This window comes from Monodon monoceros, unplaced genomic scaffold, assembly GCF_005190385.1.
Source record: "Monodon monoceros isolate NGI ecotype Baffin Bay Population unplaced genomic scaffold, NGI_Narwhal_1 Super_Scaffold_12, whole genome shotgun sequence".
NCBI classification, from domain to species: domain Eukaryota; kingdom Metazoa; phylum Chordata; class Mammalia; order Artiodactyla; family Monodontidae; genus Monodon; species Monodon monoceros.
Window position 1 is genome coordinate 104,100,964 of NW_021703768.1, and position 72,089 is coordinate 104,173,052.

The following is a 72,089-nucleotide window of genomic DNA, read 5'->3' on the forward strand; positions in this document are numbered from 1 at the left end:
AAAATTTGGATACAGTCATGTTATCGAGGGAAGACCTATGAAGACACAGAGAGATGACCATCTACAAGCCAAGGAGAGAAGCCTCAGAAGAAACCAGCCCTGCCAACACCTTGATCTTGGGTTTCCACAACTGTGAGAAGATAAATTTCTGTTGTTTGAGTTACCCAGTCTGTGGCACTTTATTATGGAAGACCTAGAAATGGATTATACTGTGATAGAAAGAAAGCTCCCCTGAATTTCCAAATGCCCTCGGGAGTAGCATCATGCCCACTTGAAAACCTCTGCTATGAAGAATTCCTATCCCAGCACATATGCACTAGGAAGCATGGACAAGACTTTTATTGCAGTTGTTAAGATGAACAAACTGAACTGTATACGTATCACAATGGAGCAGTCAGCCAAACATAGTGTTGAGTGAAGAAAACTAAGTTGCAGCAGCATAATATGTATAGTGTGTTATCATTTATAAAAGCTTCAAACATGAAAAAAAAATACTGGGTATGTTGTAAATTTACAAACACCTGGCAAAAGCATAAAAGCCAAGATAGTGGCCTTACTAACTTCAGAATTTTGCCTACATCTTGGGAGGGTGAGCAAAGAATGAGGGGGGGTATGAGAAGGACTAGAAAGACAACTAAAACTGTCTCTGCAAAGTTGTATTACCTTCAGAAAAACCTACAGCAAACATGGCAACACTATGATATTTGTTAAATTTGGGTGGCAGGTAAATGTCTGTTAAATTATTCTCTTCAGTTTTCCAAGTGTATTAAATCTTTTTTTAAAAAAGAAAAGAAGGTAATTCTATATTTTATTATATTATAAAACAAACCAAATATAGAAAACAGTTTCCTTCTCATCAAGGAATTCACTTTTAAATTATAGGTAATAGCTGGTAAATTTTAGGAGCTATTTGGAGGATACGGTTTGTTGCATCTCCCTCATTTACTCCTTCCCCTTTGTATGGACTCCAACTAATCCAGCAATTCATGCGCTTGCATTCTCTGCAGCTGTGTGCTAATTCTAGACTAAATCCCTCAAATTAGCAATGGATAATAATACACTAATTAAAACTGGAACACAAAGCAGTTTTTCCAGAAGCAATGTGAAAAACCTCACTGATTATTATCTGTGTATACTACAACAATTTTAGATGTTCACTACAGAAGCTTAAAAGAAAATATACTAAGATAGACATGCTCAAAGTTGCTTCTTGAGTAGTATTGATTTTACTCTCAGCTTTGGAATATACACAGATGTCACTATTTCTGGATCTCTCTCCTCTCACCCCCCAAAGGTCCCAGAACAAATACATCAAAACAACAACAACGACAATACAATAAAATAGCTGATACAGTTAGAAAGAACTTTGTTATGTTTGCATTACAAAATCACCTCCTCCGCCTGTTTACTTTTGCTTTGTAAACCTATTTGACATTTGCTTGATCCCAGGTAGGTGAAATAGTATGAGCCTCCTTTTTAAAATTAAGTTATTCTAAGTTCCATTATTCCTAAATTATTGAACAATAAAGATAATTGAGAGGACATTGTACTTCTCAGTCTTAACTTGATGTATAACTCCAAAAGTACTTAAATATTTAGAACTATTTAGGGCTTATATCTGCAGTAAACCAATATAAAATGATACATAATTTAGCAATATAAATGTTATAATTAACTATCGAATTGTTATAACACAACAGACTTAAAAATAATTAGAATGAACAGTTTATGCTAGAGATTATGTTACATGGAAGCATTTCCAGAATCACTGAACTACACATCAAGAAACGTGTTGATGGGGAGGGACTTCCCTGGTGGTCCAGTAGTAAAGAATCCACCTTCCAGTGCAGGGGACGCGGGTTCCATCCCTAGTCAGGGAACTAAGATCCCACGTGCCGCATGGCAACTAAGCCCTCGCACCACAACTACTGAGCTCGCGTGCTGCAACCTACACAGCCCATGCACCACAACTAGAGAGAAGCCCACACAGTACAATGAAGAGCCTGGGTGCAACAACAAAAAGATGCCACATGCCTCAACAAAGATCCCGCGTGCTGCAACTAAGACCCGACGTAGCCAAAAAATAAATAAAATATATAAATAATAAATAAATCTTAAAAAAAGAAACCTGTTGGTGTATTCCCTGTCTGCATTTAAATTGATCAGTATGTAAAACTATTCTCTGAGCTTGAAAATCTCTGTAAGATAAAAATATTAATATGCCATTTCCTTGAAAGCAGTTTAGAAAACTCTGACTCCATTGACTGTAAAATGATATACAGAGACTGTTTATCCTAGAAATAAAGGGGAGGAGAATAAGGGGTGGAGAGGAGTGGGGAGGGGAGGGAGGAGGTATGAAGGACAAAGAAGCTATTGAAGTAGTCTGGGTAAAAGAATACAGCAGTTGGCACCACAGTCTTAGTAGTGGAGAAAAGAGAAGTGAACAGAGGGATAGGAACAGAGGGATATTGGAGGCAGAATAAACAGATGTGTTTTACTGATGTTTATTTGTGTGTGTTGGGAGGGCATGAAGAAAAGAAATAGAGAAGTCTAAGATTAGTCTGAGATTTTTGCTGTGAGTAAGCAAGTGGATAGTGTTGTGATGTACTGAATGGGAAGGATGAGGAAAGAAAAGTTCTATAAGACTGTAGATAAAGAGTTCTGTTTTGGCTACACTCATCTGAGATATCTTTTAAGCATTCAGGTAGCAAAGCCAACTAAGCAGTTGGATATATGCATTTGGAGTTAGGGACAGGTAGGACTGGAACTCTACATTTGGGGGTTGTTGGTATAAGGTGGTGTTTAAGACATGCTACTCCTGGGACGAAGTGAGAGTGGCATGGACATATATACACTACCAAATGTAAAACAGATAGCTAGTGGGAAGCAGCCACATGGCACAGGGAGACCAGCTCAGGGCTTTGTGACCACCTAGAGGGGTGGGATAGGGAGGGTGGGAGGGAGACGCAAGAGGGAGGAGATATGGGGATATATGTATATATATAGCTGATTCACTTTGTTATAAAGCAGAAACTAACACACCATTGTAAAGCAATTATACTCCAATAAAGATGTTAAAAAAAAAAGAGAGACATGCTACTCGTTAGGTGACCCAGAGAGAGCCTGTGGATAGTGAAAAGCTCAATAAATTAAAGAACTTTTATGCAATCCATGTAGTGTCTACATGAGGACTGCTAAATCGAAAAGCAATGAGAAAGTATGGGTTATATAGTACAACTTGCTCATTGACAGAGTCAGTATCTAAACATGCTAATTTACTGTGGGCAACTAAAAAAACACCTTTTCCATAAAAATGATATTTATGCCTTCTCAATACAGATAAGAATTTTTCCAGTGGATTTTTAATTTCACTGATACATAAGACCAGAGAGCTGTGGTCTCTATTTTCAAAGTTGGCAATAATTTAGACAGAACTTGTATTATTCCTTTGTTTAGCTTACAGGAGACTTTGTTCCTTTTGAAGTTACATGGTTACTATTCCTCTCTTGTCACATGTGCAATAGGTACCGCCATGCATTAGTGACCCGCTCAACCTAAGCCATTGTATCTTTTTATCATGTTATCACTAGTGGCAAATTCGGGCAAGAACCATGAGGAGGACAGGCCTTGGGGACAATCTGGATTAACATGCTGAATTGTCTAAAATAAATAGAGACTCCATGGGTAATTTTCAGTTTCTAAGTTTTGCAACAATTATAGTTATTCCACTCAAATGTCTGTAGCAACGAGATCAGTGACAAAAATAGTGCTTGAAAAACAAGAGAAGAAATGGCAAACATGTTATTTATTTGCTTAAATCTATTATAAAGGAACTGGCAGTGTTAGTCTCATTAACAGAGGGACCTTTCTTTTCATAAGCCAGCTGGAATAATAAAGCAGCTATGTGACATTTAAAATGCAATTGCTCTGCGATCTGTAGATTCTGTTTCTGATGCTTACTGATCACAGAGGAAAGTGATCTGAGTAAAATGCAAACCACCTTGTTCATCATCTTCATTCCCAACAAAGATAGCATTAGGGTTAAATGCTATAATATGGCAACAAGGATATGCTAAAAATTATTCAAGTCGAAGTGCTTGAACATTTATTAGAAGCATTTATTCAATTGTTCTTTTGCCATGTGACAGTCCAAGAGTTGGCAGAAATACATCTGTTGTGTTTTTCTTGAATAGTCAGAAAGAAATTATAATTAGGGGGGATACTGCTTTATGCACATAAATATATTGCATCGTTTGAAACAAGTTGTTCTAAACAAGTGAGAAGCATGCAGATTTCCCTCTTTGAATGGATAGGAAATGTAGGCTTGTTTTGGTGCCTTTGTTTTAATGACAAAATCATGACCTTCAACAGAAACATGCCTTTAGAGTTTAGGCATTATGTGACAAAGTGAGTTTCAAGATAAATGTAAGAACCTGAGTTATTCAAAAATTTTTGTATTAGGATTTGTTTAAACTTTAAGTGGGCAAAACATTACTCAGTGATTTTTCATTTCTTCTTAACTATTCCAACTTGGATTCTAAAAGGAATTTGGATTGAGGGGAGGATTTTTGAGCCCTCCATTTTCTTGGTCAGATGAAAGAGGAAACCCAGAAGCAAATAATGGGCTATATAACATATCACTTGGGTGGCCAAGCTTCTCTATACCTCAAAGTTTTAGGCTGGAATTTTAATGGGTTCCAATTTTACTTGACCTAATTCATCCGTTTCAATTAGATATGCTTATCCTTTACACACTAAAACCATAGAATGAACTGTAAATCATCAGGTAATAAAATTTTACTCTGACATTTTTAGGAACTACTTTCATTTCACTTTCTGCCTGTGTAATGAGGTCTTGCTACTTCCTTTTTTATTTTAGAGGTGAAGAGCTATGCAATTTTGACTCATTTGCATAGTATCTAAGTGAGAATGTAAGTCTAGTTTTCTACTTAAAAATACTCAAGTCTAATACCATTAGGATTGTGGGCACTATATAGCTTCTTATTCTCTCTCTCTTCTCTCTCTCTTCTCTCTCTCTCTCTCTCTCTGTCTCTCTCTCTCTCTCACACACACACACACACATACACACCAGTTACAGTCAGTATTGCTAAAATACAGAATTAGATAAAATATCTCAGACAGGATAAAAAAAAAGGAAATAATATTATTAAGAAATGAGCAGAAAGACTATCTAAAGAAAAGAATATCCAAAGAACATATCTCTCTTATCCTTTTTCCATGTCAACAGGAAGTATAACTCTCAGAGTTATTTAGGAAGTCCAGCACATATCATTTACCTTCTCATGGACCAATTTCACTAGCCCAGCAAATCACACACCCTTGACATTTAGATTAAAAAGCTGGAGATGCATAGTGCCAGAGAGAGGCAGAAAGAGTCTACCACTTTTGGATGGCATGATGAAAGCAGTCTTTATGCAGGAGTGACAGACCGGGCTAGATTTTAGCACACTAAGCTAAGATGGAAGGTCTTCTGGTCCCAGGGGCTATATGAGAGTATAGTGGCCTGGGTCTCATTTAGAGTAATAGTAGACAAGAGAGAAGTCTGAAAAAGGAGTTTGATGGCAATCAGATTGTGGAGAGGGGGTGACTGTCTCAGAAGTATTGGTTAGACAGTGAGGATTTGGTAGAAGATGACATTTTAGGTCTCTATTGAGGTCAATTTGAATAGTGAATTTAAATATTGAAATTCACGAGAACTGTGAGGAGCATTCTGAATATAAAGGTGATTGTTGTACTACGTGCTACCAAATAATTCTGTTCTTGGTGATTATAAAGAAGAAGCTGAGGAAAACTTAGAGTACTGTTACTTTCTATTCAGGTTTAAACTGTAAGGCTATGGATTAGATAACCTCTTGAGAATCTTTCCATGTCAATGATCTATGAATAGCTATCTTTCTGATCTGGTTCTTTTTGAGTGTGTGAAATGTTTCTGACAGAGCAGAGATTAAATGTCCTATGAACATTTCTCTATTAAAAATCTGCATGTCTAAAGACAGGGATGCAACTAATGATCTTCTGGGATTCAAGGTCTTCACTTTAACTGCAATGAAGAGTTATAGTCTGCCTATTTTGTTTTAGTTTTAGGAATAGACTTTTTAGTGCACTGAATTCTTCCACTGCCTGAATACAAATTTTAGTGATATTCATGAAACTCAAATTCTGAGGCCAAGATATAATGGAAATACAAAAGATAATAAAACTCGGTAGGAAAACAGAAACATAGCCATTTTCATGAGTGAAGACAGAATAATAGATAATCAAATGTAAAGTTTAATAACAAACTCAGCTGAGTGTACCAAAATTGAGAGTTGATTAAAATAAAAAATGACAAATACACTGATCTTATTTTTGCAATTAGGACATGAAAGTTATTAAATCACAAATTCATTTCTTGGGTATTAGCATACATATATTTTAGATACAAAAAAAGCACAGTTGACATCCTGGAAAAAGAACTAGTATATATATGTTATTAAAATAATGCCTATCAATATAACTCAAACTAAATGGTCAATAGAATTTAGCTATTATGTCATCTACTGCTGAGAAATTGATTAGGTAATTGCTGAATAGATCTAATTCAACTGTTGATTGAAATAATAGACGTGTTTCCTGAGCTGACCACTGTAATCACCTTTTAGCCAAATTGGCTGGGATATGCATTAGTTACAGAGTATTTTGCACTCTAATCCTCCACTCTCACCACATGCACATAATAGAATAGTTGGTCTTAGAGATACCATCCTGATTTTCAGAAAACATGCTCACCTTATAAGAAACTATGGCATACTATCTGGAAATATGGATGGGATGGGCTTTGGAGTTCTGCACAACAAACACAGATGTGAAGTGAGTGAGTGAATGTGAAGCACTTAGGTCATCAGCTGTCACCAACTAAGAACAATCATTATTAGCTAGTATCACTAATACTTTCCTTTAAGAAAGGGAAAGTTATGTAACAAAACAAAGCTTTGGATTTAAAAACAGAAAATCTGATTTTAGGGGCCTTTCTGGTTAGAGGCTAGAAAACTATTTCAGGAAACTTGTTTGGCTTGTTTACATCAACTTTCCTTCCAACTCCTTTGTGGGATACAAATAAGAAAAGCCAATATAGGTCAAGATCAAAGAACTTTGCCAACATATCCAATCAGTGCAACTATACACACTCAGCAAGCACTTCTCCCTTTTTGGACAATGAACACTTGGATAGCTGCTCCTTGCTTACGTGCAGTAAGGCAGTAGAGTATAAAAGGCTAAGGTATGGGATCTGCAATCACACTGGATTTGAACCCTGGCTTCTTTGTTTATCAGAAAATCACCTAATTCTTCTGAGCTTCTATTTCTGTTTTTTTTAACTAATTAATTAATTTAAAAATTTTTGGCCATGCCTGGCAGCTTGTGGGATCTTAGTTCCCCGACCAGGGATCAAACCTGCGCCCGCAGCAGTGAAAGTGTGGACTCCTAACCATTGGACCGCCAGGGAATTCCTAGCTGGTTTTTTTTTTTTTTTTGAATAGAGACAGCAAGAGTACCTTTCAGGGTGGTTGTGACGGTTAAATAAAATAAGTCAATCAAACAATCACAATACTGCTTTGTACATAATAACCACTCATAAAATGTTAACACATTTTTATTATTATTATACTTTTTCTTTAAAAAATATGTTTGTTTGGAATGTGATGAGGTCAAGAATCCATAATATTCTCTTATGGTTCTCTTTATCAACTAGATTCTTATCAAGGGAAAGGAGAGCCGGGGAAGAAGCTCTGAACACTTTTCGTTCCTGTAATTTATTAACATTGCTAAATGCCAAAGGAATGTTTAAAAATTAGAGCATGAGATAAAAGTATTTCAATAGGTCTTTATGTGAAGTAGTTATGAAAGTCTCATGAAGGACAGAAACAAACAAAAAGATGTGAAATAAACTATCAAATACCTATAAATTCCATTACTAAATTTAAAAAAAATTGGCTTTTATTCATATCTTAAGTCTTAGAATAAACGTGTACTTTGCAAAAGATTTTTCTAATTTCCCTTTGACCAATGTGTTTTTTGGGGCGTTGCTTTGCTATATAGATGTCTGTGAATATCCATTTGTAAAGGGATGTGTTTATTTCAAGTAGAATTTCAATATCTTTGCTCTTCTCCTTTAAATTACTTTGATGAAAATATATTTTTAAAAAGTATATAATTTTGCCCGAAAGGGGCAGAAAAAAATCTACGTCGCTGGCTTGCTTTAAAATTTCTCAAGTTATTTTCTCATTTGACAACTAAATCAAACAACCAGTGCTCTTACTTTCTCTGATCTAAACAATTTTACAGAAACTACCTTGCAAATGTCCCAAGAGATGAGCCTGCTCACAGTGAAAAATGTACTCAGCAGGATATTCACTTAATGATAATGATTATTCTTCTATGTAATGGACATTTCACTGTCAGGAAAGTGTAATATTATTCTGTTGAAATATGCAGCCAGCTCCAAAGACATACTAGCTTAACTTGCATATCTCACTTTCCAGTTTTATCATTTGCCTTTTTGCATATTCAGTGAAATTCTTTCATGCTTGGTATGTGGAATGCTTTATGCTGGTGTCGTTTGCTTCTATTGGGAAAAAAATAATCTTTCATAGTTTGTATGGACATGGATTCATGAATATATTTTACATGATATCCTGGGAGAGAAGATGGTATCTATCCTTCCACCATGTATGAATATATAGCTAGAGATCTAATTTTCCTCCTTTCAATAAAGCAAAAGCTTGCTATGTTTCCACATTTTACAATTGCAAACATTTAACTTGGTCAGGATTTCCAGTCAGCAGAGGTCAAAGATAAGAGGCTGGTAGTATACTTGGATGGCTTACTGAAAGCTCTCCCTAACAGTAACACAAAATCTCTGCATAGGTGTCAAAGAGTCTGTAGTTCCACAAAAATACTCGTTTGTAGATTTAGCATTAAACCCTGCTTTCTCTTTAAAATACAAATATAATAGTTCTGGGACCTAAAATTATGTCAGCTCTACATACAGATAATGTTCTTCCAAGGTAGGAATTTACCACTTCATTAGAGACAAGGACACTAAAATGGAGCAAGATGCCAAAAAAGGATGAAGATAAGTTTGGAACCCCTAAACCCTGAAAACAAGCCTAGAATTCTTTGCAACTGAAACATGGATATCTGATGTACCTCAGGATCTAAGAGGGTAGGTTTCAGATGCAATTATTTCCAATTTTATAGGCTACCCTTTAGAAAACTGAGTAACCCTAAAATGTTTGACAACTTAATGATATTGTACAATATATATTAGGAGATAGGTTCCATTTTCCTAAGAAAGGGTTACTCAAACGCATTTGACCACAGAATTTCTTTAAAAACATAATGTTGCTAGAATACTAATGAAGATGATGAGATTATGATCCACCTCTCAATTAAAATTGAGAGCAAAATAATGGTCTGAGAGATAAATTTATTTCTGTGTGTAATGCTTAAAAATATTTCTATTTTGATAACATCAGATAATATTACCAATATACGCTAAAATGAAATAATTCACATGACAGAGATCAGATCTTACCAACAAGTTTGAAAGTAAATGCTTCCTAAATCATTAATACATAGATTGACTATCATGTATTATGTGCTCTCTTGTCCAATTTCCTGGTATTTGGAGGCTCAATTCAAAAATTTTAAAGGCACATTTTACTACAGTATATAAAAATATAGTTATTCTTGTTACATTTATTCAAAAATAATGACTTGTTTTTAATGAAACATTATCAAGAATTCAAGCAATGCAGCAAAATACATACAATTAAAAAAATAAAACCTCAAACTATGCCAGCCAGAAGTGACTATTAACCCTGAGTAATCTTTTTTCAGTCATTTCTATGCATCTAAACATGCAATCCTAGGTAGGAAGGTCTAAGAAGATGTACATAATTATATAAAAATAAGACTGCTCATTTTTATAATTCTTATCAAGATGTAATTTATATAAAACAAAATTTGCTACTTTGTTCAATTTTATATGCTTTGGTAAATATATAGAGTGGTGCAACCACCACCACGGTCATAATATTGATTACAGTTTTTTGCCCTGAAAAAATTCTCTCAGGCGCCTTCGCTATCAGTTCTATCCACTGGCCACCACGAATCTGTTTTCTGCTGCTATAGCTTTGCCTTTAATAGAAATTCATGTAAAAGAAATCATGCAGCATGTTGGCTTTCTATCTGAGTCTTTCACTTGGCATAATGCATGTGATTATCACCTATGTTGTTGTGTGAGTAATTCATTCCTTTTTATTGCTCGATATTGTTCCACAGTATACATGTGCCACACCTCTATACATCCATATAGCAGTTGATGGACAGGACGTTTTCAGTTGTTGCAGTTCTTTTTTCAGTTTGGGTTTATTAAAAATAAAGCTGCATTTGAGAAGACTTTCTGTGCGTGTGAATTCTTCACGTTGGTAAATACAAAAGACTAGTACTGCTGAGTTACATCATATATGTATATTTACTCTTATAAGACGCTGTCACATTGTTTCTCAGAGTGACTATAAAATTTGGCATTCTAACCAGCTATGTGTGGAATTCTATTAGTGCCACATCTTTGATGATGGTTAAATTTTTATTACTCTAGTGAGCGTATGGTGGTTTCTCAAGGTGGTTTAATTTCATTTCCTTAATGACTAATGATTTTTATCATATTTTTACATGTATTTTTGCCATTTGTATAGTTCTTTGGCTGTGGCCATTTTGTTATTGTTGTCATTGTTGGATTATATATTAGTATCTGGGGGCTGCCATAAGAAAGTGCCACTAACTGGATAGCTGAGAATAACAGACATCTATTGACTCACAGCTTGGAGGCTGGAAGTCCAAAATCAAATTGTTGGCATGGCCACATTCCCTCTGAAATCTGTAGGGAAGAAGGCTTCCTTTCCTCTGTCTAGCTTCTGGTGGTTGGCTGGTAATACTTGTCATTTCTTAGTTTGCAGCTGCAGTATTTCAATCTCTGCCTGTGTCCCTTCAGCATCTATGTCTCTCCTCTAATTTTTTTTTTTTTTTTGCGGTACGCGGGCCTCTCACTGTTGTGGCCTCTCCCGTTGCGGAGCACAGGCTCCGGACACGCAGGCTCAGCAGCCATGGCTCAGGGGCCCAGCCGCTCCGCGGCATGTGGGATCTTCCCAGACCGGGGCACGAACCCGTGTCCCCTGCATGGGCAGGCGGACTCTCAACCACTGCGCCACCAGGGAAGCCCTAACTGGATATTCTTGATTGATTACTTTTCAATATGGACATTTAAATCAAAAGATCTATTGATCTCTTTTGAGATAATGTTAAATTTATAGATTAACTTACAGAACATTGATGTCATTATGAGGTTATTTTCTATACACATGCGTACACACACATATGCAGCCTTGCCATCATATACTCACTCCTCCCCTCACACACAGATACACACAAACACCTAATTTCTCATTATGTGGTCTGTTTCCCTTGATTTTTCTGCCTGCCTGCCTTCCTTCCTTCCTTTCTTCCTTCTTTCCTCACTTCCTTCCTTTCTTCCCTCCCTCCCTCCCTCCTTTCATTCTCCTTCTTTCTTTCAGCAGTTGAGTATTTCTTTTGACATTTAGGAGGTTTTGTATCATTCTAGTGGCTGCCTTTATGCTAATTCTCTAACATAATACCTTAGTTCCCTCTATTATTTCTAACTAAAGCTGACAAGTATAGCACCAATGATTACCAAAGCATAAGTCAAAGAGCATTTTTAAAGTTGTGATAATTTTTAAGCAATCAAAATTTTTCTGAACAGAAGCCAACATTGGAAATATTCTTTTTAAGTTTTATAAGGTAATCACAGAGGAGTTATAATATCTATCTCTTGCTTTTATAATAAATGTTTATAAATGTCTATAAGTATAATAAATGGTGTTAAAAAGATATCACTTTCCCTTTACATATTTAATCACATGAAAATATTTCTTAGAAAAAGAATAACAACCCAATTTCAGGTATCCTTTCACATGCCAAAAGAAATGTTCTTGTCTGTGTATAAGACTGTGTATGTATAGCTCATGTAATCATAATCATTATGGTATAGCCATACCTTCAAACAGTATGTCATACTTTTCTGACAGTTTAGTATAAAACAGTTTTCTACATTTGGAGCATGATTTTCTATTCACTGTCTTGAACCATCATTGTAAAACAAAATTTTGTCATCTTAATGCAATTAAATCATAATTGAGAGCACAACAATTCAAATTTCAAAATTCTTTTATGGTGAATCTAATTAATAGCATTTAAAGGTCCTTAGGCTTATATTTTGCTTTTATTATCACAGTACTCCCACAGAGCAATAGTAAGCCCCAAAGACTTTGAAATATAATGGAGATTTCCACTGACCTCAAAGTGCCTTAACACTTCTAACTTCATATCCAAGGTAATTGCTTTAATGCTCTTTGCTAGTACTTTTGCTATCATTTACATATCATGGCCTCTTCCAGATATGTTTGTCCTCTGACACCCACTAAATCAGACAGCCACAATGCCTTGAGAAAAATAAGACAGTAAGGCTAAGGATTAAAATGCAAGCCTACCAGAGACTAATGATAGAAGGTTGAGGGACTTCCCTGATGGTCCAGTGGTAAAGAGTCCACCTTACAGTGCAGGGAATGTGGGTTCAGCCCCTGGTCAGGGAACTAAGATCCCGCATGCCGCGGGATAGCTGGGACGGCAGGCCACAACTACTGAGCTTGCGTGCCTCAACTGGAGAGCCCGCGTGCCATAACTGGAGAGCCCGCGTGCCACGACTAAGACCCGACGCAGCCAAAAATAGATAAATAAATAAATATAAGAACTATTATTAAAAAAAAAAAAAAAAGGTGGAACTTCATGTTCTGGGCACTGGGATCTTGCCGAAGAACTGTACGGTGATGGCAGAGGTACTGGAAGAGAAAAGTTGTGTACAACAAGGGCAGAAAGTTCCAAATGTTACATTTTTTCCTCCTCTGTCATACCACTACACAATTGTAGGTCTCCTGAAACAGCTCTGCTAGTCCAGCCCTAGTTTTGCCTGTGGTCCTTATCAGTCATCAGGAGGAATCCAGGAGTAGCAGAATATAAAATTAGAAGTGGTTTAAAGTAACATATAGCAGAACATATTCCCAAAAAGCATATAGCAGAACATATTCCTAAGTGAAGTGTCATAAAGGAAGTTGTTTACAGTGGTCAAATGTATTTGAGAAACAAAACATGTTGTGAAATCATAAGAATTATATCTATATTGGTCTCTGCCCCCTGTTCCTGATACAGAGCTCCTAAAACCCTAACAAATAGGGGGCTAAGAGAATCTTTTGTTCTAATATTTAGTCTTTGACCTCGGTTGCCAACACAGAGATTCTAAAACTTTTGTAATTTCCTGAATGATAAGAGTGTATGACACTGATATCCTAAAATCCTTGGAATTTCCTAGGTGATAGGAACGTCTTGTGTTCTAATGAGTTGATTCTTGGTGGATGTGGACTGGTCACCAGAAAGACCAAGACACGATTAGAAGCTTGAAACTTTTAGCCCCATCTCCTATTCTCCACAGAGGAGCTGGAAATGGAGATAATAACTGATCATGCCTTTATGATGAAGCCTCCATAAAATCTCAAAAGCAAGGAGTTAGGGGAGTTGAACACATCCCATCCATGTGCCGGGAGGGTGGCCCACCCCAGCTCCATGAAGATAGAAGCTCCTGTACTTGGTACCCTTCTAGACCTCACTTTCTGTATCTTCATCCAGCTGTTCATCTGTATTCTTTATTATATAAATTGGCAAATGTAAGTGTTTCTCTGAGTTGAGTGAAACTTTCTAGCAAGAATATCCAAGGTGTGAGGTTATAGGAACTTCCAATTTGTGGCCAAGTTGGACAGAAGTTGTGGATAACCTGGGGACCTCTTACTTGCGATTGGTGTCTGTAGTGGGGAGCAGTCTTGTGGGATAAAGACCTTAATCTATGGGCTCTGCACTAACTCCAGTTAGTGTCAGAGCTTAATTGAATTGCAGTACACCCAGCTGGCATTGAAGAGAGCTGCTTGGTGTTGGGGAAAAACCCACACACTGAGTATGTGAATAAAAGAGAAATAGAGAAATTTTCTTAGACACATATCATGCCCCCATTGTGGATTCACAATGTATGTTTCTTCCTGAAGACCCATCTACGGTGAAGAAATCAATGTTGCTAATTAAAGCTACTTATCAGTTTTCAATTTATTTAGCTACACAACTTATATTTTCCCCTATGCTACATTTTTAACCTTCCATGGAGCTAATATTATGCAGAACATATTCTGTAAAATGCTGGTCTAAAGATTTTCGTAATTTATAACTTACTAAAGTTTGTAGCTGCATCAGATCCCTTTGGAGGTGTGGTGGGTATAAATTAAACCTATAAACCTTTGAAGTTGGTCTTTTGAGTGACTCAAGGAGTGTTTCTGCAAGTATCAGCTTAATAAACAAACAGCAACATCTGATTTTTCATTACTATCAAGTCCATAAAGTAGATGTTAGCTGCACATATTTTTAATTACTAGTATCATAAAGCTTTATTGAAAAGCATAATATTTACATCAAAGTGAGCATTTGAGTTATGCTGGATTTTGGCTACTGTGGAGGCTAAATTTAATGATAATAATGAACATGTAGAAGGAATTATTAATATTTTTAGTCAAGTTATATCAGAAAATCCTTTCAACAACTCAGTGAGTGAAACAGGATGTTGGTATTATTCTGCCTGTTTAAAAATTGTTATTGTATTTTTTTGACCCTAGGGAACCCATGTGTTTTTTACATTTGTGTGTATTGTGTGTGTGTGTGTGTGTGTGATAGAATAATTCTGTGCTTCAAGGACTAAACAGAGGTCTCAGTGTTTTTACTGAGCTTGCTCCTAACTTTTCATGATGTTACAGGTAATACTACCAAGTACTTTGATGTCATTTTCTAAGACACAATGTTGAAATCATGTTGGCTATCATTATTGCTCCTTTGGAAGTACATTTAATCCCATTCAAATATATCATTGCTTTTCTCTGCCTTTTTGCACACTATTGATAATTGTGTTTAAGATATTCACAACATTTTTTGTTTTGTCCCTCAAAAAAAATTGTTACCACCTTTGGGATAAAGTCAGTTTGTGCAGGCTTCTTTGTTTTAATTTTTTCCCCCAGAAGATGATATAGCACTGGGTACAAAAAGAAACACCATGAAAGCTATGACTTCCTGAGGGTCCTCGGGCTTCTGACTCTCTCTTAAACATCATAGAACTCGCAGGATTATATAGGAAAGAGTTAGGTGATTGATTGAACATTTTATTTCTTATCCAGTTGTTTCACTTCTTAAATAAACTTTGTATGGAAGTATAAAGAGGTAAGTACATAAGTATAAGTGTAAAGCTCAGCTAATTTTTATAACATTGGCATACCAGGTAAACAACACCCAAAATGACAATATTATCAGCACAAATCCATACATGTCACTACCACAATCCCCACCAAGTAAACCACTATCCTGACTTCTAATGCATTAGATTTACATAAGGGCATCATCTAGTATATTCTTGTTTGTGTTCGTCTTCTTCCACTCAACATTAATTTTTGAGATTCTTCTATTGTATGTGTAATAGTGGTTTGTTTATTTTCAGTGCTGTGTAACATTCAGTTGTAATATATTTATCTGTATGTGATCATTCGGATTGTTCACACAACAATGGGCTTTTACAAACAGTGTTGCTATAAACATCTGTGTACATTTCTTTCAGGTGTTCACTCCAGAATGAAATCACTGGGTCTTAAGGTATACAAAAGGTTGTCTAAAGTAGATGCTGTCGAATTCTTTTCCAGAGTGATTTTACCAACATATTAACACCAATGTAAAATAGTTCAAATTGCTCCACACGTTCACCAACACTAGATAACATCACTTTCAAAAACTTTAGCTAATATGTTGTGTGTCTGCTAGATTACTGTCATTTTTTTCATTTAATTTTCAGTCTTAATGAGGTATAATTGGATGCAATAAATAGCATCCATTTAAAATTATATCATTGGATAAATTTATACAAGTATAAAATTGCCATCTCAATCAAAATAGAGAATATTTCCATCACTCCCAGAAAGTTCAGTTGTGCCCCCTTTCAGCCAATCTCCTCACCACCAGTCCCAAGCAAATACTACCTGATTTCTGTCAGTAGTGTCACTTGATGTTGGACTTCGTATGAATGCAATCATACAGTAGGTACTGTTTTGTGTCAGTTTCTTTTATTAAAAAAAATATTTTTAGTCGATCTATGTTTTTATTTGTATCAGTAATTCATTTATTTTTATTGCTGAGTATTATCTCATTATACAGATTTATGCCATAACTTGTTTATCATTCACCTTGTGATGAGCATCTAAGTTGTTTCCAGTTTTAGTGTGCTAAGAATAAAGCTGCCAAGTTCATACTCAATAAAGCTGCTGTTCATACCCAAGTCACTACGTGGTCATCTTCACTAAGTGTATCATATGACAAGTGTACATTTAATTTTGTAAGAAGATTCTGGTGTTTTTTCCAAAGTGATTATACCATTTAGACACCTGCCAACAATATATGAGTCCCAAGAATTTCACATCCTTTCCTGCACTTGATATCATCAGTCCTTTAATGTTAGTCATTTCAGCCATTGAGCAAGTTGGTATTTCATTGTGGTTTTAATTTGCATTTCCCCATAATTAATAATAGTGATCATTTTAAAAATGTATTCATTGGTGATTTGTACATCTCCTTTTGTGAGGTATCCTTTCAAGTCTTTGGTCCACTTTTTATTGGATCTTTTGCCTTTATATTATTGAGTTGTAAGAGATCTTAAAATAGTCTGTATGGAAGTCCTTGTCTGACATATGCATGCACAGAGTAAATATATCCTCTCAATTTGTGGACTGCTTTTTCATTTTCTTTAGAAACTTTTAAAGAAGCAGAGAACTTTAATTTTGAGGAAGTCCAATTTTTATCTTCTTTTATGCTTGGTGCTTTATTTTTCTTATCTAAAAAAATCTTTGCTAACTCCAATGTATGAAGATATTCTCCTGTTTTCTTCAAGAAGTTTTACATTTTTACCTTTATTTTTAGGTTCATGAGCCATTTCAAATTAATATTTGTGTATGGTGTGAGATAAGGGTGGAAGTTCTACTTTTTTCACATGTCTATCCAGATTGTCCTGCATCAGTTATGGAAAAGAATACATTTCCTCATTAACATACATTGGTGCTTTGTTAAAAATTAATTGATCATATATTTGTGGATTTATTTCTGGACTCCATCCTATTCCACTGATACTGTATACCTGCCTTTCCACTAATACCACTTATCTAGATTATATTAGCTTTATTTAAGTCTTCAAGTTAGGTAGTGTAATAACTTTACCTTTGTTTCCAACTTTCATAAAATTTTGGATATTCTATGCCCTTTGCTTTTGCAAATAAATTTTAAAATAAGTTTGTCAAAGTCTACAAAAATGCCTGCTGTCATTTTGATTGAGACTGTGTTGAATCTATAGATTAACTTGTGGGAGAATGAACAACTTAATATTGACTCTTTCAACCAATCCTTGAACAAAGTATATCTCCATTTACTTGTCTTATTAAATTATCTTAGAAATGTTTTTAGTTTTCAGTATAAAAGCTCTGAAAATTTTTGTTAAATTTATTTCAAAATATTTTGGATTTTTGCTGTTACTAGAAACAATATTGCTTTTAAAATTTTAAGTCATAACTTCATAATTATTTGTTGTTAATTCATATAAATACAATTAATTTTTTCCACACTGGCATTTGTTCTGTGATTTTTATTAAATTTACTTTTTAATTCTAGTAGGAATTGTTTTTGGTTGTTTCCTTAGGATTTTACCTGAACACAATCATATCATTTGGGGATGGAGAAAACTTCATTTCTTCCTTTCAAAATGTTTTTAACCTTTTTTTCCCTTTATGGCACTGTTTAGGACCTCGAGTACAATTTTGAATAGAAGTGGCAAGAATAAATATCCTTTCCCTTTTCTCAAATATAAGAAAAAACATTCAGTCTTAAGAATTCATACTTAAGAATGATGTTAACTGTAGAATATTTTGTATATACCTTTTATCAGGCTGAGGAAATTTCATTCAATTAATTTGGTTGACAGTGTGTTCAGATTTTCTGTGCTCTTTTTAGTTTTTTTAATCTACTTAACCTATTATTACTGAGACAGACATGTTTGTGAATTTGTCTATTTCTCCCCTTAGTTCTGTCAATTTTTCTTCATGAATTTTGAAGTTTTCTTGTTAGGTGCATAGATTTTAAGGAGTGTTATATCCACCTGATGAGTTGTCCTTTCTATCATTATCGTTTTCCAATCTTTTAGTTTCAACTTACTTGTGTATTATGTTTAAAGGGCATCTCTTATAGGAAATATATAATTGGATCCTTTTTAAAAAAGTACTTCTGACACTATTATGTAGAGTGTTTAGTTAGTTTCATTAAATTTAATGTAATTTTTATATGATTAGGATTCAGTCCCACATCTTACTATGTATTTTTCATTGTACCTTATGATTTTTCTTTGTTCCTTTATTTGCTTCTTTCATTCTTTCGAGTAAATCAATTTTTAAAGTTATATTTCATTTTCTCTATTGACTTCTTTACCTCTTATTATTTTTGTAATGGTTGCTCTTAAGCTAAACTATGCATTCTTAATTTATCAATGTGTACCTTGGTCAATATTTCACCATTTCACACTTTTGCCACTTTACACATTACATCTGACACTTCATACTCCGTACTACACATTTCTCACCTGCCATTTCACAAACACAATTACATTAAAATGGCATAATTTTATTCATGATCCCTGTTGCCCTCTATGCTATTGTTGTCATGTCATTTGCTTCTATTTACCTCATAAACTCTACTTTACAATATATTATTTTTCCTTTAATCCATTAGCTGTGTTTTAAGTAAACTGCAGGAAGAAAAAATAAAGTTTTAACTTTTCCACCTATTTACCTTTCTATTTCTTTAGTGTTCCTCAATCTTTCCTGTTAGATATGACTGTTCCCATTTGATATCATTTTCCTTCAATGTAAAAAATATTCTTTTTGTTTCTCACAGTGCAGATCTGCTAGAGATAAACTCTTAGCTTCCATTTATCTGAAAATGACTTTATTTCCACCATGCTCTTGAAGGATTTGCATTCTGGCCTTGCTTTTTTATGGTGAGATGTCAATTAAATGTAGGGGAACAATGATGTAAATTGTTTCCCTACATCTAATGTGCCTTCCCCTTTTCTGGTAACTTTCCAGATTTTCTCTTTAATTCTTATTTTCAGTAGTTTGATTATAATGCACTTAGGTGTGATTTTCTTTGTACTTATCCTGCTTAGGTATACTGAACTTCTCGGATCCGTAAGTAATAGTTTAAATCAAATCTGATAATTTTTTAGCCACTATTACTTCAAATATTTTGGCCAGTTCTTACTGTCATATTTCTGTGACCCAAACTTCACATATTTTACATCACTTTATCCAGATTCCTGACTCTCTGTTAATTTTAAAAACCTTTATCTTTATATTCTTCAGATTAGAGATCTATTTATTTGCCCTCAAGTTCATTAACACTGTCATCTACACTCTGCTATTAAGACCACACTATGTATGTTTTTATTTATTATTATACTTTTAGGTCCCAGTATTTCCATTTGTTACTGTTTTGATTTTTATAGTTAACATTTGTTTTCTGAGATTTCCTAAATGGTGACTCATTAGACTTTTTTTTTTTTTTTCTATGCTAGGCTTGAATTTTATGTTGCTCTGCCATTGTGTGGAATTGTCCCCAAGCAGGTAATCTATGAATAATGACATCTTTCCTTCCTTCCTTCCCTCCCCCTTTCTTTCTTTCTTTCTTTCTTTTTCTTTCTTTCTTTCCTTTCTTTCTTTCTTTCCTTTCTTTCTTTCTCTCTCTCTTTCTCTTTCTTTCTTTCTTTCTTTCCTTCCTTCCTTCTTTCTTTCCTTCCTTCCTTCCTTCCTTCTTTCTTTTGTCTCCTTTATTCATGTCTTATTGCACTGGCTAAAACTTCCACTAAAATGTTGAAGAGAAATTAAGCTACCAGGCATTCTTGTCTTGTTCCTGGTCTTATGGGGAACACTTTGAATTTTTCACAGTAAAGTGTGATGTTTACTGTAAATTAAAAAAAAATCAAATTAAAGATGTTTCCTTTCATTTCAAGTTTTCTATGAGTTTCTATCTTGACTGGATAGTGAATGTCATCAAATTTTTTTTCTGCATCATTTTATGTGATAATTAAGATCAATGAGATTTTGATGCTTAAATAAACCTTACATTATTAAACTAGCCAACTTTGTCATAAGATATTTTGTTTAGGATTTTTGAAACTTGGATGCTCTCTAATTTTGTTTTCAGGTAACATCTTGTAAGATTTAAATATCAAGGTTATGCTGGCCAGCAAAGAATCACCTGTATATCTTTTCCTATCATACGTTCCATTTTTCCTCTTGATGTATTTTTTGCATGCCTGGTAAGTTTGAATTGAATATGAGACACTGTGTATGAAAAATTGCTGAGAATCTTGATAACATCTTCCTCCAGAGATACTTCACCTCAATTTGTAATAGACAGAAAGTGAAGACAGTTTACCTCAATCAAACCAGAGAATGTGCTGGTACCAGACTAGATTATTATTATTTTATTTTTGTGGTACACGGGCCTCTCACTGTTGTGGCCTCTCCCGTTGTGGAGCACAGGCTCCAGATGCGCAGGCCCAGCGACCATGGCTCATGGGCCCAGCCGCTCCACGGCATGTGGGATCCTCCCAGACCGGGGCACGAACCCACGTCCCCCTGCATCAGCAGGCGGACTCCCAACCACTGCGCCACCAGGGAAGCCCTAGATTATATTTTTCATAAAGACTCTGTCCATCCTTGGTTCACACCCTCTTCTGCTGTATAACTCTTCTAGGGTTTCAACTGATTGTTTACTAGGGTCTATCTTCTTTGGAAGATTCTAATCCTCAATTTTTGCTCTTTAGCATAGTGACACAGTTGAAAACTTGATTCTGCTTTTCGTAAGTTCTCTGCTTACCTTCTTAGCATTTTTCCCTTGAAGTTTATATATTTGGAAATGCATTTTGAGGGAAACCATAAGTATAAGGCTCAGTTCTGCACATCTCCTTCACTATGGATCTTAGTTCCTTAAGTCCTAACTATCTCGGAAGTCCTGGGCTTTAGATTCTAATTTTTGTCTCTCTAGCCTTGGAAAATTGCCAGAAGCATTGTTAGCTGCTCTGATTCTTATCTGTGACCTACTTCCATATTCTCAGCCAAGTACCAGCAGATGCCACTATGAGAAAAGTGGCTTGCACAATGTCAACTTCCCACTCTCTAATTCACTTCCATCTAGAAATCTGGCTCTTTAATACCTTATTGCCTTGGAATTTCTCTAAGGCTTCAAACAGGAGATTTTTATATGTTTTATTTAACTTGTACATTTACTCTAAGAAGGAACTTTGGTCTATAGAACGGTAATTCGTCATACCTGGAAATGAAAGATGTTCGCTGCAGGAGTTTAATACTTTTTTGATAAATCCAAAGACATATTTTTCTATTTATTGCTACTAATTAGAATCAAAAGCACATTTTCAAGTGCCTCACATGAATATCTGTGAGGGAAAGGAAGTTTGGGGACTTGGAATAGCATACTTTTGCATAAATAGGATTACAGTATTTATTGGAACTTGGAAGTATTCAGATACCATTTTCTTCTCAATTTTTTCCTTTCAGTTATATATAGTTCTATATAATTAACAACACAACTGTTTCAATATTCCTTCCTACAATGGGGATATAATAGTTTATTAATAGTACTTACATGTTACCATTTCATGGATGCAATAGCTCTTGTCCATTTCCACTTTCCCATTTTCTTTCCCGTATAGAGACTGATTCCTAAATAGAAAACATCATCTATGGGTATTCATAATGATACGTAAGTTCATGACATAGAAGAAGGCAATAAAAAGGAAGATAATAAAACCTCTAGGTTGAGAAATGTCATAGTATTTATGTCATATTATATTATTTATTGAACAAATATATGATGTAGGATATTCATTTAAGCAATATATCCCAACAACCATAACCCCATATTATGAGGTAAACTGATTTTTAATTAAATCATTATATGAAAGAGTCAACATAAAATTTATTTAGCTATATATAAATACTAAAAATCTGAGCTTTAAATAAGGAAAAAAAATCCTATTAAAGAACTTGTTTACTGTGGCTGTTAATAATGGATTGTAAATTACAATGCTATAAATAACAAAAGACAAACTATATAAAGAGAACTGGCACTGTAAAAATATTCCAACACTTAGCTATGAATTAAGATCAGTAGAAATGTAGAATTTTTGTAAATCTCTGCAGTGTGCATTATTTTTTAACTCAGTTTAATGATTCTCTACTACTAGGGCAGGGAAGAAAGCAATTGCTGTCAACATCCTCATTCATTAAAGTATTGGGGAAAAACTCCAATAAACATGTTTGGTTTTTTTCTTTTTCTATTGTCTTAATCATGAGAGTCTGTTCCCAATTTGTGCTGTGCCATCTTTGAATAATTCCTCCTTTATACCCACAAATTCTAATCAACTGGGGAAATGGAGGAATTTTAAAAAGAGCTAATCAAAAGTTTTGATTCATCATAGTTAAAATTTAAATATTACCTTTTCTTAGAAAACAATACTTATTAGGCATCAAGGAATTCTAAACAAAAGTAAAACAATTTTTAAAAAATTTCAAGCATGGCTCACATCCTTCTGTAAATATTTTGACTTTTCCCTGTACTCAAGAGAAAATAAATCTCTAAAGATCGTATTTGTTTTCACTGACAAATGCGCTACTAGATCTTGGGTCTACACTGCTTCATATCTTGTGGTTCATTGTTCTTAAGGCAGTTTTCCTTTCAAAAACTCTCTTTGTATGTTATTCATATTGTTATCACATAAACCACTGACATTCTGAGGCGTTTTATTCCTTTGGTCTTGGCTAACTATCCCCTAAAACATTTTATAAAAAAATATCATTTTAAAAATAAGAAGAAAGAAAGAAAAGAAAATCCTGATACCCTTGTCTAACTGGAATTCACAATAAAGTTCAATCAGAAATATTTCACGTGAAAATTTCACACATGCAATTTCTAAGGAGTATTCTGGGAGGTATATACAATATGTCCTAAAAGTACTGCAGCCTACAAAAATTAGAATGAATAAGTTAATTGGTTTAAAGAATAAATGAAACCACTCTTGGCAGCTGATGTTGGGGAACTGAGCGAAGTATTTTATAATTATCACTCAAATTTCTTTGGGAGTCAACATTATTTTTTTCTAGTGGAAGAAATAGTGAGTGTTATATTAATATTTACAAAGGACTTAAGTGACCACTCTTATTAGTATAAGCCTAGTATATCCAATTGAAAGGATAGTCCTAGGAATGTCAAATTACAAAGTTTAAATAAGTCTTAGTGATTTTTCTTGCACAGCTAAAATTCTTAATAGTTTAATGTCAGGACAAATTAAATTCAGGGGCATAGAGCAAGATGAATTATACAGGATTCTGAGAAATTATAAGGATAAAAAACAGCCTGGAATTTCTAGTTAAAATGGCAGAAGAAAATTTTCCTTCCCTCTGCTTCTTCAAATCTCACCACCAAGAAAAAACAATGAATGATAGAAGAAAACATTCCATCACAAGGGCAGCAAGAAAACTGTCATGACTCAAAGAACAATTTTTTTAAGATCACTTGCCAAATACTGTTAAATGATAATCAAAATGAGGGATCAGGGACTATATACAGATTTTCCCATAGTTAAGATGGCATACCAAATGATCCTGATTAATTATGAGTTCTAGGGTTGTCTAGAAAGATGAAAAAACTGTCCCAGTGAAGATGCAGTTTGATATCTCAGAATGGTGGGGAAGGAAGAGATGAAAGACCAAAAGGAAAAAAAAGTGTGTACAAAAAACATCAAAAACAAAATAGAGGGTGTGAATTTCTTCAGATTCTTCTAGGTCTTCCAGCCACCACATGCCCAGTTTGACCCAACATGACTTTCTACTAGCAGTAATTAACATTCAAAGATCAATAATATCATGCACACATCACTACCATCATACAGTCCCAATATAACAAAGAATTTATTTATGGAAATTTTATAAGCAGAGAACTAGTACAGTGAGTATAGATCCCATACCCCCATACTTTCATTTTTCTCTAACCTGGGATGGACATAGATGTTTTTATGCATCAAAGTCAAAGTCATAGGAGGGAGGGTCTGGCTAGGTTAACATGTTGCACATACAACTGAGTACTCCATGAGTGAGCGTGCACCTAACACCATGCTACATATTTACAGGTAAGCTTAGCATTGGATCTGGGAACACCTAGTTTCTCTAAATTAGGAGTAGACAAACTTTTTCTGTAAAGGGCCAAATAGCATGTATTTTATGCAGAAATAGCTTCTGTGGGCCATATGTTCTCTGTTGCAGCTACTCTACTCCACTGTGGCACTATGAAAGCAGCATAGACAGTACATGAATAAACGAGCTGGACTGTTTTTTAATAAAGCTTTATTTAGGGACACTAAAATTTGAATTTCATGTAACTTTCATGCTTCATGAATTATTCGTTTTTGGATTTTTTTCAACTGCATAAAAATGTAAAAACTATTCTTAGCTCATATTCCATTCAAAAACAGCCAGCTGGATTTAGTCTTTCGGTTATGGTGTTTGCTGATCTCTAAACTAAGCAACAAGAAATATATCAAGTGATCTCTGGGCTCTGGGACAAAGCTAGGGAATATGCATTTCAAAGCTCAAGATGTGCAAATGAAAAGCCCTGGAAACAGACTGCATGCCAAGAATGCTGACCAGAGCTAAAGACCTGGGCTCTCTGTAGCCCAGTCCAGTCCATTGAACCAGCTGTCAGATCAGCTCTTAAAAGGGGGAAGGACCCCAGGGCCATCCAGATGTGTCTCTCAAGTAACCATAAAAGCTCTAATATAATAAACCACACCTTAAATAAAGTATGCTTTTAAAATAAGATTAAATGTGCTTAAAGAAACTAATAAAGAAAAGATATCATAAAATGAATTATTCAAAGAAACACAGGCACTGTCAAAAAAAAAAAAAACAGAAAGAAATCATGGGTAGCATAATTACCTTAAATTTTAAAAATGGGAAAAGAGTCACAAGTATTCATATGAAGGACTCTAAAAGGGAGAAAGGATTGAAAATTGAGCTTATAGATCTTAGAAAAGAAATGAAAGTGAACAATAAAAATATAATGGTTCTGAAAGTCATATTAAAAACATCACATAAAAAGGAACATCACTAAAAACAAAGTCAAAAATAGAGTGGATATTATTCTTTCTTCTAATTCTTTTAGGTGGTAGGTTAGGTGGTTTATTTGAGATTTTTCTTGTTTCTCAAGGAAGGCCTGTATGGCTGTGAACTTCCTTCCTAGAATTGCTTTTGGTGCATCCCATAGATTGTGCAAAGTTGTGTTTTCATTTTTGTTTGTCTCAAGTTATTTTCTGATTTCTTCTGATTTCATCATTGACCCATTGGTTTTTAGTAGCATGTTGTTTAGTCTCTATGTGTTTGCTCTTTTCCTGCTTTTCTTTCTGCAGTTGATTTCCGGTTTTATACTGTTGTAGTCAGAAAAGATGCTTGAAATAATTTCTGTGCTTTTAAATTTGTTGAGGCTTATTTTGTGACCTAGTATGTGGTCTATCCTAGAGAACTTTTCAAACGTGCTTGAAAATAATGCATATTCTGGGATTTTTGGGTTTAGTGTCCAGTAGATGGCAAGTCTAACTGGTCTATTGTATCACTTAAGACCTCTGTTACCTTATTGATTTTCTGTCTGGATGATCTGTCCATTAATGTCAGTGAGGTGTTAAAGTCTCCTACTATTACTGCATTATTGTCAACTTCTCCCTTTATGTCTGTTAATATATACTTTATATATTTAGGTACTCCTATACTGGGTGTATATATGTTAGTGAGTGTAATAGCCTCTTCTTGTACTGACTCTTTTATCATAATATAATACCTCTTTGTCTTTCTTTATGGCCTTTCTTTTAAAGTCTATTTCATCTGATATGACTATTGCTACCTCTGCCTTCTTGTTACCATTTTGCATGAAATATCTTTTTCCATCTCCTCAGTTCTAGTCCCTGCATATCTTTCATCCTCAAGTGTGTCTCATGTAGGCAGCATACTATAGGTTCTCTTTTCAAAATCAAACCTGTCACTCTATGTCTTTTGATCAGAGTGTTTAGTCCAATGACATTGAAAGTAATAATTATTACTTTAATAATAGGTATGTACTTATTGCCATTTTAATCCTTGTTTTCCAGTTGTTTTTGTAGTTCTTTATTTCTTCTTTTTGTTTGTCCTTTTGTGGTTTGATGATATTCTTCTGTAGTATGCTTGAGTTCCTTTCTTTTTGGTCTTTGTGAATCTACTGTCTGCTTTTGATTTGTTGTTACAATGAAGTTCAAGTATGTTGACCCACAACTATACTGATACCTAAATGACTTTAAACTGATAGTCATTCAAGTTCAAACACATTCTAAAATATCTACATTTTTATACTTCTCTCCCCCACATTTTGTGATTTTTGATGTCCTCGTGATGTCTTCACGCTTATCCTTTTACTGTTTATTGTAGCTATAATCGCTATTACATCTTTTTTGATTGTTTCTTGATTTATGTACTGGCTTATTTAAGTGATCTTCAATCCTTACTGTATATGTCTTTCCTGTTGTGATTTTTTTTTCTTTCCTGCATATTCTTTCTTCCTTTCTATTTAGATAAAACCTTTCAGTGTTTCTTTTACGGTAAGTTTAGTACTGCTGAATTCTTCCAGTTTTTGCTTGTCTGAGAAATTCTTTATCTTTCCTTCTATTCTAAATGATGATCTTGCTGGGTAGAGTAACCTAGGTTGCAGATTTTTCCCTTTCAGGACTTTTAATATATCATGCCACTCACTTCTAGCCTGCAAAGTCTCTGTAAAGAAATTAGCTAACAGCTTAATGGAGATTCCTTTGTAAATAATTCTTTGTTTTTCTCTTGCTGCCTTTAGAATCCTCTCTTTATGTTTAACTTTTGTTATTTTAATTATGATATGTCTTGATGTGGTCTGTTTTGAGTTCATCTTGTTTGGGACCCTCTGTGCTTCTTGTACTTGGATATCTGTTTTCCTTATTTAGGTTTAAGTTTTCAGCAGAAGGAAAGAAATAATAAAGATCAGAGAAGAAATAAATAAAATAGAGATTTAAAAAAAACAGTGGCAAAAATCAATAAAACCAAGAGATGGTTTTTTGAAAATATAAACAAAATTGGCAAACCACCAGCCAGGCTCAACAAGAAGAAAAGAGAGAAAACACAAATAAACAAAATAAGAAATGAAAGAAGAGAAATAACAACCAATACCACAAGAAAATACTAAGAATAGCTATGTGCCAACAAATTGGACAACCAGAAGAAATGGACAAGTTTCTAGAAACATACAGCCTGCCCAGACAGAGTCAAAAAGAAACAGATAATTTGAATAGAATGATCACTACAAGTGAAATAGAACCTGTAATTTTAAAAAATGACCTGCTAACAAAAGTCTAGGACTGGATGGCTTCACTGGGGAATTCTACCAAACATACAAAGAAGAAATTATACCTATTTCTTCTCAAACTATTCCAAGAGCCTGAAGAGGAGGGAATACTCCCAAATTCATTCTATGAGGCCACCATCACCTTGATACCAAAATCAAGATAAAAACACTACAAAGAAAGAAAGAAAATTACAGGCCAGTATCTTTGATGCATAAAGATGCAAAAATCCTCAACAAAATATTAGCAAACTGAATCCAACAATACATAAAAAGAATCACACACCATGACCAAGTTGGAGTCATTCCAGGGTCGTAAGGATGGTTCAACATATGAAAATCAATCAGTGTGATACATCTCATTAACAAAAGGCACAGAAAAAACATTTGATAAAATTCAAGGTCCGGTCATGATAAATCTCGCACCAAAGTGAATATAGAGGGAACATATCTCAACATAATAAAGGCCATTTATTACAAACCCAAAGACAACACAATACTCAGTGGTGAAAAGCTGAAAAGCTTCCCACTAAACTCAGAAACAAGACAAGGATGCTCACTCTCACTACTTCTTTTCAACATAATACTAAGGTCTTAGCCACAGCACTCAAACAAGAAAAAGAAACAAAGGTATCCTACTTGGAAGGAAAGAGGTAAAACTGTCACTATTTGCAGATAACATAATACTCTAAATAGAAAACACTAAAGCCTCCACACAAAAACTGCTAGAACTAATGAATGAATTCAGCAAGGTGGAAGAATATGATTAATATACAAAAACCTGTTGCATTTCTTTATACTAATAATGAACTATCAAAAAGAGAAAGTAAAAAGACAATCCTGTTTAAAATCACATCCAAAAAAAAAAAAAATACCTAGGAATAAACTTAACCAAAAAGTTAAACTGAAAACTATAAAACATTGATAAAGGAACAGAAGATGATCAAAGAAATGGAAAGATATCCCATGCTCTTGGATTGGAAGAATTAATATTCTTAAAAAGGCCATACTACACAAAGCAATCTGCAGATTTAATGCAATCTCTATCAAAATACCCATAACATTTGTCACAAAACTAGAACAAATAATCCTAAAATTTATATGGAACCACAAATGATCCAGAATTGCCAAAAAAAATCTTGAGGAAAAAGAACAAAACTGGAGGTATAACCTTTCCAGACTTCAGCCTATACTACAAAGCTACAGTAATCCAAAGAGCATGGATTGGCATTAAAAACAGAGATCAACGGAACAGAATAGAGAGCCCAGAAGTAAATGCACACACTTATGGTCAATTGATTTATGACAAAGGTGGTAAGAATATATGATGGAGAAAAGACAGTCTCTTCAGCAAGTGGTGTTGGACAGCTACATGTAAATCAATGAAATTAGACCATTCCTTCACACCATGTAAAAAAATAAACTCAAAATGGCTTAAAGACCTAAATTTAATACACGACACCATAAAACTCCTAGAAGAGAACATAAGCAAAATACCATTTGACATAAATTGTACCAATATTTTCTTAGATCACTCTCCCAAGGCAATAGATATAAAAGTAAAAGTAAACAAATGGGACCTAATCAAACTTAAAAGCTTTTGCACATCAAAGGAAACCATCAACAAAATGAAAAGATAACCCACAGAATGGGAGAAAATATTCACAAACGATGCAGTCAACAAGGAGTTAATATCCAAAATATGCAGAAGGTCATACAACTCAATATTGACAAAACAACCCAATCAAAAAATGGGTAGAAGACCTAAATAGAAATGTCTCCAAAGAAGACATACAGATGGCCAACAGGCACATGAAAAGATGCTTCTCATTGTTATTTATTAGAGAAATGCAAATCCAAACCACAATGAGGTATCAACCTCACACCTGTAAGAATGGCTATCATTAAAAGGTCTACAAATAATAAGAGCTGGAGAGGGTGTGGAGAAAAGGGAACCCTCCTACACTGGGTGGGAATGTAAATTGGTGTAGCCACTATGGAAAGCTATATGGAAGTTCCTTAAAAAACTAAAAATAGAGCTACCATATGATCCAGCAATCTCACTCCTGGGTATATATCCAGAAAAAATGAAAACTCTACTTTGAAAAGATACATACACCCTCAATGTTCATAGCAGCACTATTTACAACAGCCAAGACATGGAAATCATCCAAGTGCCCATCAACAGATGATTGGCTGAAGAAGATGTGATGTATATATATATATAATTGAATATTACTCAGCCATAAAAAGAATGAAATATTGGCCTTTGCAGCAACATGAATGCTTAGTGAAATAAGTCAGACAAAGACAAATATCATATGATAACACTTATGTGTGGAATCTAAAAAATAATACAAATGAATCTATATATAAAACAGAAACAAACTCACAAACATAGAAAACAAACTTATGGTTACCAAAGGGGAGGTGGGGGAGGGACAAATTAGGAGTATGGTATTAAAAGATACAAACTACTACATATAAAATAAATAAGCAACAAGGATTTACTGTACAGCACAGGGGATTATATCCAATATCTTGTAATAACCTATAATGGAATATATTCTGCAAAAAAACAAATCACTATGCTGTACTCCTGAAACTAACATAATATTGTAAATCAACTATACTTCAATTTTTAAAAAAGTATCATGTGATAGGCTAAAGTAAATCTCATAAATAAAATAGTAGAAAACAAAATAAAACATGAACATGATTATGGAGAAAATTATGGCTACCACAAAGGATACTGAACTATATATAACTTGTTTTCGTAAAAACAGAACAAGTATCACAAAATTCAAGTACACAGTTAACCTGTCCTGAAATATGTTAGGCTTGAATCTACTGATTGAGTCTCACAGTGTTCCAGGAAAAACAGATACAGAGAGATTGATATAAGTACACACACATATTCTGGCAAATTCCTCAGCCTTTAAGGATAAAAAAGAATCATATGGGGATTCGTGAATGAATGAAAGAGCAAGTCACATTCAAAGTGGAATGTCAGGTGGTCTTTAGAGGTCTCCAATGAAATACTTAGTTCTAGGAAAAGTGCAGAAATACTTATACATTTCTAAGAAAAAGTGTTACCCCAAGTTTGTACGTAGTAAATGTCTTTTATATTTAAAGTAAAAGATAGAACTTCTCACTCTTGCATAATGATATTTAGCCAAACAAGAGATAACACAAAATCAAAAGCTTAGGAAAATAGAAACTGTAGAAAAGCATGATTAGTGAGAGTTGAATCCACTTATGTGAACACTGAAGATTAAAGAACTAAAGTAATTACAGTTACATAATCTAATGTGAATGTTATACTTCTTGGAAATGTTAAAATGATAATATAATTTAAAATGAAAGCTAAAAGATCAAATGTGGGAGGAAGTATGAGTGATATTTTTCTCATATTTCTTATCAGGGAGTCAAATATTTTTCAAACTTGAAATGTATAGTTAAAAATAACTCTTTTCAGACATGTGCTCAAAATATTATTACCTCCCATGTACAATTTCTCAGTAAGTATTATTGAGTGTACTCCCTGAAAAGGAGAAAGTAAATAAAAAAGATCAGGAGGGCTTCCCTGGTGGTGCAGTGGTTGAGAGTCCGCCTGTCGATGCAGGGGACACGGGTTCGTGCCCCGGTCCGGGAAGATCCCACGTGCCGCAGAGCGGCTGGGCCCGTGAGCCATGGCCGCTGAGCCTGCGCGCCCGGAGCTTGTGCTCCGCAGGGGGAGAGGCCGCAAAAGTGAGAGGCCCGCGTACCACAAAAAAAAAAAAAAAAAAAAAAAAAAAGATCAGGAAACGAAATATGTAATGGATAACTGTCACTGTGACCATCCTATACTTCAAAATTCCAACAAAATGACAAAGTCCCATTTAATGAGTCCCATCTTCCCCTAGGTACAATCCAGAACCCTTGCTTCTCTAGCTGCCATGGAGCTAGAGTACAGGCAAATGGCCTAGGATCTACTAGACAGAAGCTTTCACAGGTGTCTTCAATTCCAAAAAAATGGACACAAGAAATGTTAACAAACCCAGCTGTGTTTAGTTTTGTTATTTCTATGTTTGTTTGTTTTCTGGAATAGATGCCCAAATATGTTCAGATTTTAGTAACACTTGGCAAACAGCATCTCTAGTATCTCAGATGTGAATGGCAGAAGTGGTGGTAGTATCTTCTTAGTCATATTTGATCTTTGATATGGTTCTGCATATTCTTCATTGAATATTAGTCATGAACCTGGTCCCCCAGCTCTCTCCCAACTATTCTGTAAGCTACATAATGCCTTTTACTAAACTGGAAATTATGCTAAAGGTAGAAGACACTAAATTTTGTTATTCTCAATTTAAAAGCTATCTTTAACAGGTATGTCTTGCATACATGTACATGTGCTGCACACACATATACACATAATTCTTTGTCTCACTTGTTTCTTTTTCTTCAATTAAAGTTAAATACAGTTAAGCTTAATTTTAAGTTTAAAACACTCTGCATGATACCATTGCAATGTCTAAACTATTCCTATCTTTTAGACGGCTCATGTGTGAATAAAGGGAGACTGGGTTGACGGTCACTAAAACTAAATGTTAGGTGATGGGTGGTAAGATTCGTAGTAAATTTTTGTTTCGTTTTCTGGAAATTTCCATCTTGCTTTGCTTTTTCTTCTTTTTATAAATATGAATAGGCATTTTTTATAAAGGCAATAAAATGATTGTACTAAAAACTGGTATAAAGGAACAGTTCCATTCAAAGTATTTATCGCACATTTAAGAAATATTTTTCCCTGTGTAGGCAATTCATCACATGTGAGGGTACATTTATATGTATATAAATGTGTTTGTGTTATTTAAGGATCACTGGAAACTAGCCCACTATTTGACAAAATGTTTTTTCTATCTTAATTATGTATTCATACCTCATTTATGTATCTGAATAGAAATTGAGAAATAAATGTAGAGGTCAGGATTTCATATAACTATTCCTCATCACAACAAAACTTAACACCTGTGTATATGTATGTACTTTTATATGATTTATATGAAATTTTGGAAAGAAAATAAGACAATTTAACATTCATTGTTCTAATGTGACAAAGCTTTCCTCTTCACAAAGAAGTCAGAAATAAGACAGAAAACATAAATTTATTTTCTTTTCAGATCCAAAGTCATGTGTATCTACAGAAGCTTATCTCCTGTAGTAATATGCAGTGCTAAGCACTCCATACCCAAGAAGAATCTGAAAGAGAGGCTGCACTCTACATAATTATGTAAATGGATTTTTTTAAGAAAAAGCAAAAAGCAGAAATGACAATATGCTAATAGGCCAGCAGCATTGAATATGCTGAGGATTATTAAAAAACGAAGTGCTTGTTCATGCCCAGAGCCTTTTTCTACTTAATATTTTCTCATGGCACCTCCAAAGGAAGTATTCAAGAAAGAAGGCCCTCAAATCATAATTACCATAATTATGCTTTTTCATCTTAAAATCCTTTACACACCCCTAGAATAAATATTATATGTAGTATATAGTATCATAATTAAAGTAAATGTTCAAAGAAATGATGCTTTGATTGCTGTTTGCCACATAGTCTATCTAATGAGCCAGAACTACACAGTGTATATGTGTGTTATGTGTCTATTTGTTATTATTATTAGCATGGTGGCTTTGACTAATCTTAATTAAAAATCTGCATAAAATATTTCTATTCCGTTGTATAGAATGCACTAGAAATACATAATGAAAATTAATATTGGAAGCAGGGAATAATTTAGACTATTACCAAAGAAATGCTTTAAAAGAAAGCTTTCAAATGGAGATAAGCCTTGTAAAAGAACTTCAGAGATTAACAGGAGCTGTGAGCTCTTTGCTTGGCCATGTGAATATATTGTTTAATTATGGATCAAGTTTAGTCTTTAGTTGCTTGACCACCATGGATTATTTTTTCCATTTTCTTCTATGAAATCATGCTGAGCTGGGTGATATATAGATAAAACTTGATATTATTCACCCGCCTATATTCTGTGGAGAACATCAAAACTGGGTAAGAGGTTGGGAGGAGGTGCAGAAAGACCTTTAGAAGGCTTTGATTTTGAGTAAAAAGAGAAATTCAATTCTTATTATTCTAAAACAAAATACAACTCACTCTGCGCAAAAAGATTTAAGAACCAGAGATAATATATTTTTGTGGACTTAAGTCCATGAAAAAAAGTGACCAAAATACAAAATGAAATTGTCTTTTTGCTGCTAACACTCATAGTTCAAAGAGTAGCTGAATATGGTATCTGTATAATGAAGACTTAGGGGGAAATCGTCTGCTATGCCTCCGAAAAGCAGAGCACAAGTTTAAAAAAAAGGAATTGGGAAACAATTTCTGTATTTTCACCTTTTTCAGAATGTCATAACCAAAATAATGGCTGGCTTCTTCTTGAATGAAGCAAAAATATTTTATTTCTAAAGTCCAGAATCTCTGTTTGTAGCTAATAGTAAACAAAAGTAATTTACCTTTTTTTTTTTTCAGAAGGTGGCAATCTTGTGTGACGGGAGGATATTTAAAATGGGAATGAGAAAATGTGGGCACTAGCTCCTTATTTGCCACTAAAAAGCTATGTGTTTCGTGGTCAGTTTCTTGGGGTTTCCATTCCATACCTACAAAATGAGGTGGCTAACTAAAGTTCTGGAAACACCAAAATATCATGATTCTAAGATTATACTTGTTTGTAATTCCTTTCTCATTCTCCTTTAACCTCTCTTCAATCAGGCTTTTTGCCCTTCCCACTTCACTAAAACTGCTCTTGATGAGATACACAATAATATCCATATCACTAACTACAACAATCCCTTCTCAGTCCTCTTATTATTTGATGTATCTCTGTTCTCTTTCCACTGGTAAATTGTATTTTCGTTGCAGCAGTCAAGATGATCTTTCTCCTTCTTTTTCCGCTTCTTCCTGCCCTTCTTCTCCTTCAACACTTTCTGTTCAACAAATTCTTCTAAACTTTTTATACTATTTTCAACAAACATTCTGTGGGTAGGGCCTTTCTCACCGAGTGAGTTTTGAGTCAAGTCAAATAAAGACAAATCCTTTAAAATGAGCTTTTACAGAGAGCTGTCATGCAACTCGAGTGACAATTCTTTAGTGATATGGATTTTAGGGCAGCTTCAGAGAGATTTTGTCCCTAAAGTGGCTGCTAGGCTCTGTTTTTCACAGCTATCATGGCTGTGAGGCTAATTATTTTCAAGGATTCCATCAAGCTGGGAAGAAGGGCATGGCTATAAGGCAAGTTCATCTAGCATTATCTGCTGTTCATACTGAGATTCAGCCATTTTTCTTCAATAAATGTTCCTTGACTCTTGTAAGATTTGGGTTAATTTGAAGAGTTCAGGAAAATGTTGATTTTGACCATTTTGCACTGTTCTTGGTACTTTTATGGAGAAAAGGATTTTCAGAGGTTCTTAATCTGCCATTTAGAAATGCTTTCCTACAACTAAGTGAAGGACTTATTCCCAAAACTTGATTTTAGCTCATGTTTTCAAGATTGCTGAAATGGTACAGAAAACCTCAAGCAGAAAAAAATAACCAAAGAACTAGACCTTGATGCTTCATATTCAAGCAGCTGAAAATCAAAGAGAAAGAGAAAGTCCTAAAGGAAGTCAGAGAGAAAAAAGAAACTTTACATACAAATGAACAATGTTTTTCACCAGAAACTATACAAGCCAGGAGACAGTAGAGTAACATCTTTAAGGCAGGGAAAAAATTTCAGAAGTCATCCTAGTATTCTATTCCCAGTGAAAATATCTATTAAAAACAAAGGACAAATAAAAACTTTTTATGACAAATAACAGCTGAGGAAATTCATTATTAGGAGTGCTGCTGAATATTCTATCACCTGTGAAATTTATTTTTGGTTTGTTTTCCATGAAGTCCTTTTTTAAAAATTAAACTCTTTATTTTGAGACAGATTCACATGTAGCTGTAAGAAATAATACAGAGATATCCTGTGTACCTTTTAGAAGTCTCCTCTAGTGGTAACATCTTGCAAAACTATACTACAAGCAAGATACAGACATTGATATAGTCAATATAAGACACAGTTCCATCTCCAAAAAGATGTCTTATAATGACATTTCATAGTCACTCCTCTCACCATCCCCAACCCCTGACAACAATTAACCTATTCTCATTTCTATAATTTTGCCTCTTAAAAACGTTATATAAAGGGGATCAAAATAATTTTCAAGATTGGCTTTTGTAACAGCATAATTATCTCAAAATCCATACAAATTGTTCCATGTATCAAAAGTTTATACTTTTTTATTATTGAGTAATATTACATGCCGTAGATGTATCACTGATAATTTAATCAGTCACCTATTGAAAGACATCTGGGTTGTTTCCAGTTGGGGCTATTGTGAATGAAGCTATTATGGATTATTTATATATGGGTTTCTGTTTGATCATGGATTTCATTTCTCTGTGATAAAGGCCCAAGAGATCAATTGCGGCATCATATGAGAGTTACATGTACAGTATTAAAGGAAAGTGTTAAACTGTTTTCCAAAATTAATTACCAATTTACATTCCTAACAACAGTATAGGAGGGTTCCCTTTTTCTACACCCTCTCCAGCATGTATTATTTGTAGACTTTTTGATGATGGCCTTTCTGACTGGTGTGAGATGATATCTCATTATAGTTTTGATTTGCATTTCTCTAATAATTAGCAATGATGAGCATCTTTACATGTGCCTGTTAACATTGAGCTGTATAAGCTGTTTATATATTTTGGATATTAATCCCTTGTTGGTCGCATTGATCATCTCAATAGATGCAGAAACAGCTTCTGATAAAATTCAACATCCATTCATGATGAAAACTCTTCAGAAAGCAGGCAGAGAGGGAACATACCTCAACATAATAAAGGCCATGTATGACAAACCCACAGCTAAGATCATACTCAATGCTGAAAAGCTGAAAGCCTTTCCTCTAAGATCAGAAACGAGACAAGGATTCCCACTGTCATCACTTTTATTCAACATAGTTTTGGAAGTCCTAGCCACAGCAATCAGAGAAGAAAAAGACCTAAAAAGAATACAAATTGGAAAGGAAGAAGTAAAACCATCACCATTTGCAGATGACATGATCCTACACATAGAAAATCCTAAAGACGCCACCAGAAAACTACTAGAGCTCATCAATGAATTTGGTAAATTTGCAGGATACAAAATTAACATACAGAAATCTGTTGCATTTCTAAACACTAACAATGAACTATCAGAAAGAAAAATTAAGGAAACAATCCCATCCAAAAAAAAAACAGAATACCTAGGAATAAACCTACCTAAGGAAGTAAAAAAACCCCTACACTTGGAAAACTGTAAGATGCTGATGAAAGAAACTGAAGATGATCAAACAGATGGAAACAAACACAGATACCATGTTCTTGGGTTGGAAAAATCAAAATTGTTAAAATGACCTTACTACCCAAGGCAGTCTACACATTCAGTGCAATGCCTATCAAATTACCAACAGCAGTTTGCACAGAACTAGAATTTTAAAAAATTAAATTTGTATGGGAACACAAAAGACCCTGAATAGCCACAGCAATTTTGAAAAAGAACAGAGCTGGAAGAATCATGCTCCCTGACTTCAGACTATACTACAAACCTACCTCACTCTTATAAGAACCCTTGTGATCACACTGGGCCCTCTTAGATAATCGAGGATAATCTCCTCATTTCCAGATCCTTAATTTAATCACATCTGCAAAGTCCCTTTTACCAGGTAAGGTAACATGTTTGTTATGTTAATGCCCATACTTATTCTGGGCATTAGAATGTAGACATCTGTGGGGGACATTATTCAACATACCACACCACCTTTCAGAGTTCTCCTCTGGTTGTCTTGTATTGCTTTTAGGGTATGTAGTTACACTTAGTGGAGAGGAGAAGGAAGAGATGAGTCTTAAGGCTACATGTTTGTGTCCCTCCCAAAGGCATATGTTGAAATCCTAACTTCCAATGTGATAATACTAGGAGCTGAGAACTTTGGAAGGTAATTAGATTATGAGGGCTTTGCCTTCATGAATGGGATTAGTGCCCATATAAAAGGCACCCCAGAGAGGACCCCTAACCTCTTCAGCATGTGAGGACACGGTGAGAAGATGGCAGTCTGCAACCTGGAAGAGGGTCCTCACCAGACCTCATACTTCCATCCTCTAGAACTGTGAGAAATAAATTTCTATTGTTTATAAACCACCCAGTCTGTGGTACTTTGTAATAGCAGCCTGAACTAAGACAACGAGTATATGCCATTTTGCTTGGACTGGCAGTAAAATATTATTTTTGTCTCTAGCTTTGTGTCAAATCCAAATTTTACAAGTACCTGTTCTGTTTGTTTGTATTTAATTGAAATCACTGTTCAAAATATTGAATAAGACAATGCCAAACACAGAGTCATATAGCACAGCTTGGGACTGTCTCATTCCATTTTGATCTTATTGCACTATGTTTGAGAAGTATGAATCCATTTGTTTGTACCATCACCAACTTAATCCTTCTCCATGTTTTCTCTACACATAAAAAATATTTTGCAGGATGCCCTACTGAAATCACAATGATGATAGCATTGTCTCATAAATAGACCAGGTAATCCCACAAAAAATAAATTCTACTACTTGTGATTACACCTTTCTTTTTTAGTAGAATCTAAATACCTTTTTTTAAATCTAAATCACTCCAAATTCTCTGCTTCATAAGATAATATAGATTATGGTGGAAACAGTCACTTCACTCTTCTGAAATATCCCAAATCCATCTTCTTTCCCCTTTTGAAATTGTGGATTAGTACTCTGATTGCAGCTTTGAAACTTCTACACTTTGATCCTGAACACTGTTAATGACACTTCTCACATCAAGTTTTCAGATTCTTGCCTCTTGGGATGTCAATTCTTAGTCTGCAGAGAGATGTAATTTTAAAATAACCAAGTCCCTTTATTAACTCCATGCTTTATCTTAGTGTTGAAATTTCTCCTATAAAAATCGTATTTATTCTACTACTTTTCTATTTTTGAAATCACTCTCACTACCTGAATTCCTCATCCATCTATTCCCTCCACATGTGTGGTATACTTGAAAGGTGACAGGCACTGTGCTAGACCTATGGCACATAAAGGACAATAAATTGATAATCTGGTAAACATTCTGGTCATCTGTTAACAGTGTACCATTTTCCGCCAGCAGTGATCTTATCCCTTCTTTGTTCACAGTCTGTCTTTGAACATAGCTTGCCAAGCCTTTCCTTGTCTTTAGCAGTTCCATAAGCCTCAGTAATTCTGGCCTGGAACCTTTCTGACACTGTTCTTCCAAGTCTAGGCAGCTCTTTCGTTTTCATTCCCTGCCCTATGCCCCTCCTCCCACCTCTTCTACATGTTCTTTTATATTCCCAGTTCTTGATAAAGCTTCTTGTGCAGCTAACTTAGTTCCCTTAGAAATATTTTCTCACTTGTTCGAAAGGATATTGTATAAACTGAAGTTCATTTTTCTACCGTGCCCCTTGAGCAACATTCCCTTTTAAGGCTCATACAGAAGGAAAACCTGATTTTTTTCCTTTAAGTACTTCTGAAGTCTACTTTTTAAATATCTTAGTCCCACGTCTGGTTATGGCCTGCACTTATTTCCACTTAACCACTTCTCATCATGAACAATTTCTTGCTTTTTGATCAGCATTAGATTATCAGAGCAGCATCTTAATTTCTTCATTTGTCTTTAGAAAAGTAAAAAGAATATCTTAGATCCACTTTCTTCAGCACAATTAGATTCCCAGATGGTTTAAACTTATCATGACTTTTTCTTAATAGTGTTTGTATTTTTTTCTGCTGTTTAGAGTAAAAATCATGTTTAATTATAAGCTCAATGATTTTCTCAAAATACCTTTCCTAAATAAAGACCTCGAAACCATTCTTCCACCAGTTCATCTTCCTAAATATTATAAAATTTCCACAAATACAAAGAGCCATGTTATTTTTTTGGCTCTACTTAGAGCAAACCAGCTGTCTGCAGAGCTATCAGCAGGGTTTATTTTTCTTGGCTTAAATACAAAGCTCTAGTTATTAATATGGGTGTGAGTTCTTCTTGCTGACAATCTAAGATAAAGTAAATTGGAAGTGACATAAAAGAGCATGTGTGTGTTAATGTGCATCACCAAGGTTCTTTCCTGACATCCTGAAAGGTCTTGTCTGGAGGGCCCACACTGGCGACCATCGCAAGTAACCTCATGCTCTAAAGGGTGGGCGTTCTCATTGATTTGTAAAAGTGACAGATGCAGCATATGATTGTAAATTAGCAATGTGAAGTTAGTCCCAAGAAATCTCCAAGCAGGCTCCACCAACCTCCTACCCCCAGAAATGATTTGGCTGCTTCTCAAGCTTTTAACATTTCCTCCGACTTACTGCAGTGAGTCCTTTGGGTTTTGGTATATCTCTTTCTTCCCTCTTTCTCCTTAATGTACAGTCATTCAAACCAAAAATAGTCTAACCACTGAAAATTATCTTACCATTATAAGCGTTCTTTTCTCTTTACCTTTTGTGGCCCTGAATAAATTTTTTGGATACTGTCCACATCATAAAGCTTCACAAATGTTAGTGTGTATAAAAATCATCTAGGGTACTTATTAAAAATGCAGATTTCTAAGTCTCCTGCCCAGAGATTCTGATCCAGCAGGTCTGGCAGGCAGCCTTGATTATCTGTACATTTCATGTACTCCCCATGTGACCTTTATGCAGGTGGTCTGTGGACTGCCTTTCAGAAGCATCCGATTCAATTCTTAATCTCTTTTCAAGCTTAAATTATGTGTTTCTTTCTGTTTTTAGCTAGTTTACATTTTCCTTAGGCAACGATTTTGATAGTGAAGGGTGTCATCCTCACTTTCTCTGGTTCCACCATTTTGAAATGAGCTCCCCTGAAGTCTGATGCATTTCACAGTGTAATAGGGAGGAAACAAGAGTACAAGAGGCACAGACACTGATCACAGGCTCTGCACTTCATGCTCTCCCATTTTATGTCTATGGCGGAGTGTGTTTAGAATGCATTTCAGCCCACCCTTGATAACAGCAACATTTCACTCTTGAGAGATTCCTCATTTAAATATTTTACATCAAATTAGATAGTACTTTACATAAGCACATTTTTTAAAAAGAGCATGTTCACATAAAATATTTAAATACTATTAAATTTATAAGGCAACTAATGCCATAGCACCTTAATCAAAAGCAAAATACCACATGATGAAATGTCATGACTCCAAAATGCATAGGGACAAACTTTGGCCCAGACTAAATGTCAGCAGTAAAATACTTGACAATGAAATGAGCAAGACCAAAGGTCAGCCTTCCATAAAAATCCCATTCTAGTTCCAGCTTCATTTTAAATCATTTCAGATTACATATGGTAAGTTGTCTATATTTTCAAGTGAGATATTCTTCCTCTGAACTTCAGGCTGGGTATTGCTTATGAGAGTGAAAGGCCCAGGCTGGGAAGCTACACTTTGAGTGCTTTTCCTCTTCCTCTTCTTTTCAATCTATAAAAGTCTGCCTTGGTGACTAGATCTCTTTTTATTTTTAGGTCCCTTTTTATAAGAAGAGCCTCTAATATCTTAGAGGACAAATGAGTGGCTTATGGCCTCATATGTCCTGCTTTGTCCCAGAAAATCCCAAATTACAAACTGTTGTAGATAAATTATAACTGTTAATTATTTTAGTCCCCCTTCTAGTCTCAAAAATGCTCAAATTTAGAATATAACACATGTGGCCATTCTATTTATGGTTAATCTATAGAAGTCTTAAGATAAATGATCGAGTTAGATCATGACATCCTTTGGCTTAGAATCATCTAGTACAGTGCTTCTCCAACTTGAACGTGCATCCGAATCACTTGGAGCACTTATTAAAACAAAGTTTGCTGGTCTCCATCCCCAGAAATTTTGGGCTGGGGTGAGGCCTGAGAATTTCTATTTCTGACAATTTCCCAGATGACGCTGGTGCTGCTGGTCTGGGGACTATACTTTGAGAACCAATGACCTACTAGCTTCCTATTTTACTCAGAATAAAAGCCAAAATCCTTATAATGGCATAAAAACTTAAATGATCTGGCTGACAGCTACATTTTTGACCTACAACCCTCCAACCTGCTTTCCCCACTCCAGCCACACTGGCCTTGCTGTATCAGAAATAAGCAGGCAGTCTTCTGCCTTAGTGCTGTCCCTTCTGTCTGCAGAGATCTCCCCCAGATATTTCAATGGTATACTTCCTCAATTCCTTCAAGTCTGAATCATGCTCTCAATAAGGCATGACCACTCTCATCAAAATTACAACCAACCGCCCCCCCCCAGCTCTCTTACCCCAGCTCTCTCTTACCCCCAGGTTTTCCTTCTTTTTTTGAGAGAGAACATAACAATTTATAACATTTTTATTCCACTCATTATCTGCACCTCCCACCCAGTGTAAGCTTTGCAAAGGGATCTTTTCTGCTTTATTGACTGATGTATCCCAAATGCCTTGATGAGAACCTGGCATACAATGGGCACTTTCCATGTTTATTGAATGAAAAAATGAATCATCATTTTTAATTGTGCTTTTTATGTAAATGAGTAAGACTAGAAGATTACCATAGAATCCTAAGATACTGTAAACACATATATAAATAGCTGCATACATTTTTAAGATCAGAATGTGACGCCCAGACTTTCGACTTGCAACCGTATCATGTATAATATAATCTATACTCATCAGGTTTATAAAACCTTATATGGCGCCTATAAAATTTTTGTGCTTTTCACTTAGCAATTAAATGTCACACATCCTTAAATTTATTTTAACACATCTGCTGGTCATTCATTCCCAAGCTATCTTCTTTGCTCTTCTACCCATTACCACTAGTTTCAAAAGTCCAATATTAACTGTTTCTATGGAAACTATTAGAGATGTAACATCTATAATATACGAGAAAAAGAGGTAATGGGAAAAATTAGTGTCACTTGCATTATGTACTGTTTCATAGCTCTGCAAGAACTGATTCTACAAATAACACTCTTTCTGAAGATTGGACAGAATTAGAAGGTTAGGAAGATAACTGTTGTATCAGAGGAAATGATTCACAAGTTTGTAATAAAATATACTCAATTCTTTTGTAAGAGTCTTTGTCGTCACCATATTTTAAAAACCTGTTTTATGATCTGATTTTAAAAGTATTTCCTTTTTTTCTCAAAGTCTATGTTGTGGTGGACACCCTCACAATCCCACCCTCACTCCCAAGAACCCTGAGCAAAAAGGGAGTTTTCAATTTCTGACTCTCCTGTTGTGTACGTACATGAAGAGCAAAATTAAGGGTGTGATTTTTTGAAGTCAGTTTAGTTAATTTGGCAACCTTTTAAACGTATATAATTTTTTATCACTTCCATCAAAAATATGTCACTGGAGTTCCTCTTTATGTTTCTGAGGAAAGAAAATATTCCTGGGAGAACCTATATCCAATCACAGAGAAAATAAGCTTAGCAATTATAGGCATACAGGCTTCCTAGAAGAAAGAGACATTTTCCTTTAATAGTTCAGCTGCTGTCATCAATTATTCAAAGCCCAATTTAGATGTTGTTGTTCTTTAAACTCTACTGGTTAACTGATTTGGGATTAATGTGTTAACACTGGCCATAAGCTACCGCACCCTGTATTCACTGTAAACTGCTCTCTGCTCTATAGAACTCAGTTCCCCTGGCTCTTAATTAACTACTCTGACCATCCTGTAAGGCTAAGTGGACTGATTAGCCCCACAAGAGGAGCAGCAAACACACTGATGGCTCTTTCTTATTTGACACGAAGGTTTAGGGGTCTCAGTGGGTATTTTTCTTCGAAATCCATTTTGTAACAGTTAGAATACTTTCTAAATGACTATTTCTCCTAGAAGAATACTAGTACAAATATGTCAAAGCTGTCAAAATTGTTGATGCCTAAGACAATTATTCAATAGGAAGAAAATACATAAAGAGGAAAAATTTTAATTTAATCTTTTTAGAGAAGACTCATGAAATTCAGCAGCTCATGGTATCTATACAATTTTGTGGGATATTATGACTTCAGAACTAAAAAGACCTATTCATGATCTTTGAGCTGCACTGGGTGCCTGTCTAAAACCTTCCTTATTGTTTTACTGTCTGTTTTATGTCCTCAGCTTGGAAGCTAGCTCTTGTCTTATCTTAGCCTTTCCATATAGTTGTTTTGCTACATTCCCAAGTAGTAAACAAATTATTTAACTATAGTAATACTTTTAACTCATCCATCCATTATTAAAAGGGATTATTTTAATACATTCCAGTGGCCAGCCCAGTGCCTAACACGACATACTGCACAATAAATTTTCAGTGAATAAAGCATTCTTTACATCTTTTTTCTTTCTTTGATATTCCTTGTGACAATACAGCAAACTGAGTATGACTTTGGGGAATAAACCAGAGAAAATAATTAGGTTACTTCAAAATCAGTTATAGCGTGATTCTATGTAATACTGGCATGTTGTGGTATGAAATTATTTCAGTGATCCTTCTGATCAAAAAATCCTTTCAAAGAAATCATGAAGAAAACAAATTATAGGGAATTAAGTCAAGTCCCTCCTGTCCAGATATTTTCTGTAATATGTTCAGAGAAATGCTTCCTATTTTCTAGAGCAATTTGGGACTCACAGGCCCTTGACAGAAAAGGACTGTACCTCTCTGGGTTTTCAGTTCCCCAGTACTTTGATTCTCTGGCTGGTTTCATACCAACATTCTTCCTTGAGTCTTTCCTAGTTGAGTATTACCCCTTGACTGTTTTGGGGGGTTGGTAGTGATAAAGAGATATTCACTATGCAGGAAGATAGGGGTGATTTGTTCGAAATTAAAGTATCTTTGAAAGTTTTAGGAGAAAAAGAATGATGCCATTCATTCTCTCTGTTTTTTGTTTCTGTCACCAGGATGATATATTATCCTGGAAACAAAGAATCACCTTGTGCTCATCTGATTATTTTTGTATCATTTCTCCATTTTTGAGATTCATAAAGTAACTGTAAAGTGGATTTGTTCGGATGATTGGTTGCCATTATTGCATCTCCAACTCAGGACTCCGAAAGTTTTCTTCAAAACATGACTAGAATAAACTTCAGTTTTACTTAGTATCTATCCTTCTGAAGTCCACACCATAAGAACATTTGATAACATGCTAAGAAGCCACACATTTTCTGTCAATGAACTCTCCAAAGAGGCACTTGAAGCTAACCAAATTCTTCTGCCCTCATTGTCTCTAATACTTTTGCTCTTTCCCTCCGTAAACCGATAAATGGCATTAAGGCCTAGGATTATTATTTTTTAATGATACTTTGTCTAAGACAAAAGAGTTCAGTAAAATGAATTAAAACCCAATAAATGTTAAGTATTAATAAACTCTACAGAATCCCTGGATGGATATCTTATTTCATTTAGTAAGTTAGAGCTCAGAAGCCAAGCAACTCCTATATACAGCTAAAGAACTAAGCAGAAGTAGATAGTAATCTTAGCACAATTATGGACAGAGAATCAAAATTGATAGGAAATTGAGAGATATACTAATGTAGCATCTACTACATCCTTCATGTGAAGAGATGGAGATCAATTAGGTTAACTTTAAATTCCTATCACTAAACATTACATGAGTCAAAGTTCCCCTAATTCATGCACTAGTTAATTCTTGCTATTTTTTTCCCTCAAATGGCTAACATTTATTGACCACTTATACTGTAGCAGGCACTATTCTCAGCTCTTTATATGAAATAATTAATTTAATCTTTATAACACTCAGTGCTACATATGTATGCCTATTTTAAAGATAAGGTAACTTAGTCACAGAGAGTGTAAATAATTTGCTCAGGGTCACAGAACTGATAAACAGCTGAGCCAAGACTCAAACCCAGACAAGCCAGATCCAGAGTATGTGATCCTAACCTCCACACTTCCTTTAATCATCATTAACGAATGTATTAGTCTCCCATTGCTACTGTAATAAATTACCCACAAATTTGGAGGCTTAAACAACACAGATTTATAATTTTATAGTGCTAGAGATCAGAAGTCCAAAAAGGCTTTCATTGGCTAAAATCGAATGTTGGCAAGGCTGTGTTGCTTCTAGCATTTCTGGGGGAGAAGTTGTTTCCTTGCCTTTTCCAGCTTCTGATGGTCATCTGCATTCTTTGGCTCATGGCCCCTTCCTCCATCTTCAAAGCCAGCAGGGTCGCATCTCAAAAGTCTTTCTCTCTGTTTCAGTCATCACATCACCTTCTGTTTACCACTCTGATTCTCTTGTCTCACTTATAAGAGGGAGGACTCTTAATTACATGGGGCCCACCCATAGAATCCAGGATAACTTCCCCATCACAAAATATTTAATTTAACCCCCACCTGAAAAGTCCCTTGTACCATGTTAGGCAACACATTCACAGGTCTTGCAGACTAGGACAGGGACATCTCTGGGGGACTATTATTCACCCTGCCAGAGTCAGTCACCGTTAATTTGAAAGAGAAGTACCTGAATTGTATACGGGAATTAGAAGTGACTATCGTGACTCTTCATTTCACTCTCTCACACTTTTTCACATATGAATTATAAATTTTTTCTGAAATAAGGCTAAATCAATACTATCTCTCTGCTTTCTTCTGAAAATATTGCTTTGAGCTCTTCTTAGCTTGTGTATACTTCTTGATTATGGCTGTAATTTTCAACAGACTATTTTTACTTGCTTCCAGTCACACACAGACCCTAAATCAAAAGCTACACAGCCAAAAGGCCTGGGTTTACATGGAACGCTTCCAATGCAAAAATAATCTATTACCAGACCTGACTGCATTGATGTGGACTCAGGTGGCGCTGAACCTGCAAAGCCATAATTACAGATGGCAGGTGGATGGCGCTAAAGATAGCTTAAGATGGAAATTCCCTGTTTATCTCCTTACCATTTTGTTCTATCAAAGGTAGAGAATTTGAAAGATAAGTGTGAGAGATGGGGTAGTATGTCAAATACTTAACAAACCTCCAATGAAATAAAAAACTAAATTCAAGTCTAAGCCCAACAATTAGATATTATTAGAAATTTCTTCATACAAAAATTAAATGTGATAATCACCTTCCTTCTTGTTTCCCTCTGCAGGGAATGGAACTGTAACAGTTATCCAGGTTGGGGGAGGGGATGGAGGTGATGAAGAGTCACATTGAGATATTGTCAGAAACATTTCCTGTCTGTGGCTTCTACATAGACTTCTGTATTCTGAGCAGGGAGAACAAGAAAATTACAGCCAGCTCAATATTACCAGGTATTCTTCTTTACAAACATTTAAAAATGTGTACTGCACTTTAAAAGACTAACTTTATATACTTAATATATGCACTGATCTCTTTGTTGTGCTTCGGGAACATATACCTGTTTTTCTCACATACTTATCATTTCAAAACACTATTTTTTTTAATTTTGGGGAGACTAGTCAATCATTTTAAGTAATGGTCAATTTGAGATTCCCCCTGATATTTTAACATGCCTCTTTAGAAAACTGTACACAATTGCAATCAGAGCAAACAAAGACAATTTGCTTTACAGTGAAGTAGCTTAATGCTTTCCTTAAAGGTATAACTTGATTAATTTCTTTTATGAGGCTAAGCAGGATGATCCAAGAAGAAAGATGTCATGTAGCTGCAGACTATTATTATTCATTACAATAAAGGCCAGGATAATAACAACCCAATAATAGAATATGAATCAACTTCAGCGAAATGACACAATGGAATTTACAGAAGGCAGCAAGCAGCTTGAAAGAAAACAGGATTGGGACCTCTCATGACAAAAAAATGAATCTTGTTTATCCCAGTGAAAATGAAATAAAAACTAGTCATCTTTGGGTCTGTATTCTAGCTTTACATTTGCATTGGCAGAAGCAGCTCAGATCTACAGAAGAACACCCTTGCCCTTTTCCAATGGATGCAGGACGAAGTTCCTCCTATCAGCTTGTGTTTAATGCTATGAATCTGACTTCCTTGTCAGCATCATGATTCATGACAGCAAACAGAGAGAGTGTGAAGCCTGCATTTCTGTGGGTTGGGAATGGATTAGAGTATTTAGACAGCTTTCATGTCCAGTCTCAGCCAGTCATGCTGGACATAAAAGAAACTTCAGAAAATTCACCAGATCTACTACAGATTCAGAGTGAGATCCAGGGAGATGAATCATTACTTGCTGAAGGTAAGTGTCATGAATATATCATTGAAGCCTACACTAGCAACCTTAGGGGAAAATCCTGTTCTTCCGTGAGTAAAAAATGCACATTGATCCTAAATAAAATTAGCAATATGTGTTGAGGAAACTTTCTAGGTTTCTATCCTAATGGGCTAGTGAAAAACTACCTAAGGGAGAGAGCACATACACACTATGTGCATTACGCTTGCCAGTTGAATTAGGTGGCAATTTTTCTCTGTTCAACAGCAAATGTGTCCAGTGGTGGTTTGAATTCCACTCTTAGTGACTGTATATTACGACTTTGCCCCAGATTTGCTCCCTCTTTGGTTACTCAACACTTATTAGGAAGCTATTATGTACAAAGTACTGTACTATGTTACAGAAATATGAATTTAAATGACAATGTGAGCTCAAAAAAGCTCAGTCAAAAAAAAATATTTAGACATCCTCCCTCAAAAGTGTTATCATAGGGACTTCCTTGGTGGTCCAGTGGTTAAGACTCCGTGCTTCCACTGCAGGAGGCATGGGTTTGATCCCTGTTTGGGGAACTAAGATCCCGCATGCCACGTGGCATTGCCAAAAAATAATAAAATAAAATGCTGAGTTAAAAAAAATGTTATCATAAAGTTGCATACAGAGTGCTTGGGAGAAAAGGAGGGCATTTTTGAGGAGGTCTGATGGTAAGAGGCACTGTTTCTTGAGGACATCACATATGAATTTGATTTTGTGGGATGATGATATGCTTGACATTTGGAGAAAAGGGGGAAGGAAGAAGTATTTTGGTCAGAAGGAATAGTGTGTACAAAATCATGCAGCAAAAAATGAAGAATATGTTATGTTAGAAGAATAGCTTGTCTATCATAGTATTGGAATATAGGGCTTATTACTGCAGTCAGGGAGGAAGGGCAGATAAAACTAAAAGGGCTGGTTGGTGAAACTTGCTAAAAATGTGCTACATAGAAATTTCAATCTTTATTATATGTTTTATTTTCTACTGTATTTAAGTTGATCTGTGCGTTAGAAATATAATGTTGATGAAAAGTGGCTTGAGGAGGTGTTAACAGAGGCAGGAAGAATCAATTGAGTGAGAGGCAGTAAGGGTAATATGAGAGCAAAATGCAGAGGAAGAAATGAAATTGGTAAATATAGAGATGAAATGGAAAGAACTTGTAGACATGCAAACACATACAAAAAAGAGCTTGTGTTTATCTTGAGTTACTGTGTAAACGTCAATGTTTATAGGGAGGAAGGTGGTAGAGTGGTAGAGAGAAGGTAAAGCACTTGGCCAGGAGCAGACTGAGAGGGTGTATTCAGGAGGAGATGTCCAGATCAAGCTGAGCTTGGATTGGATACATACTCTGAATGGAATGTAAGGATTTGGGAGTCAGCATGATGGTGGTGATCTTTCATATGCAGGATACAAAACAGACCACCCAGAAGCACACGTTGGCAGAGGAGAGAGTGGGACACAAAAACTAAGGCAATGCTAATGAGACATGTATTCATTTTGTTCCCCTCGTTAAGTCTCACCTCCAGCGAGCGTATCTGGAAAGAGGGAGGGCACAGATTTGGCCCACAGACTGCAGAGTCCTCAAACTCTCCTGGGCTCCTCCAGGTGTCTTCCCCACTTATCAATTACACAAGTCACATGTGCATATCAGGCTTTACTGAGTTGTTCCCCAATATAACAAGATCATAATATGTGAAGAAAAGATTGTGAACCTCTTCTTGGTCAAGTGAAAAGCAGTCTAGAACCTAAATCTTTCATGATGTGTGTTCCAATGACTGCACCCCAGTTCCTAACTTTGCTTGTCATCCATTCCAAAAGATCCTCCTCTAAATCTGCTGTATGAATCGACAGCCATCTTTTCATGATACATACCTACTTTCCAAAGGGTTTGATATTCTCCTAGGTTTCCTCATTCTCTAGCAAAACATGTCTGCACATTTATGTTACAGTCCATGGGGCTTTTATAAAAGAATCCAGGGTGGCTGTAACGATTTCAGATTTAGCTTCTTTAAGTTCTCCCTGTGAGTTTTGTGTGCAAACGTATGTGTTTTATTATTTGAGTGTCCATTGAATAACTGCTGGAGTACAAGTATACTTCATTCTCTAGCATTCACACTATACCTGTGAAAAACTGATCTTGATTAAATACACCTGGGGTGCACATGGGGGTGATTCAGGTTAGGCTACCTGATGTTGGATTTGGGGGTTCAGTTATGCTTCCAACAGCTCTAATATGATGCTCCCTCATCCAAAGACAAGATCATTAGCAACCATACTTCACACAATGTGGAGCTAGAGGCTGAACCTGTGTCTATCCTGGTAAATGTTTCTGGTCTTGCCACACAGCCCAGCAGAACTGACTCCCTTCTGTTTCTTTAGAACAGATTTACCCACATGGAGTCTGTGCCAGGTCTAGTTCTTCCATCCAAGCTTCTTGTTAAGACTTGTTAATCCAGTGAAAGCCAGATTATAATGGGGATGAGGAGTGATAAAAACATGTCAACGTGGAGAAAGAAGTTGGTGGTGATGGGAAAGGGAGGGAAGGATACATTGAGAGGAAGGATTTTTAGGATGAGAAAGATTTGAGAACATTTGTACTGAGAGAAAAGCATTAAGTGGGGAGGAAGAGATTGAAGACAGTAAGGAGATGGTATAACTGACGGTTCAGGAGCTCAGAGGGGACAGGAGAGTTTGAAATAAAGGATTTAAGAAATGGAAGCATCTAAAATTGTGGGTTCCTCTTTTCTGAGAATGAAAGAAATGGACAATGAGAACATTGTTTGCCTATCAAAGATGTTTGTCTATCATAGGTCCCAGGATGAGAGAAAAGCCATTTAAGGACAGAAGCCTATTTTATTCCCCCAGGGTCTGCCAGTCTATCCCCTTGCTTGCATAAGTGCAAACCGAGGCTTGTGGGAACCAGAAGGCTTGTGGGAAACCTTTTTGGTGAAGTGCTTGCTAACAAGAAGCCAATGCTTCAGTGGGGAAGACAGAACAGTAAGAAATTATGATAAATAAACACACATAATGTTGTAAGTTGTTAAAGCAATTCTGTAATATTTTCTAAATACGGTCATCTCTCTTTTGTACGAAAATAGGAAGGGACTGAGGGGTCACTTACAAATGTGTCAGCTTTTTACAAGAAAGAAAATGTTTAATGTAAAGAGATGGAACTAACCAGCAATCATCGTAGAATGGAAAACCTAATTTTGCAGGATTATAGAGTTAAAACTTTTTTGCTTCTGCTCTTATTTGGATCACTGCATATCAACTTTGTGAATCTGAGAGTTGTCAAAACCAGGAAAATAAACAATGCTAGAATGATTTTGGATTAAACTAACTTTGCAAATGTCTAATTAAAATCGATACTAGAATTAAACACAATGGTAAATATGGCAATTATACAAAAATCACAGGCATGAACCCATGAAACACCAACAGCAATTGGAAGATAGGAAGGGAGGAAAGAACTGTGGATTTGACACTAAAACTCAATAGGTGAACCTTATTAAGAAACATTACATGTGGCCTATTCCTTCTCTCCCTATCTCTGTCTCTCTATCACTCATACACACACACACACACACACACACACACACACACACACACACAGAGCAAGATGATTTGCTACAATTCTTCCCACAGAAGGAAACTGTGGGTTGTTTCCCATAGGACTGTGCATTCAGTTCTAGTTCAGGCTGGAGAATCTGGGTTTCATTCCAGCCCCAACAGGACTCTGACTACAAATTACCACACTGAGAAGTTGCCAAAATAAATATTATCTTTTAAAACTCTTAAAGCTCTGTAAAGAAGTGTCTTAAAACTACTTAATGATATGTTACTCAAACTGGCAAACCAAAACAACAGCAATGCCATGAGGTGTATCATAGCAAAATAACAAATGTTGGCCAAGAATGACATTGGGACATTTATGAGCATGAAACGTTGTGATTATAGAACTTATTTGATAGGCAACCACACAACAGGTTTAAGACAAAATGAAGTAGATATGTGTTTCCTATTTTAACTGGGAAATATGTATGTTTCCCATCTGTTTTTCAGATGGAAACAATCTTTATTCCTTCCTAAAAGAATTATGATTTTGTTCAGAGCAGCAAATTGCCTAGCCCTGGTGATGCATCAGCTATTCGTGGCAATTACGGGTGACCCTGTGACCTGTTTAGCCAATGAGATCTGAACAGAACTTAGTTGAGAAAGATAGCACCATAGAAAGCTTTCTTTGTAAAAGAGGATAGATGAGGAAGGTTTTATTCTTCACTGCTTCTTTCTGTCTCCCACGCAGATATAATGGCTGGATCTGCAGCAGACATCTTGTGACTGTGAGATAACATTGGAGATGAAAATCAACATTCTGAGATGCCCAAGTAGAAAGAAAGAAAGATCCTAATTGAAAATAAACCAACACTACTAACAGTGAAACTCTGGATATCTTGTCATTCAAGAGAAAAATATATCCCATTGTTTAAGCTAGTTTTTGTTAGCATATTTTGCTTGCAACCAAGTATATCCCTAACTGATACACCATTGGTTTCCCTGGTTAGTAAGACTTTTCTCACTGTCTGGCCACATTCTTTTCTTATTTTTCTCTGGCACTTAGTTTGCCAGAGAAATCCAACCTAAAGTCCTTAAAACATTGTGCCTCCAATTTTTCATCCATTTCCCTATCAATTGTTGTTATTAAATTCTATTGTCTACTGCTTGCCTACTTCTTCTGTCTTAGAAACCATTCTCATCCCCCTTAACCTCTGTCTACTTTACAAGTTGAAGTGTACTTAAATTAGTTCATCTTCATATTACCTCTGACTCCTACACAGTTCTCATCACAAAAAAGGCACTCCTTTATCCATGTCTACCACCACAGTCCCACCTCAGAGCCTTGTCCAGACCCTAGGCCGTGACTCATCCCACTTCCATTTAGTCATTCATCAATACTTACTGAGCCCATGCTGTATGCACATGTTGTGAGCAGGGCAGAAAAGATAATCGTTAAGTGTTCGGACTCTAGAAACATAATACCTGGGTTCAAATCCTGTGATTTTGGACAGTTTATTAAACTCTCAGTACATCAATTTCCTCATCTATAAAATGGAGATAATAATATCACATATACTTCTTAGAATTTTGTGAGTATTAAGGGAGTTCATGCATGTAAAAGTACTTAGCACTGTGTCTGGCTCATCATAAGAACTCACTACACATTATTTACGAACCACAGCACTTACAAAGTTGTTTAACCTACCCTTATGCAATCAGGAACTTAAAATCACTATGGGGAAGGTGGTGCGGCTAGGAGATTGCAACATATATTACAATTTAAAATGAAATATTTGTGCCAATGAAGGAGAGTTAAGACAAAGAAAAATTTATTTCTAGCTCAGGTGATAAAGACTTCAGCAAAGGGAGATTTTGAGCTTCATTAGTCTTGAAACTAATGTATGCACGACTCCTCCTTTCCCCATTCAGGCATCTTTCTTCAAGTCTTCCTTGGTCATAAATCCCCACAACTGAATCTGACTTCCTTTACTTAGGTAATGTGAACACCACTCTAAATAGTTTGGGGATGGAATGATGTTACGAGCCAGCGAAGATACTGGTGAACGTTGTGCACAGAGCACTGAGGAGGAGCTATGTCCTCTGCTCTGGCCAATTCCATGGGCCCCTGATGCAGCCAGCTCTCTGCAGCCCTTCAGGAGAAGTCTCTTTTAATTCCTCTCCCAGTCACTTCCTTGTAGACCAGGCTGATCTATTTGATGGTAGAGATGGAATAGTTTTGGTGTGAGTCATACGAAGGGTATGGGGCAGGAAAGAGCTGAGCTGCTATAAGTGTTCCAAGTGCTGCTTGAGCACGAGGTGAGCAGGAACTGGGCAGAGGCTGAGTCTGTCTGGGGAGGATTCACGCTACGGGGAAGGGCCATGATGCTCCAGCTGACTCGGGAAGCCTGGATCCACAGATCCCTCAGTTTGACATGGTGCTCTGGCTCAGGATCCATGTGACAGCGAGCCCTTCTCTGATGGTGTTCCGAGAGGAGGAAATCCCTCTGTGTTGTGTTCTAGTATCTTGCCCCAGTGTTACAGTTCTGCCATTTTAACATATGGCCTCGAGCCAGGGAGCATCCCAGATCACCACTTGCTCCAGGATTCATTACAGGCTCCCTTTGTTTTCTAGTCATTAAGTCCCCCATTATGGCTAATTCCCCCATTTTGGAAATTTACATTAAATAAATGTATGTTTAATATGTAACATTTAATATTTAATACATTTTAATTTTTATTTTATATATTAAATAATATATTTAATATTTAATAACATATTTAATGTAAATTCCCCAAATATATGCATACCCATTATTTAGCTTCCACAATTATAATCAATAAAGCAAGTTTCTAGAAAAGTCAATCAAAATACATATGTCTTGTTAGGCTACTTACCCAGCACAACTTGCTCTATATTTACATAACTATTTAAATATGCATATAAATAAAACTTATGAACATTATAAATATAAATATGCAAATATTTATATAAATACTTGCTCTATACTTACATAAATAAGTACCCTAGTGGCCTTTCACAGAACAAGGAATGTTTATCTTAAGGTATTCTCTATCTTCATATCACCTAGAATCAGATAGTGACCTCTCTAGTTAAACACACACACACACACACACACACACAAATACACACACACAAACAAAAATCTCACCTCTGGCAAAACACCCAGGTATGTTTTCATTCTTGTCTGATTGGTCACATAGCTTTAGTATCTTTCCGTATCCATGGATTTATCTTATACTTAAAACTCCTAACCTCTTCCATCATGCTGCTCTCCTCCCCTCTCTACCCAAGCTGCTGTCAGGACCTGGAACTGAGAAGCTGTGCTTCGGCCCACATCAGAGCCCCAGGGCTGTACTGAGTAACTGTGAATGCTATTCCTTGCAGCTTCACCCTCCCTCTGCTCTTTTCCCTGCCCTCCGTCACCTCCTTGTGTTAGTTAAGTCCATATCTCTCACCCTCACAAGATTGAATGTAGGGGTCATGACGTGTTCATCGACAAATCACCTAGAATAAAATGCAGAGATACAGCAGCTAATCTGTGTCCTAAAAAGCCTGATTCAAAAATTCACAATCTCTGCCACCCACGCTCCTACAGCACACTCTCGATAGACAGGCCACCCTTGCAGGCTGAATCATAATCGCTTCCTGTTGCCTAGCATATCAAATTGATACTGCTCAACTTGGTTATGGAGAGCTTCTGCCCAAACTCCTGCCTGTCTCTTAGCTGGTAGCACTTCTCTCACAGAGAATCTATGATCAACTGAAACTAGGCCACCCCCTGTTCCTCATCCAGAACATGCCCCTTCCTCTGGGCCACAGCACATTCTATTCCCTCTCTCCTTTTCTCGACCAATAGTTTTTCAGCTCCTCCAAACATCCCCGCATAAAGAAGAAACCAATCACGCAACCTCTCATTCTCTGCTCCAGAGGACTTTGGGCCTCACACACTTCCTTTAGCTTCCATCTCTCTTTTTTTAGCAAAGACTTCATTCAGGAAGGACTCACCTTCCTTGCCTGGGCTGTCTGTTTTCCTAACTGGACCCAGACCCTTGCAGGCTTATGCTTTTTCATCATCCCAGTTGGGCCTAGTGCAGAGTTCGTCATCAGGAACACACTCAATAAATGTCACTGATCAATATGCAGCAATTAAGATTTTGCTTTGTTTTTATGATAGCAACTTCTCCCACAAAAAGATGGGCTTCTTGACCACCAAGTTGTTGTTGTTATTGTTAAACATGCAGCACAATAATATATACCTAAGCTTGTTTCCCTCCATGTTTCACACCACTTAGACTAATGAAAGAAATTCATCATTTCCGTGCTTTTTTCAATTGCGATGTACAATACTAGAAAGTGCTACAGGAAAAAAAAATTTATGGCTATAGACTGCTTCTTGAAATAAAAATATCTGCCCTTTCTTTATGATGGAAAAAAAAAAAGAAAAGAAAAATACTTTGCACTGGCAAGGGGCAAGTTCAGGCATCTAATGGATCTTTCTGTCAGCTGTCATTTGTTTCTACCAAGTGCTATATACCCTTTACCAGAGATGAATACCACTTATGTCTACAGACAGACCTGGGGTGGCTTGGGGTGGATTGTAGGCATTTCAAAGTCATTCTTCTCCTATATCTCTGCCTGTGTTGTTCCAATGCCTATTTTCAATTTGCAGTTGTGCTGGGAAAACGTTTTGATTCTTGATTTAAAATGTGCCCTCCCACAAGGTTCCAAGAGGGTTGCGGGCAGAGAGATAAAGCCTGTCTCTTTATGCTTCTATGCAGCGTGTGCTCTGTGGCAACAATACACACCCCACACTGTGCTCGAATCCCTGGTTTTATGAAAGTCACTCCGATTCCTATTTGGTGGGGTTTTTGACATGCAAGTACTGTTCCCTGAGGAAGCAAGCCCCTTGCAGCACAGTGTCTCTCTCATCCTTTCTTTGTTTCCCATATTATACATGATTCTCAGGAAAATTGCAGCGTGAAAGGAACAGGAGAAACTGAAACTGCAATGAAAAAGCCAGCTGTAAACAGTATATCTGACACTGCTGACTACAGTTAAAAAACCCTGTTTTATGAAGATAATAAGGTTCAGGTTCTATGCTTTGAACAGGGGTGAAACAAACATTCAGGCACCAACCAGATGAGTCCCAAACTACCTAGGCCAACTAAGGGCCCACAAACTCTCTTTCTCAGGTAACATAATCTGCAATTAGATCACATCCAAGAAGGCTGAGTGAAAGTTTAAATACATTATGAGCTAAGGCTGTTAAGCCAAGAACATACAATCAGACTCTGTCTGTAGCCAGAGGGGTTTGATCTCACCTCAGAAACATCCTTCCATCTAACAAAATACTAAAGAAGCTTCCAAAAATTTCACCATTGGAGCCAAAATGTATCTTTCATCGTGTTAGCAAAGTGCTATAAACTCCTTGGAGAGGAGACTCTATATTTATGCAGAATGTTGTCATCTAGATGCTGGTATTTACTAGATTTTATTTCATAACATTTTTTTCCCCCAATCAAACTAGCTGGATTGAATTTCAAAACTGAGCTTTCTTTTTGGTGGTAGTCATGGGGAATGGGGAGGTTGAAGAGCATCAAATCAAAATCTAATGAAGTTTCTAATGATAAAATAAATAATCACTTGACATTTATTGCCATGCTTGGCAATCTGCAGAAATGGAATAGAGCAGAGATGCCTAAAGCCCCATTTCCCATAGATTTACATTATGCTACCACACAGAATTAAGCTGACATAAGCTCTTTAAGACCCACTAAAGCATCAGATTTTACACAACTTGTTTAGAATTTTTTTTTCCTTCTCCATGATCCCGTATTCCCTGAGTAACTCTTTCTATCCATTTTCGATTCCTTGTTCTTTTGCGAGGCCTGCTGGAGCCTTTTCTTCATGTCATTTTAGGCTATAACCCTGCAGTTTGAGTTTATCTTAGCTGTAAAATGCAACAGTAATTTATATGCTTCCTTACTCCAGCCTCCTCTGAGGAGCTGGCTGCCAGCTGTCTACCCAGCAGTTTGAAGAAAGAGCTGTAATGAGCGAGAGTGCATCGGGGAGGGGCGGCGCCACATCAGAGTGCTTTATTTCTGCTTCCTTAGTGAGCACTGGAGCCACATAAATGGCATTTTCTGGTGCTGAGTGACAGCGCCATAACCTCCTTCCTCCCCTCCAGCCCCCTCTCCCCACTCCCACCTCACACCAGCCTTATGGGGACAGGGTTTCTTGTTTCTTCCTCTCATTTCTGAATCAAGGAGAACAGAGTGAAAAGATGAGAGGAAGCCTGGGGCAGCTGTGATGTGGTGTGCGTTGTGAGTTTCTAGTGCAAACCTTGCCCCTCTGTATCAAGAATATACTCTCAGAGCTGTAAGACAAAGCTTCCCAGTAGCTTAATGCACTCCACACTGTTAGATTTTAGCTGGGCTATTGTGAGTATATTTTCTGATGTGATTCAATCGAGGTTTCTTTTCTTTTGAAAAATATTCCATCAGTAGGCTTATTTGCCTCATATTTTTTTAAAATAGGGCACACTCACTTTTGTCTCAAATCTAAAATATACTCCCTCGGCAATTCAGCACAAAGCAGTCACAAAGGATTTTCCCCTTACACTGCTAAAATCATATGGCTCTTTTTTGCCAGTCCATTGAAAAAAATCCCACTGGACAAAAGGGAAAGAAATATATATATACACACACACACAGAGACACACACACACACACACACACACACACGTATCACTGTGCCGGATATAAAGACATGCCTTGGCAAGGGATCTGGTTCCTTCCCTGTGATATTTCTGAATGTGTTGACTATTAACATCTCCAAGGAAGACATTGTCACTTTAGGAGTCATATTTCCCACATCTCCTTTTAGCTTTGTGTAATCCTGATTTTGTCCAAAACCGATATATTTCAGGAGACATTGGCAAAGCAAAAACAATGAGCTGTGTTGAACAAGGTTGAGCTCCAGATCAGTGGAATGCAGTTTGAAGGAAGGGTGGAGCAGTAGTTAACTCTTCCGGGCACTGGCCCTTGATTCAGACACAACAGAAATGTCTTTTTGTATCATTTGCTTTACCTTGGTCAAGTCCATTGGCCACAACTGTACTTTCTACTGAGAAATGATTCCCCAGTCTGACAAAGACTTAAAATATGTTTTTTTTGTGTGTGGTACTCATTACCTTTTCTTCTACAGCTGACAAATGTAGGAAAGATTCTCATATTTAGGAAATGTAAATTTACCGGAGGTTTCACAGTACAGAGGGGAATAATAGCTTCTGTCTGACTGCTTAACATGATAGCTTTGTGATGTTTCATTATAAGTGTAATTTGTGGGGAATTTACAGAGAGAAAATAGGAGAAAGCTAACTGGAGGGTACGCTCTTTCTCTATTAATCGTTCTATGCTTTCAGTAAAAGATAAGTTAGAGTCTTTCCAACCTTTCTTCTCATTTCCCTTCCAATGGTACTAGATTTATGAAGAAGGAAAGTAGATCAGAAAGACCCATGCGTTTCTGGTGTTTTCTAAATGCACAACATACAGCCATTTTACTGCTGCAGAATCGCAACGCAAATGTACTTCACTGGTTCTAAGGTCTTTGAAGGGTAGGGGACCAAAACTTGCCACCACAAAATGTCTATTTGGCATGAGGATTATTTCAAGCTGAAAACAATCAAGACCCAAAAGACATAGGAAGAAACTTCAACCCTTCCCTTAGCTACCTGAAGAATTTAGATAGAGGGCCTGTTCCCAGAATAGACCTATCACCCGAGGTATCTGCAAAGAACATGGGCTAGATGTGGTGGGGAAAATTCTACGTAGTGCCTGGAGATAAGAGTTACTGTGCGTCCTATTGTCTGTGCACGACGCAGCAAACATTTATTTACCAAACATTTGCTTTTCCATCTCCATGTCAATTGCCTTCTCCCCTACCCCCCTCAGTCCCAAACCACTATCCCTAACATCCTTTTTTGTCTTTAGCCGAAGACAGTATTTAAGGTGAAGGCTTAGGCCATTTTGACGAGTTACTCAGTTTTCCTGGGTCTCTTCCGTGTATACATGTTATTAAACTTTGGTTTGATTTGCTCCTGTTAATCTGTCTAATGTCAATTTAATTCTTATATCAGTCAGAAGAACCTAGAAGGGTGGGAAAAAAATGTCTTCCTTCCCAACAGAAATATGAAGGCCCCAGAAGTTCTCTGAGAAATAAACACTTTGGAAAGCCCAAAGAATATACCCTATCCTACTTAATATAAGCCTGAAATCAGAGCAGTTTTCCAGACCCAAAGCAACATGAAATACAGTTGACCGCTGAATAATGTGGGTTTGAACTGTGTGGGTCCACTTGCATGCAGATATTTTTCAATAGTAAATACTAAAGTACTGCACAGTCCATGGTTGGATGAACTCACAGATGTGGAGGAGCTGTAGATACAGAGGGCCAACTATAAATTATATGCAGATTAACCCCTGAGTTATTCAAAGGTCAACTGTACAGAGACCAGGAAAAGCGTAGGACAAGGAGAAGGCAGACTGGTCAGATCTACCACCTTTTGGAAAATTCTGAGCATAAACCATAAATCATGGGGCAATCACATCCCACTATTTTGGTGTTGGTGGAAGTTTGGGGAAGGAAGAGGATAACAGTGGTGGGCAATCATTTTTCATTTAAATGAAGGAAGCAGATGAATCAATGAAATCTGTGTACATGATGATATATTGCAAGGGGCATTTTTAAAATGTGATGTTTTAAAACCTGGAGTTGACTGTTCTTCCTTCTAAGTCAGCATTTGCTTTTCATTGATATTCAAACATGGCTGATTTATTGTACTTCAAAGAAATTATCTTTACACTGAATTAATTGTGCTTTTCAGTATGTAAAAAAGTTTAATCCACTTTTATATTATAGACTTTGATACACTATAAAGTCTCTCCATTAAACAAAACCAAAACAAATAATCTTCAACCACCTCTAAAGGTGGAGATTAGCACAATCATTGCTTTCTAGCAGGAGGGCCTTGTGATAAGAGCAGAAGTTAAAAAAAAAAAGGGAAAAATGATGCAGTAGGAATGATTTAAAAAGATGTCAGGTGTAGACTCCGCTGCAGAGTGACTAGCAGAATGCATGAATGTTAACACCTCTGAAGCATGTTCTCCCTTTTGGTTCTGAGCAGGATCCCTAGAGAAACTGAATAGATGAATCAAAGTAAATGGCATCAACACTAGAAAATAATACATAAAGAATAATGGTGTAGAAGTTGGGCAATAATCAAGATGACTCATTTATGTATCTTTTAAAAAATTTAACGTCCTTTGCACTAACCGTGACTTGAGGCTACTCTTAGGGTTTAAAAAGAAACTCTACAGCAATGTGTAACAGGATATGAGGCAATTCTTTGCCCATTCCCAATCGGAAATTCCCCTTTAGATTAACAAGTCACTTTTTAGCACATTCTCACTATATTTAGTAGTGAATTCTCCATTGCAATTGCTGGCATAGTAAATGCTAGCATCTAGACCCTAGTTTCACATCACAGGGGTTGTTACCACCCTCCCCTAAATTACTAAGTACTAATTTGACCTGATGATGTGACATTCATTACAAGCACCTTTAAAAAAATCTACATTTTTAGGTTTTCTTAACCTAAATACACATGCTCAGAATATTTACACACACACACACACACAGAGAGACTACTTTGACTGAAAGTGTTCTTCTTTAAGATGGAAATTTCATTTTGCACCTGAGTTAACTGAACAGCCACATGGAGCAACTGTTTTTCCTCCACACAGAAATGTAGCAGGTAATAAAGCTGTCTTTGTAGTAAACTGAAACTCACTATGTAAAAAAGCACTAATTTGGTGACTATGTTAAACACATATTTGTATAAAACAGTTCTGGCCCTGGAGGAGCTTATAACTAGTGAGAAGGGGGGAAAAAGTATTTAAAAATTTGGAAAATCGCCAGCAACATTTAGCAGTAAGTGCCATGTGAGTGGTGCAGAGAATAAGGGCTCTCAAACTTCAGAGGAGGGAAGCATTGTTTGGGATTGGGGTGGCCCTGGAAACTTAGCTAGCTGCAAAGTTATGGGTTTAAACTTGGAAAAGGAAAGGGCTAGATATTTAAGAATACTGAAAAAGACATGCCTAGCAGGAGATGGGGATGAGAGTAGAGAATGCTATAGAAAAAAACAGGAACATGAACATGGGAGGAAATACTTGAAGTGAAGGAGTGAATAAATGTTTATTAAGATACTACAGGTGCCAAGCACTGTCTTATTCACTGGGTATATAAAAGTAATAAGATCTCTGACATCTAAAGATCTTTAATAACAAAGGCCAACCCTATTGGGCAGCATGATGTAATGGCCCTAGGTCCATCCTAGCTCTGTATAAAACAGAGCTATGGTTTCAACTTGTTGTAACTCACAAAATAATAAATACATACCCACATACATTAGAGGGACCAAAAATATTCAACACAAATTCATTGAGGGCTTACTCTGTCCCAGGCACAATGCTACTTTAACTAGAGAATTGAGAACATGCCTGGTGATTAGAACAAGGAGGCAGACCAGAAAGTGGCTAAGAGCACAAGCTTTAAAAAAATTTTTAACCTGGGTTCCAGCTCTTTCACTTAGTTTGCAACCATGGACAGTTTAACCTCTCTCAACCTCAGTTTCCTCATCTTTAAAATAGCAGCAACATCTACTTCCTGGAGCTCTTGTGAGAAGTCTATCATAAAATTCATGGACAGCGCATATAAGTGCTCAAAAAATGTTAGCTGTTATTAAGAATGCCCCATGAACCTAACCTCACTCTCTACAGCCCATACCCTCCTTTCTTCTCTCCCTTACAGGTTAGGCAGACTGATTGCCAACTAGCTTTCCTCTTTAGAATGAGTAGGGGTTGGGGAGGGGGAGAAAATAACAAGAGTAACTCACATATTTTGAGAGCATATTGTGTGTCAGGCCCTGTTCTGAGTACCTTACATGTATGAAATCATAATAAGGGATAAATTATTTCAGTAAAATATTTATTTGAACAGATTGTAATTTTAATAAATTGCTCTATGTCACTCAAAAAAATTTAACCCCAAATAATACTGGCAAAGAAAAAAATTTGGCTGTGGGCAGAGAGGGCAGGGCAAGAAAACGAAAAGTAGAATCTATCTGTTTTATGAAGTGATTTTGTTTCTCTTTAATCTGTGTGTGTGGTGGGGCAAAACAAGACTGCCACATGTACCCTCACTGTGAGACAAACAGGAGCTGTATGACAATCTCAGCCAAGAGTTTACACATAGCGAACAGCATGGACATATAAACTGATAAATATACCCACAGTCCTAGTTTTAACACTTGGGCATTCTCCACATCATCATATGTAATTAGTTATAAATGAAACAACAACGAGGAGGGACATTTTGAAGCAACTGTGACATCTTTGAAGTTTAGGTGTTTGGTGTGCTGGGTAACGTTTACCTTCCTTAACAACTAATCAGAAATGAAAGAAAGCTTCATTCAGCAAACCGCGTGACTGCTGTTCAAAACTAAATGTTTTTAAATTGAGGGATTTGTTTGCAAAATGGAAATAAGCACATTGAAGAAAATATTTCATTGCGTTGGTAAATATCTGGTTTTGCAGAAGAGTTTTCTGGACGACCATCATAATATTGCTTAGAAATAATGTAGCACTTTAGACATTTGGAATTATTCGCTTTAAAAAAAAAACTTTATAAATTTAGACTCAGAATCCATACTGATTGTACAACTACTGTCCAAACTACAGGACAATTCCTTATTTCTTGAACCAGGATTTATGAAACCATCTGAAATATTTCTGGACTTCAAATAGTATTTACCAAAAAATCATATAAGAAGGTAAGAGCAAATACATGGGAAATACATGATGATATATTATAAACTTATAAAAGTAGTCCTTTTAACAACATGGAAAGCTTTTAAAAGAAGGGCCAATTTGTTTGGCAGAATAAGATTTGGTCCACACCAACACCCGAAATCACAAAAGCCTGTTTTCTGATAATTGTGGGACTCAGAGAGTAATTCTAATTCAGTGCTTACCTTATTGTAGAGTGGCTTTTGGAAAATATACTCATTGAAAGATCTAAGTCTCACAGGCCCCAGCACATTCTGTGTTTAACCAGTTACTGCTGGCCACAAAAAAGGCAGTATCCATTCTCAGCAGGGAATTTTCTTTCTTGGCCAAAACTTAGAGCTCAGGGGCCAAACCAGAAATAAATCAATAAAAATCTGTTCATTAGAATTTCCTTGTTAGAAAAAAATGGAGGCAAATGAGGTTTGGGATTTTCTTTCTTTTCTTCGTAACATTATCTTTTGATTTTTCTAGGCTATCCGTTGCTTTTCTTCTTTTACCTATTTTCCCAAATTTCCATGTTCAACATCATGCCTAAAGCCTCTCCAATTTCATTAATTTTTGTTCCATCACATTCTTCTTCAAATTCTCCTTTGAATCTTCTCCCTTTCTAGATTCCCAGATTCATTTGGGGACCTAAAGGATATATGTAAGCATGTGTACATTTATACACATATATACAGGTTTGCAATTAAGATAACTTCAAATGGCAGAAGTTGGAGGTAACCAGGGATAGGGAGGTCATGGTTATGGTGTCTAAGAGGCATAGTCTATTGATGAGAGACCTAGAGGGTCTGACTGGCCTCAAGTAATCTGGGGGCTAATTTCAAAGTCAGAAGCTGATCCCGGGCCTCTTGACTCCAAGGACCTGTCTGCTAAGTGATGCTACAGTCTTTTCAAAAAACGTCAGAAGAAGCATTAATAGAAAGCTCAAGATTAGTTTTCAATGCTGTACTTCTTCCAACACCAACTCACACATAGCATGAATGTCTAAAGGTAAATGAGTTTACAAAGTTTGACGCTCAAAAGAAAAACAAAGGAAAGGAAATGAATACTTCAGAAGGAAGTCAGATCATGTTACCCAGACTCTTAGCCTTAGGCTCAAGAAGTGAAATCAGGCAACACAGAGGAACCACTTGGTTTAGAATTCCTCTGAATTCCTTTAGTCCCTTAGGCCAGTTAAAAGGAAATGATCTGACGGTTCTGCATCTGCTAGTGATTGAAGGCAAAGGGGAAGCATTGCGCTAGTTCCCCTTCAAGAAATATATAGTGCACATAGCTATTGTGAAAGTAAACACTGCACATTGCAGCTGACCCAGTCTGACTAATAAACATGGAGACACCTCCAACACATGGGGAACGGATGCTTGAACAGATACAGAAGGAGTTACCAAAAAGGTACCAGAGAGAAAAAAACAATTTATTGCAAAGATGTGTGTTAGTCCCCATATTATCCTCAATATTTAGTCTGTTATAGAGAGTTATATTCATGATGAAATGCTCTTGAGAACTTGCCTACCCTTCCCCCCGTTTCAGTTCTCTAAACATTCTTCCCAGGCAGTCTATGTGATGACATAATAGAAGTGTAATTAGCTAGGGAAACTTTACAGGCATTTAAACCAACATTACTGGCATGTAGCATTGAAAAGACTCCCATATGGACTTATAATGGGCTGTGATTAAGTAAAAAGAAAAGTTGTGTTTATCAAGGGGTGCTATTCATAACAAAAGGAGGTAAAGTAAGGCCAAGCTACTTGCACTTACCCTGCTAGATTAAATCATAAGTTACTGCAGAATGGATGTTTACCCCTTCCCAGCACGCCCATTTTAATGATGCTTGCTCTTGACCTTTGTGAACTAGAAAGTCAGGCCCCTAAGAGGGGAACATAAGTGTGTAGGCGGCAGTGGTGTTTGTTTTGGTCCAGCAGGATTTCTATGATCCAAGGGCTGAATGGGAATATTCTTTCTAAGCCAAATGATTCGAAGCCAGAAATTTCTCAGGCTCAATTCAAACCTAACTTCAAACTTGAGTTTTCCAGAGGAGTTAGAAAGACCCAGAAACAGGGAGAGAAGAGAGAGAGAGACAGAGAGAGGGAGAGGAAGAGGGAGAGGGAGAGAGAAAGAAACCTCCTTTAAGAAAAATAGTTTTAATCTAACAAGAATGAAGACATAAATTTCACCTTTTGCATTTCCTACATGCTTGGTAAAAATAGCAGATTTACTTACAATTTATTTTGGTATCCTCTCATTCACATGACTCTTCCCAAACCACCAAGGACCCAGCATACTCACACTGCCCTCTTAATGTCCAAAGACAGACCAAGTCCAATTTTCACTCTGGTAGTCTATTGGTATTGTTATTATCTTCTCTGTGATTAATCCTGAAAAGTCTTTTTGCGTGGAAAAAAAATTTGGCTCACCTTCAACTCTGAAATTAGGAACCTCTGAGAAATTACTTACGCTGCAAAATTCTATTGCAGGATGGTATTTTAGACTGTTAAGTGAATAATGCCCAAATCACTTTTTTTCTGGAAAAATGTATATATTCTAATATAAATCCAAGATAATAACAAATATTTGAATATTAGCCATTGCAAACAGAGTTTTCAAAATGAATAAAGTGGCATCAACCTTAAAGAGAGCGCAAAACTCTCACAGTATTCTGGAATATTTTTGCATTTGTTTCCTAAACAATTTGAAAAACCACGTCAAGCAAGTGAAGACAGAGTAATAATAAAGGGATTTGTCGCATTCATGTTCATGTCACATTCAAGAGCGTGTGAAATTATTTTGCACAGGAATCTAAAATGCTAGATCAGTTCCTGGCATAACTCAAAAATGAGCACTTACTTATTCACACTCCTTGGTCTCTTCCAGATATAAAAAGAGCAGCTTTGGAAACGCTTCTGCAAGCAAAATATCTTTGAGAGGAAAAATTCCTCAATTTAATTCTAGCTATAGGACTTAGATCAACTTGGAGATGTCTGTGTCTATTAATAACAGTATATTCTTACATCTGAAATAGAATTTTTATTTTGCGAAAAGCATCTGACAGAGAAGTTTTGTCTTATTTTTAAGAGAAAGCATAACTGAACAACGCTCTTTTACAGTTCAGGTTCTGCCATGTGTGAGCCACGAAAAGAACCTCTGTAGCCAAGAAGGACCCAGGTGATGTGACCATGTCTTTCTTCCCTGTGAGTTTTAAGTTCCCCTTGGGGCCTCCCACCTTACTCACCCCTAGGAAGTCTGCTCCTCCCTAAGGCTCAAATAAAAGCCAACCATTTGTTTGACTTTTCTTAGCACAGTTGAGCCATGTTAGAAATTTCCAGTACCATATATTAAATATTAAGTGTTAAAAATAGTTAATTTAACAGTTAATAGTTAATAACAGCTAATTAGTAGTTAATAGTAAGGCTAGATAGGGCTTTGGTTACAATGCCCAAGGAAGCTGGGAAAGAGAGTTCTCAAGCTTCACACTTTGGCAGGTGGTACTTATAGGGCAGGAAGGGTACCAAACATAGGAAGGGTAGTCAGATGGTTCTGAGCAACTATATAGTCCATGCTTCAGCTTTGTCAACATTCATATATTCCCCTTTCTAGTCTTAAAAATCCCAATAACAACAACATGCTACTGCTTAACACAAATATACTTACTCTTCCTTTCCCCATAGAGGAACAATCAAAAATCTTATCAGTTAATGTATCCAACATTCTTCCTCTAGTTCTATCACTATATAATGATGGACTGTAAGCTGAGAGCTAAACTGTGATATTAATCATCTCTAATATACCCTACATAAGAGCAAGGGAACACATCAGTAAAGAAAACAATCTTTGTTTCTGAAATTGTTATGACCCTATACCTGGCACTAATAAGTTCCTTCTTCCACTATCCAGTCTATACTCCATTTGTCTTCCTTCAGTAGCACCTCAGCTGATTCAGGGTTCTTTGCCTGGTTCTTTGCAAAACTTCACTCAAAAGCAGTACGCCTGAGTAGATATTATATAATCTTCTATAGAAGAGGCAGTCCCATGGGCATCATCAAAAAATCTACAAACAACAAGTGCTGGAGAGTGTGTGGAGAAAAGGGAACCCTCTTGCACTGTTGGTGGGAATGTAAATTGATACAGCCATTATGGAGAACAGTATGGAGGTTCCTTAAAAAACTAAAAATAGAATTACCATATGACCCAGCAATCCCACTACTGGGCATATACCCTGAGAAAACCATAATTCAAATAGACACATGCACCCTAATGTTCATTGCAGCACTATTTACAATAGCCAGGTCATCTGTCAATGGGCATCTAGCAACCTAAATGCCCATTGACAGATGAATGGATAAAGAAGTTGTGGTACATATATACAATGGAATATTACTCAGCCATAAAAAGGAATGAAATTGGGTCATTTGTAGAGACATGGACGGATCTAGAGGCTGTCATACAGAGTGAAGTAAGTCAGAAAGAGAAAAACAAATATCATATATTAATGCAGGTATGTGGAACCTAGAAAAATGGTACAGATGAACTGGTTTGCAGGGCAGAAGTTGAGACACAGATGTAGAGAACAAATGTATGAACAGCAAGGGGGCAAAGCCAGGGGTGGGGTGGGATGAATTGGGAGATTGGGAATGACATATATACATAATATGTATAAAATAGATAACTAATAAGAACCTGTTGTATAAAAAAATTAATTAAATTTAAAAAAAAAAAGAAGAGGCAGTCCCCGTCCCAAGGGGATATTCCTCTTTGTTACCATTGCTTAGCAGCAATCCTATTTCTCTTAATAACTAGGAAAAATAACCCCAGTAAGCATAAGGACCCTCCTTTCTGCTGATTTATTCAGGAACATGAGGTACCTATAATGGCCAAGAGCAGCTTCAGCTTCTAATTCAATGGAACAATTTTTATGTCCTCCGGTAAAAGCATTAATACACTGAGTCCTAATACCTCTAAATTCATAGAGTTTAGGGAAAAGTTCACGTGGAGCAAAAACTGGGGAAGTTGATCACAGGCTGCAAAAGTGAAGAAGCCACTCTCACTTCTGTCTCCTTATTGCCCAGACCCATGTTTTTGGCCATGGGAGAATGATCACAAAATAGTAGCCACTGGCTTGTTCTATACCAGATTCTATAGGACATATCCCAGTCTCACAATGACCTCCAGCAATCGCAGAAATTAAGGCTTCAGTAGACCTATCATCTTTTCATAATGCCAGATACGTCATATATGATGATGAACAAGGCATTTAATGAATCCACAGGTGGGGTCCTTGGCAGAAAATCATGGTAGACAAGGAAAGGGAATCTAAATACAGATAGTCATCTATTACAGAATAAGAAGGATATATTTGAACTCTCATTATAGGGCTGCTGACTCAGTAAGGTATGGAACCATATCCCATATTTGTCTCTGTTGCTAGCAACTTGGTTCCCTATGAGTGATGGTAATTAGGTTAGCCTTGGTGACAGTAAATATCTACTGGAAAGCTCATGCAAATTTTTATTTCTCATTCAATGACCACATTGCTCATGACCCCTATGGAAAAGCACTGAGGTGGCTTCCATGCCAGGGAAGGAGGCTGACTGACATCCATACAGTAGGTCACATTATCTACCTGAGTGTTGAAAGTATGTTCCACACCAGAGCCTCATTATGGTCACTCACATGGAAAACATATTTTCAAACTCTCAGAAGTTCATCCAAACAACTCTTACTGAATATTCTTTGTCACAAAACATCAGCATCTCCCTCACCTAAAATCTTATTCCTTCCACAATTACACAATTAGCTGCTGCTTCTGTATCAGTGGAGATTGACAGCTTTAGACATCTCTTTGCCAAACAAAGTAGACAGTGAGATGTGCCATCTGGAATTATGACCAAAGAGAGTGGACACTATCCAGTGTTCTTCAGAACTCCAGAGCTACAAAGGTCACAAAAACCTGCCTCTGGCTGATGTCAGCATACATTACAACATATTCTGTTATCCAGGTTTAAATGACATTCCCTTCAGGTCAGTGAAACTGCCCGTGAAGCCATAGGTGTTGACTGGAGCAGGAATGGTAATATGAGAGAACTGTGTCTAGTGGGAGTGCTCACATTACCTATTTGTGCTTTCTATAACTATCTATCTATCTATCTATCTATCTATCTATCTATCTATCTATCTATCTACCTATCTATCCAGCTCTATATATTTATCACCTATAATTAATAATAAAGTGATACCAGCCTTCTGACTTTATAGCTTCTTGAGAAGTTCAAAATGGACACCTCAGGTTACATGGTCAGCTGTTGCCTGATGACCAGGTATTCAGTATATATGTGTGTCCAGGGTAAAACCAGGAACCTTTCTCAAAAGGAAAAGAGCTATTAGGTGAAGAGGCATGGCTTTGCTAAAAAATCCTAGGGTCTTCCTAATTCTACTGTTGTGTCTTTCCACGAGTTCAGACAGTTTCTTAATCTGCTACCAACACTCCTGCACCGAGTACCCTGGTTCAGAGGAGATGGTGCCCTTGTTGCTGCCTTGCAGCCCTGACCAGCAGGAAGTCTTTTCAAACTCTGATCATCTATCAAGTTTAAGCTGTTCCCAAACATCAAAGAGGTCTACCAAGCATTCTTTTTGTGTTTGTTTTACAGGTAGGTGGTGTAAGATATAGCAACTAACTTTCAGTTTGAAAAGGTTATTTTGACATGAGTAGAGTCCAGAAACATCACTGAGGTTCCAGAACTCTATATTTTAATAGAATTTATTTTCTGGACTCTGGCAGTCATGTTTTATGACTTCTAGAATACTCACTACTCTCTAGGTCTTACAAACGTATCAGTATGTCTGTTGCAGCCTGGATGCAAGTTGATGAAGGTAAATAGCTGTCTGTCAGGTAAAAGCAAATGGCTTCTGATGCTCTTTGCTTATTGACATAATAAAGAAAACAAAAAGCATCTGTCAGCTCAATAGCTGTCTAACAGTTGCCAATACCTGAGCTGATTTGCACATATATGCAATAACAGCTGCAATGGAAGATGTTACTTAATTAAACCCACAATAATCACTGTCCTTGTTCCAGACCCACATGTCCTCTGTATATGTCCACCACATGAGTTAAAAGGGGTTGTGATAGAAATCTTCACTCAAGCATCTTCCATGCAAACCAATTCCACACACTCAAGCCAGGCTACTGATTCCATAATCTATTTTACGTGTACTTTCCAAAAACTTCAGACACAGAAATCATGTTCCTCCTTCCCTCACCTGACCCCTTCAGCAACACTTCTCACATACTTTTTCCAAATTTTTACTGATATGCAGAAAAGAAATCTCGCAACTGTTTTGATGTGCAAGCCATCTTCTCCCAAGCTTGACCTTGTAATTGGCATTATAATTACAATCTCTTTTGAGCATTCTGTGTGATCTGACTTTTGATATAGGTCTGGAAGCAATGAGGACTGGTGGCAATGAGGACAAATACTGAGAAGTATTGGTTTCCTCTTCAAAGGTGATAACCCGGGGTAAGGTCAATCCAAGGGCTCCAGGCACAAAAAAGACAGCCTAAGCAATGTGGAGGAGGGGTGGAGGGCAAGAGGTTGCTGCTGCTTCTAACAAGGGATGATAATTAGGATATGGGGGCCTTGGGGTATTTTGAGATATCCAATACCCCCTCATATGGTTTCATTTCATTATTTAGGTTATATCATAGTTCATTAATCAATCAAAAGTAACACTGTAGAGAGAAGAAGGGAAGAGCTAGCCAACCGATCATTTACATGTGTATCATTGAAGTGAGGGATAACAAAGGGTCACCAAATGTTATTTATTGGTGACAGAAAATCCAGTTCTACTGAATGGAAAATGATTCCTCTACACGTCAGACAAGTTTTCTAAAAACACATTATGTAGTAGACAAAGCCTTCCTTTATTGTTCTGTTTGTATTTATGTAGCAAGTTTATAAATATATAACACACTCACAATAGGGAAGCTAAATTGTCCTGCTGACTTTTCACCCCTCAAATGGCAAATTACTTTGAAAATTCTAACTGGGAAGAAACTATTTCATACAGAAGAAGAATAGAGCGTATAAATTCATTGGCAAATAAGGTTTAAAAATAAAATTCCAAATTAAATAACCATTTTATAATGACACTAGGTGACTCTAGGGCATGCTTTACTGGGTTATTAATACATGACTCAAGCAGTTGAAGGCACCCAAGGTGAGCATTAATAGACACTAAAACACACCCTGTCACGCTTTAATGCTAAATTAATTAAGCAATAACGTGACCTGTGTGAAGGTCTTTCCTGGTCCAGCAATTACTGAATGGAAGAGATAAAGATATTTTCAGACATTGCTTGACCAAACAATTGTTAGTTTTAATAAACAAACAAAAAAAATTTTTATACAGTACAGTTTGATTTTTTTTTGTCCCAAAGTTATTTTCAAAGATAAGTTTAGGACAAAGAAAAGCAATTTTAGACCATAGCCCTATCATTGTTTAAAGCATATTCCTTTTTGAGCTCACAAATATAAACACACATCTGATGACTTTGGTTT